This window comes from Arvicanthis niloticus, chromosome 1, assembly GCF_011762505.2.
Source record: "Arvicanthis niloticus isolate mArvNil1 chromosome 1, mArvNil1.pat.X, whole genome shotgun sequence".
In the NCBI taxonomy this organism is placed as follows: Eukaryota; Metazoa; Chordata; class Mammalia; order Rodentia; family Muridae; genus Arvicanthis; species Arvicanthis niloticus.
In genome coordinates, this window is record NC_047658.1 from 8,484,102 (window position 1) to 8,545,049 (window position 60,948).

The window sequence follows — 60,948 nt, forward strand, 5'->3', positions numbered from 1 at the left end:
TATCCAAAGCCTGTTTAACACATCCCAGTAAGACAACAGGCAGTTTCAGGTCTGCATCCTTGGTACTAGACTTGGGTATCTCTCCACACTCTATACCAATTATCCAAATCCAGAGGCCCTTGGTCTGGGAACCAAGGGCTGCATTGCTGTACAAGCTGCAAAATCGCTAATTAAGAGGTGCGAACCCTGATCCCTTTCTTCTTCCAGGCTGTTGTATTATATCTATAGTGTCTTCTTTCTTTATTCATCATGGCCTATGGCCTTCTCATACTTCTGTTCTATTCACCCAGCTCTAATTCCTGGTCTCTCTCTTACCCAGGGGGCTCATGAAGCCCTTGGGTGAAGTCCTATCCTTATTACAAATGTCAGGGTAAGGCTTACCTTTTCAGGTCTCTGTTCAGGTGACAGACGCTGCGGGGGTTATGGGGGACTGCCCTGCAAGTTGACAGGTTCCAGAGAGGAGATGGGAGTAGGTGAGAAAGAACTGAGTCAGGCACAATGGTCTGGAGAATCTTACAGCCTTAATTGACTGACGGTCAGGGCACTTCTTTATTTGTAGAGAACTCAGTAGGCAGGGATAGATTCATGTTGTTCCAAGAGATGGAAGTCATATCATTTGGTTTTCCTGGACATGTGTTGAACTTCTCCCTGCATGTCTGGGGCCATACATTTGGTCATCATTGATAAACTGTGATAGGACAAAGTAATCTTTCACCATCATTTTCCCTTATCAACTCTATAACCCAACTTCTAATTTTGCCAAAGCAAATGTATATGGTAAGTGACAGAACATTCTCAGACTGGCAGCCCTTGCAGTTTTGGGGGCATTAGACAGAAAGAAAGTCTCCAAGGCAGCCCCAGCAGACTGCCATGCCCCAGAGCAGTATATTATTAACTCTTAAAGAGTCAGTGTCAGTTGTCATTACGCCCAAGAAAAATCCTCAGACCAAAGCTGCTACTCAATGTTTGCCATAATACAATGTTCATATTTTATATCTTTGTAGAATTTATTTACATATCTAAGCTTGGGGTGTTTTTTTTGTTCCTTAGTCATATGACACCACAGTAGCCCTGCACGAGCTAAGTTTTCTAAGGAAGGGAGGTCCTGATCGATACCTCACCCTTTATCATTTTCCCACACCATTCTATGTCCATCAGTAGAAGCCCTGTAAGGCAGAGACAACTCCAGCCAATCTAACTTTGTTGCTACATCTTTTCCTCGAGGGGTATACCATATGCGGCCCCAACCTTATATGCCACCTAATTGCCTGAGTGTATGGTAGGAGAAGCTTGTAATCTGACCAGCAGCCAACTCCTCTAACCCACTGGGTCTTGTTTGCCTTTGTAAGCTTACTTCGTTGTGGTTAAGGCCTGTGCCACCAATGCGCAGCCTTTGCTGTGGTTATCTTTGTTCCTGAGTACCTGAGACAGGTGTCCCAAGAATACCTTAGAGCGCTGGGCAGTGGTGGCGCACGCCTTTAATCCCAGCACTTGGGAGGCAGAGGCAGGCGGATTTCTGAGTTTGAGGCCAGCCTGGTCTACAGAATGAGTTCCAGGACAGCCAAGGCTATACTGAGAAACTCTGTCTCGAAAAAACCGAAAACAAACAAACAAACAAAAAACACACAAAAAAAACAAACAAACAAAAAGAATGCCTTGGAGCCAGGGCTTCATAAAGAGATCTCTGGCATCTTTGTTTGCCACAACCTCCAGGGCGCAAGGAAGGCCTTCAAGTGGGGCCAGATAAGGATATCTCCCTGAAAGCAGGAAAGGTGATTTTCCTGGGGAAGCTCTGAAGCAGTCCTTCTGGGAGACGGCATACAGGTTTCATGAGAAGTTTGCCATCAATCCAATAACCCCAAGTTGTACAAACATGCAGAGAACAAAACCAAAAGTGAAAGACAGCACAAGGGTGACCCGCAACCTGCGGCTCAGCCTTACTGGATCTTTGTTCAGCGGTTGTGCTGACTTCATGACAGTTCCCATTAGACATGGCTGTGCCAGTCAGCTGAAGCCGACCAGCCTCTCTTTAGGTTTACCTGCAGACCATCTAAAAACAACTGGGAAAACGCAGCTCTCAAGAGAAACAACAGGTTTAACACGTCTCCATCCTTGTGTGAGTGACTACTGGAAAGGAGGAATCCTTAAAGACCCTAACCCCATTGTCACTGAGGTAGAAGGCCAAAGCACCAGGTTAAGAGGTCACTTTGGGTGTTAAAGCTTGAGGTTAACTGGCAAAAGCCCCGTGTCCTGCTACAAAATCTTGATTGATGCACTGAGGATAAGAAGAGCTCAGGAGCAAGAACGTGATGGGTGAGGTACAGGTAAAAAGGCCCTTTTGTAAGCTCCCCACCCACCCCTGCAAAGTGCTGGTGACAAGCCCACACTTGCTCTAAACTAGACTAGCTCTCTACCAGTGAGGTACCCTTCCAGCCCCCCAGGCAAAAGGCTTTGAAGAAGCTGCGTATTTCAGGGGTTTAGAACTGGCTGCTGTTGCTGGGATGGGATTAGAAGAGACAGAGATTAATTGAAGATTAAATGCTATCCTGGTTGGGCACAGTGGCACACATTGCAGCCTGGAAGCTGAGGCAGGAGGATCACCCACAAATCTGAGGTCGTGGCATTACAGTGAATTCCTGGTCAGTATGGGTAAGCTGTTTAAAACAAAACATGCTATTCTGGTAAGAAGGGTGGTTTAGCAAATGAATCTTCCACAGTAATTAAAACCGAACTAGCAAAGCAAGCCTGTGGGTAAGAAAGCTGCAGTCTGGAATGCAGAGATGGGTCAGTATGATAAGGGCAATGACTCCTCTTGCAGAGGACCTGGGTTATACTCCTATATACCTATATGGCAGCTTTAACTCCAGTTCCAGAGAATCTGATGTCCTCCTCAGGCCTCTCAGGCACAGTCACACACAGTGGTGCACAGAAATAAAAGCAGAAAATACAATATACAGAAAAAGAAATGATCTTTTTTTTTAACCACCTCCCGCCCGCCCTCCCGCCCGCGCGCTGCTGTGCTCCGCCCATTTTAAAAATGATTTTTTTTTCTTAATTAAAAATCTGTGAGGCAGAAAATAGCTCAGCCATAAGAGCAGTGACTGCTCTTGCAGAGGATGCAAGTTTGATTGCCAACACCCACACGGAGCTTCACAACCTTCTATAACTCCAGTTCCTGGGAACTAGAAGCCTTCTCCTGGCTTCTGCTGGTATGTGTACACATGAAAATACACACATACACATAAAAAAGGATAAAAGAAAAATAAAAAAAGAAATCTGTAGCTGCACAAAGAGGACATGGGCCTGCATCTAACAAGAGACATTATCTATGTGTGACGGTTTCTATTAATCTGGATAATCTGTCTCTTCTACCCTGGCCTCGTTAACACAGCAAATCCGCTGCTTCTTTCCAGACTAAGTTCATTTTCACTTTCACAGTAATGAGTAGTAAATGTCCCCATGCCTGGAAAAATAAGGATTCCACTTCATAGGACGAGAAAGAATAAAGTAACTTGGCTAATTTTTTTTTTTCACAGTCATGTTGGGTCTCTACGTATGCAACAACACTCGTTTCCTGCATTTATTCCTTGACTTCCCTAAAATGAACAAGACTGGGGAAAAGGACTGGAAAATCAGGAAGGTGCGGTCTTGGTGGCCTGGGGACACACACCCCCACGACCAGTCTCTCCAGCACTTTCACACACATAACCCACAGGAACTGGAGCGCCGCGAATGGAGCAGACACTTGTCGCCACCGGACAGGCAGGCCTGAGAGGCGACGGCCACCGGGGCTGCCTGGCGGGGAGGAAGAGCGGACAAAGCCGCCCTGCCATGGCAGCTGCGCTTTTTGGTGGTGGGGCGCTCACTCTGGGGTTCACACACAGAATTCAGAGCCATGCTGGGCCTCTGGGCCCTGCAGCGGGAAGACAGAAGACGCGACGGGGCACGCGATGTCCACTCAACGTCATCGACTCCAAGTCTCAAGACAACAGAAAGGCAAACCCGCGCCGCCCCCGCGCCCATTTCCTCAATGCAAGCGACTCACCTCTCGCAGCCCACCGGCGCTAAGCAGCCGGAAAGATGCCGCGCAGAGGCCTGTGGGAAATGTAGTCCATTGTGAGAGAGCCTGGTCCACCGCCGCAGAGTGCGCAAGCGTGGTCGGGGCTGTGAGGGGCTGGAGGGCTCTGGGTGTGATCTTGGATCAAGGGGGAAGGGCTAGGAGGCTCCGCTGCCCTCTGCCCCCAAATCCCCGCCCCAAACCTATCTCACTGGTCTAGGTGTTGGGTTGTTGCCCTACCAGGGCTGAGAACACCCATCATCACATTATCACATGCTTAATATGTGAGATAAGAACACAGTAGTTCTCTGTATACACACCCCAGCGAGGGTGTAGTCATGATCAGGGCACTCAGTAAAAAACCATCCTCTAACGGTGCAACACATCTACCTACCCAGGGGAAGGTTGCTCAGGCTCCTTGGAGTTCTTGATTTCTCCCGTCGTCTGCTTTTCCCTCTCCCCACTCTCCCTTCTAGTCGTTGAGTGGATTATTTGTATTCATTGGTATTGTCCTTAGGTTTTGTTCTGCAAACTAGAGATGAACCAAGGCCTCCAAGACTGGAAAGATTCTGCTTTCTTCTGTCACAGTGGTTCTCAACCTGGAGGTCGAGACCCGCCTTGGGGGGTCAAATGACAGGGACTGTCCCAAACCATCAGACAACACAAATATTTACATTAGGATTTCTAACAGTGGCAAAGTTACAGTTACACAGGCAGTGGTGGCTCACACTTTTAATCACGCCTTTAATCCCAGCACTTGGGAGGCAGAGGCAGGCGGATTTCTGAGTTCGAGGCCAGCCTGGTTACAGAATGAGCTCCAGGACAGCCAAGGCTACACAGAGAAACCCTGTCTCGAAAAAAAACAAACAAAAAAACAAAACAAAAAAAACTACAGTTATGAAGTAGCACCAAAAATAATGTTATGGTTTGGCGATCACCACAACATGAGGAACTGTATTAATGGGTCGCCGCGTTAGAGAGGTTGAGAACTGCTGCGGTAACAGCTTTGTGACAGGCCTCATCCCATCTTCAGGAGACTGAGGCATGCAGACTGCAAATTCCAGATGAATGAAAAAATAGAAATAAGAGGAGGCCATGATTGCTCCTACGGGATGAAGATAGAAGGGAGAGCACAGGCAAAGGCATCTGAAAGTGACCAGAGTGGACATGACTGGCAGACTGACCCACGCCATGTGAGCAGAGGGGGAGGGGAGTAGAACTAGCCAGAAGCCAAGATGCCAAGAGCAGTGGCCAAGAGGTAATAAAAGGACCATGTGGCCAAAATGACTGGCTTACATAGGAGTCAGGGAAGCTGGGAGAAGAGAAGCCCAGTCCTGGGCTGGAGAGTTTGGGATAATGGGGGGCGAGGAATGTCAGCCAGAATGTCTCTGTAATAGGTGCTGGGGAATTCCGAAAGAAGCTGGTGGGCAGCGTCTACTTTGAAATGTTAATAAGCACCTCAGTTTGTCCCACGTGAAGCCTGAGTTCAATCCCTGTACTCTCCTACAAAGTTCTTCTGTGCATCTTTCTCTTATGTCAACATCACTAAGCTACCTGGGATTGTTTTTATGTAAAGAACAGACCTGTGAGTGACCTCTCCCGCTTATTGACAAGACCCTTAACTTTTGATCTGTATAAACAAGTGACTTATGCTGCCCAATGCTACTTACTGACAAGACCGCGCCTTTGATCTCAGTACTCTGGAGACAGAGGCTAGTAGACCTCAGAGAGTTCAAGGTCCATGCCAGCCTGTTCTACATAGTGAGTTCCAGGGCAGTCAAAAGTTACACGGAGAGACATGCCTCAAAAAAGGGAGGGAGGATCCTGGAGAGTCTGCTCAGCAGTGAGGAGCACCTGATGTTCTTGCAGAGGACCCAGGTACAATTTCCAGAACACACATGCAGCTCATAACTGCAACTCCAGTTCCAGGGCTCTGTTGCTAAGCACACAACAGGCATGCATGTGGTGTACAAATATAAGTACTCACGTGTTATAAGTAAACAGTCATACAGACTAAAGAAAAGATGGCCATCACTTCCCAGCCACGAGGAAGTCATACACCATGGCCACAGCTCTGTAGGTCTTTCTTTTTATGTTAAAATGGTATCATCTGATTGCATGATGTCCAGTGGTCCTCCCACTCACTTCTGCACCAATACCACACTGTTTGAATGACTGCAGTAGAGAGCACATTAACACATCCAAGGAGAAAAACACAGCAAAGTGCCAGATGACACCTGACAACATTGAATCCGCATTTCTAATGAAAGGATTCTTTAAGAAGGGTGGCCTGGCGGTGGTGGTGCACGCCTTTAATCCCAGCACTTGGGAGGCAGAGGCAGGTGGATTTCTGAGTTCGAGGCCAGCCTGGTCTACAGAGTAAGTTCCAGGACAGCCAGGGCTACACAGAGAAACCCTGTCTCGAAAAACCAAAAAAGGGAAAAAAAAAAATAAATAAATAAGAAGGGTGAAAGGGATTCAGAGGAAATCCATTTACTCAGGCATGAACGGCAGCGTACAAAGTCAATGCCTTGGAATCAAGAGCGTGACTGGGTGCCTCCTAGCACCATGGACACCAAGCCTTGTTTTGGAGGTTCTACTATAACAACATTTTAAAACCAGTATAAATATCCAGGAAAAACTGAATACAATTTCATCTATTTGCAGTTGACAAGGCTGATTACCTAGGAAACCAAGACTCCAGGAATGTTTTACCCGTTGGTGTATTCAAGGGAGTGCTGACCTCTTGAAATATTTTTCATAAGAAAGCTATGGCTGTACCTATATTTAAATTTTAAATGTAAATTTTTAATTTATGTGACATCGCAAGTCCAGATTCACAACCAGTAGAAGAAGTGTCCATAATTTACAACAGATTAATTCTATCTGAAACTTGGCAAGGGAGGGGAATTGGCGTTGAGACAGGGTCCTAGATGGTCTTGGCTCACTCACACTTGATATGTAGCCAAAACTGGCCAATTCCTGATCGATCCTTTTGTTCCTTTCCAGAGTGTTGGCTTTATCATCATCAACAACAACATATTCATTAACATTCTAAGCTTTGGGACTTAGTTTTATGGTACTTCTAAGGCTAGAGAGATGACTCAGTGACTGAGAACCCTTACACTCTTGCAGACACAACACATAGAGTGGTTTACAACTGTCTGTAACTTCAGTTCCAGAAAATCTAAAGCCTTCTTCTGCCCTCTACAGGTACCAGGGATGTCTGTAGTGCACATATGTATGTAGGCAAATATTCATACACATAAAATAAAAATCTTATAAAAAAGAGTCTTACATATCTGGTATGGATTTCATTTCTTTCCTTTTTTAAATTAAAATTCAGAGTTTCTCTGTGTAGCCCTGGTTCTCCTGGAACTCTCTCTGTAGACTAAGCTAGCTTCAAACTCAGAGATCTACCTGCTTCCGTCTCTCAAACGCTGATATTAAAGGTGTGAGCCACCATGCCTGTCCTTATGAATTTCTTTTATGAAGGAACATGGAACTGGGAACAGTCGCTCACACCTGTAATCCTAACATTTGAGAGCTGAGGCAAGAGGATTATCAATAATTTGAACCTAGCCTTGGTTATAGTGAGACCCTATCTCAAAAACAGAATGACATAAAAGAGAAACATGGGCAAAACACAAACTAGCAAGTTATACTGCTTGGTCATAGAGTAGATATGTAAAGACATTCAACTCATTATTAATCAGGAAAATATTACAATACGTACTAGGTCCAGCATAGTGGTACGTGCCAAAATCTCAGTATTTGGAAAGTAGAGGTAGGAGAATCAGGCGCTCAAGGCTAGCCTGAGTTATATAAGACCCTGTCTCAAAACACCACAACCACCACACACACTCCAGATATGAGGATAGAAGGTGCAATTTTACTGGTTGAAGATACTGAGAAAAGAATATAAACTGATAAAAATAATCTTGCTTTTTGTTAAATACTTTAGAAAACTTATTATACAGAGCAAGAAACATACTGATATTAATAAGGCATTTTTTTCAGATAGTGATTAAATACAACATTGATCAATAAATAGCTTAGGGTTGTGGAAATGGCTTAGTGGTTAAGCACTTGTCACACAGGCTTGAGAACTGGAACCTACACTGAGGCTGGGTGGGTATGGTAGACCCACCTGTAATTTCAGGTTTGAAAGGCAGAGATAGAGGACACCTAGAGCAAGCTGGCTCGATAGAACAGCCACACTAGTGAGCCCTGGGTTTGACTGAGGCATCTTGCCTCATTGAATAACGTGGAAGAGCCATTGAGGATGATTCCCCAATACCAACCTCAGGCTTCCACATGCATAGAAATCCTCTCACACATACAAAACATGCATATACATACATGCACACCACATATACACAATGAAAAATGAAATTATACAGGTCTAAATAGATGTACATATAGAAAAGGCAAGTAAATTTTCTGATTAAAAAAATCACATTTTTGGGTTGTTTGCGGTTCTGTTTGCAGAATTGGGGGGGCAGGGCCTTACAGATGCTTGCCAACCATTTACCGCTGAGCTGTCCTGCACCCCCTAAAAAGGACATTTTAGTTTCAAAGCAGCAAGCAGCTGCACGTGACAATTGCTTTCTTTGTTATACAGTAACAAACACCTGCCACCATGCTGGGGCTCCCATACTGGGCTGTTTTGGTGCAGCCTGGCCTGCAAAGCAGCCCCTTGTCTGTATAGGTGGTAATTTGAAAGGGAGGTCTTAGACAAAGTGAAACGTTTTCTGCTGTTCTTTTAATCATCAATGTGATCTGAGGAAACACAGTGTCTGTGGCTGTTTGGCAACAGCATCTTCTTTATGAGCCATGAAGTAGGGGTAAAGCCCTGTAAAGCACTCTTTTAGACCTTTGGGCGAATAAGCCTTTGTGACAGTGCACAGCTGAAACTCCAGCACTTGGCAAGTAGAGGCAAGAGGGTCAGACCTGTTCAAGAACATCCTCAGCTACACAGATAAGTTTGAGGCAGGGCTTGGATGAGGAGGGGATGGGAAAAAAGGAAAACCTAACTAGGACAGAAGGTAACACCTTCTGTATTAACTTCCTTCTGCCAATAAAAAAATATAACTTAAAATTCTCACTTGATCACTGAAAGCTAGAACTTTCTTTCTTCTTTTTGGATGTTTCAAAACAGGGTTTCCCAGTGTAGCCCTAGCTGTCTTGGACCTCCCTCCGTAGACCAAGCTAGCCTCAAACTCGGAGATGTACCTGTCTCTTGGCTCCCCAGTGCTGAGATTATAGGCATGCGCCATGATGCTCTGAGCCTTCAAATTTTCTTTTTTTGTTTTTGTTTTTGTTTTTTGAGACAGGGTTTCTCTGTGTAGCCCTGGCTGTCCTGCAACTCACTCTGTAGACCAGGCTGGCCTCGAACTCAGAAATCCACCTGCCTCTGCCTCCCAAGTGCTAGGATTAAAGGCGTGCGCCACCACTGCCCGGCGTCTTCAAATTTTCTAATAAGGAATTTTTCATGGATGTTTGGTTGTTATGAAATGAGAGGATAAATATTCAATTCTTCTTTTATCAACAATGTCTTAGTATGCTCTATAGCAGATCAATTGAGAAAAGGAGGGAAAACAAAGCAGAGGGAAAAGCTCTTAAATGGCTACCGATTCAGAAATCCACCTGCCTCTGCCTCCCAAGTGCTGGGATTAAAGGCGTGCGCCACCACCGCCCAGCCCGATTAGTTTCTTTTTATGTTGTCTTTACTAAATGTTGACTGGGACTGCAGAATACAGACTGTGTTATTATTAGCAAATTGCAAAGAATTTTACATTCTGAATATTCTAATGAGTGGACTAGGGGGATATTCATTGAGAGGCTCTGGGTTCAATCCTCAGTACTGCACTACCACAGCACAATACAAACACAACTACACACACACACACACACACACACACACACACACACACTGGAAGTGATGAAGCAAACCTAGAACTCCCTCATTCTGGAGACTGAGGCAGGACTTGGAGTTCAAGGTCTGAGCTAAACAGTAAATCTCAACTTAGTGTTACATACTAAGACTGCATGAAACAACAAAAGCAAACACTTTAAACAAGACTCAGATAGCTAAAGTTCAAGGAGAGATACATTTTGGAAGGCATTTCTTTTTTTTTGTTTGTTTGTTTGTTTTGTTTTTTGAGACAGGGTTTCTCTGTGTAGCCCTGGCTGTCCTGGAACTCACTCTGTAGACCATGCTAGCCTCGAACTCAGAAATCCACCTGCCTCTGCCTCCCAAGTGCTGGGATTAAAGGCGTGCGCCACCACTGCCCGGCCTTGGAAGGCATTTCTATATTCATCATACCTGGAATCATTCATATGAATTCTCAAGAGTAATAATAAGTCACTATCATAAATTTAGTGTCTTTCAATAATGAGCATGTATTATTTTATGATTATATGGTCAGATGATTCCTCTGTTCTGTGCAGTGTCAGCTGAAGTCACTCAGTAGCATTCAGTTAGTGGCTATTCTAGAAGATCCAAAACTATTCCAATCCAGTGTCTAGTCTCACATGAGCATAGGCAGAAGTGGGTTTCAGCAAAGGCCTCTGCCTGCCTGTGTAGTCTCAGGGCCTCTCCACATGGTCTCTTCAACCAGATTTTCAAATACAACAGTTCAGCACTCGAGGGGATAATCTGAGATGAGGCAACCCTAACAGTAAAGCCTGGCCCCTGACAAGATTACTGACATGCTTCTACTATGCTCTCCTGGGCAAAACAGCATCTGGCCATATTCCAAGTAAAGGATGCAGGCTGTAGGACTTGATGGAGTTTAGAAGAACTTGTAGCTATTTCTTACCAGTCTTAGATCACCATTTCACAAATGAGGAAAACTACAGAGCAGAGAGAGCATCTGAGTATTTTAATACAACTGAAGTAAGGAATAGAGGTGTTGTTTTCTCCGCATTTGTCCATATGTAGGACTGTAGAATAAGCATATGGAAGCATTATGGTGAACAGACTGGAACACAGTGGAACACATTATATTAACATATTCTTTTAATGATATAAAACCTCTTATGCCAGGTCAGTTACATGTATGGACAAACAAAATTAGCTGTAACATCCACAGAATGTTCTAGAAGACTGCTAAGACTTTGTCATACTTGGACACTATGAACCTTCAGATGATGGGTGAGGTGTGAGTGTTGTCTAAAGGCCTTCTTACACTCCTTACATTCATAGGGTTTCTCGCCAGAATGGATTCTCAGATGTTGGATAAGAGAAGAATTAAGTCGAAAGGCCTTCCTACATTCTTTGCACTCGAAGGGTTTTTCACCGGTATGAATGCTCTGGTGTAGAGTAAGTTTCTGTCGCAATCTAAAAGACTTCCCGCAGTCCTTACATGTGTAGGGCTTCTCTCCAGCATGAATACTCTGATGCTGTGTGAGCTGTGAGAGGAGTCTGAAGGCCTTCCCACACTCTTTACAGTCATAGGGTTTAACCCCAACATGGACACTCTGATGTGACATCAGCTGTGAGTACCGACTGAAGGCCTTCCAGCACTCCTTGCATTCGTATGGCTTTTCTCCAGTATGGATTCTGTGGTGGAGAATAAGATGGTAACCCCGACTGAAGGTCTTGCCACACTCATTACACTCATAGGGCTTCTCCCCAGTGTGGATTCTCTGATGGAGCGTTAGCTGCTGCCGAACTCTAAACGCCTTCCCACAGTCCTTGCACTCATATGGCTTCTCCCCAGTGTGAAGTTTGTGATGCACCCTAAGGCCAGAGCCACACAAAAAGTCTTTCCCACACTCTTTACACTCATAGAGTCTGCCAGCGACATTAAGCTTCTGATGGCGAGTGAGGTGCGCATACTGCCTGAAGGCCTTCCCACACTCTTGACACACATAGGGCTTCTCCCCAGTGTGGATCCTCTGATGGAGAGTAAGTTGTCCTCGTACCCTGAAGGCTTTCCCACATTCTTTACATGCGTAGGGCTTCTCACCGGTGTGAAGCTTCTGATGTGCTCTGAGGTCGGGGCCATATACGAAAGCTTGCCCACACTCCTTACATTCACGCAGGTTCTCACCAGAATGCAGTCTCTGGTGCCTGGTAAGGTGTGCGGTCTGCCTGAAGGCCATCCCACACGCCTTACATTTGTAGGGCTTCTCGCCAGTGTGAATTCTCTGGTGAAAAGAGAGCTGCTGGCGGACTCTAAAGGCCTTCCCACATTCGTTGCACTCGTAGGGTTTCTCCACAAAATGGATCCTCTGATATGCAGTCAATGAGCGCTTTTTGTAGGGGGACATTCTTTCAGATGTGTGCTTCACTTGACTGAGAGACCCCTCCCGAGAGTCCGCTTGTCTTTCCTGCTTTCTTCCTGACTCCCATTCATTGTTTAAAAGGAGGCTCTTCAGGCCACTGTCCCCAACCCTTTCCATTATCTTCCACTGGGATAAATTCATTCCATAAACACCATTTTCTGAGAGCAACTGGTCGGTCTCATCCTTAGTTTCCAAATCTGGAAGAAAGCAAAAAGCAAACACGTGCTGTTTTCTTTTTCTAAAGAAGTAAACTTTCTACATTAGAAATAGGAGACACTGAAGGTTATAGCCAACCAAGCTCAAAACAGTCTCATGTAATTCAGGGAGCAAAGGAGACTATGTGGCAGATGAGATCATATAAGACAGAGTGGTAATTAAGCAAGCGGTTTTAGTTACTGGTTCAGGGACTGAGGTGTGGATCAAACGTACTGCAGAGCTTACTACAAACACCATTTAAAGCTGGGAGTAGTGGCACATGTCTCTAATCCCAACACTTGGGAGGCAGCAGGAGGTGGATCTAAGTGAGTTTGAGGCCAGACTGATCTACAGAGGGAGTTCTAGGACAGCCAGAGCTACTCAGTGAGACGCTGTCTCAAAAACAAAACAAAACAAAAAACGAAAAGCAAAAAAGCAAATAAACAACAATAATAAAAACCCAAATATTATTTAAATACCATCAAAACCACCTGAGTAAGACTATAACTTTGGTTTCCACTTTTCATGTTTTGTTTGTATGTGTGATAGCACTTGTATGTATTACATATTTTGCATGTGTGTGGGGACACACTGGTGGAGGCCTGAGAATGATGTCAGGAATCACCCTCAATTTATCATTCATCTTACTCCTCAAGACTGGGTCTTTCAAACAAACCCAGAGTTTACTGATATGGCTAGTCTTGCCTGCCAGCTTGCTCCAGGCAATCCTGGCTGTGCCTTCCGCCTTTGTCCAGATGCATCTGTGATTCAACAGATGAAAGGCAGGCCTTCCTGGAGCTTCCCTAGCTCACTAAACAGACACCCCAGAGACAAAGGTTACCATAAATCTCTTGAGCAGCATTTTTTAAAGATTTATTTATTTTTTTATTTCATGTGCATTGGTATTTTGACTGCATGCATGTCTGTGTGAGGTGTCAGATGCCCTGGAACTTAAGGTATAGACAGTTGAGAATTGTGATGTGGGTGCTGGAGATTGAACGCAGGTCTTCTGGAAGAGCAGCCAGTGCTCTTAACTGCTGAGCCATTTCTCCAACCCAAGCCTCCTGAGCAGTTTTTTGACCATGAACAGAATACCAGCATTGAGGTGACTCCACAGAGTTCTTCTTAAAACCACCTTTCTTTCCACTCGTTTACCCAGGGATTAAAGCCCCACCTAAAGCCCCTTCCCTTTATCGTATCAGTGTGTAAGATGGCATCCAGGGCTAGAGAGACAGCTCAGCAGTGAAAAGCATGCTGTTTTTGGAGAGGACCCAGATTCCATTCCTAGCACTCACACAGTGGCTCACAACCACTTATATGTCCAGTTCCAGGAGATACAATGTTCTCTGCTGGCTTCCTTGGGCATCAGACACACATGGGATACACAGACAAACATGCAGGTAAGAAAATAATCTATCTGCATGAAATACATGCATCTCAGTCTGAAATCAGAAACTACACATTTTCTCCCAAGCATTCTGCATAAGGGACACTGAGCCGATCTAATATTTATTATAGGCTTCTTCAGGAAGTGACTACAAATTAATTTCAGAGTATAGTTGTTTGTAGGTCAGGCTTTATTAGTGCCAGACCCTTTGGACTATCTCAGATTTTGGATCCTTTGCATAGAATATTACCATCATGGTCTTATTTCACTGAAAAAGTAAAACATAAAAAATATGGCACCATCTCTCCATTACCCCAGCAAACCTATATGCTGCTCTGCTCCCAGGCACAATGATCATGCATTCACTCTTTGAAACGTTAAGTACCATCAAGCCTTTGTCATTGTGTCTACACAGCCATAGAAAAGTAGCTAAGAGAGACACTCTCTTCTGATTCCTTCAGGCACCAGGCACACGTGTGGTGTACACACACACATGCGGGTGAGACACTCATGCTTCCCTGGCTGATGATGCAGTAGTACAGAGGAATGCCTGCCTAGAGCAGAGACCAGGTTCCGTCTCAGCACCACAAATGGGGAAACCCACAAACACGGCAAAGCTTTCCGAGGCCACAGCACTCTGCTCTTCCTCTGCTGGCTCCTTCCTCTATTACAGCTGCCATTCTGCTCGCAATTACGTGGAGCAGCTGCACTTGCCGTACTTGTCACAATGGCCGGCTCAATGCCCAGCTATCCAGTATGCCTCATTTTCAACTAGTTGGTGTTCCCCAAGCCTGACAGACAGTTCTCACCTGGACATCTTTTCCTCACAACCTTCCAGGGCTCTTTCCCTTGCTCCAGTAAGGAAATCACATCTGGCTTAGAAATGAAGCATCCTGCTTAAAAGAAAAGAAACATGAGGTAATGAGGAAATTAAAAGTAAATTCAAAATTTCTTTAGTTCATTTTAGTGAAATGTATTACAAAGTAAAGGTTAGCATGATATCCGACAAAGTCCTTAAAGAAGGTAAAGACGGTTGAAGAACATTCACATTAGGGTTATCAGTGTAGCACTGGGCAATCGACCTATGCTCCAGTTTCTTTATCTGTAAAGGAGCAGCAGTCACAGTGTCTAGTACAGGGGCTGGAGAGACACTCAGTGGTTGAGAGCACATGCTCTTGCAGAGGTCCTGAGTTCAGTTCCCAGATCCCACAACTCATATCAGCCTGTACCTCTAACTCCAGGGGAATCTGCCACCCTGTTCTGGCTTCCTCAGGTACTGCAGTCACATGCACACACCAAAACACACAGACACGTATTGAAAAAAAAGATCATTAAAAAATTGTTTATTATAGCTGGGTATGGTGGATCAAGCACTTGGGGTCTGAGGCAGGAGGGTGCTAAAGTTGAGTTTGAGGTCAGTCTGGGATACAGATATACTGTTTCAATAATAATAATAATGATGATAAATGTCTATTTCATGGAATCATTGTAATTATATTAATATATATGTATACCTAAGCACAACCTAACTCAACTATGTATATTCTTTTGTTTGTTTGTTTGTTTTTGTTTTTTTCGAGACAGGGTTTCTCTGTGTAGCCCTGGCTGTCCTGGAACTCACTCTGTAGACCAGGCTGGCCTCAAACTCAGAAATCCGCCTGCCTCTGTCTCTCAAGTGCTGGGATTAAAGACGTGTGCCACCACCACCCGGCAACTATGTATATTCTATTAGCTATTAATATTATTACTTTGCTGAGAGGAAAACAATTAGTTTCTTAAGAGATGTTTACTGATATTTCTTTTTTTCCTTTGTGTGGGTGTTTGTATATCTACTGTGTTGTGTTTGGTGTGATGTGTGCACTGGTTGGTGTGGATCTGTGCATATGTGCACGTGTGTGTGCATGTTTGTGCACACGCATGTGGGGACCAGAGATTGACATCTATTGTCTGTCTGTCTGCCTTTCTTTCTTTTCTTTTCTTTCTTTCTTCCTTCCCTTCTTTCTTTCTTCCTTTCTTTCTTTTCTTTTCTTTCTTTCTTCCTTCCTTCCTTTCTTTCTTTCTTTCTTTCTTTCTTTCTTTCTTTCTTTCTTTCTTTCTTTCTTTCTTTTTGGCTTTTTGAGACAGGGTTTCTCTGTGTAGCCCTGGCTGTCCTGGAACTCACTCTGTAGACCAGGCTGGCCTCAAACTCAGAAATCTGCCTACCTCTGCCTCCCAAGTGCTGGTATTGTCTTTCTTTAATTGCTCTCTTTCATATTTATTATTTGTGTGTGTGTGTGTGTGTGTGTGTGTGTGTGTGTGTTCAGAGGATAACTTTCAGGAGTGGGTCTCTCCTTTCACCTGGATGAGGCAGTGTCTCTCTCATTTCTGCTGTGCTGTGACCCAAGCTAGTTGACAAGCTTCTGGGTGATTCCTCTGTTTCCACCTTCCATCTCACCATGAGAGGGACACAGATTCATGTCACTGCATCCAGTCTTGCTATATAAGATCCAGGAACTGAACTCGGGTTGCTGGGGTTATGTTTCTTCTGCTCCCAGCCACTGAGCTGTTTCTTTGGCCTTCCAACTTATTTTCTGAAATAAGATCCTTCATTAAACTTGAAGGTCACTGGTGTGGCTGGGCTGACCTACCAATAAGCTTCTCTGTGTCCTGACCCAAGACCTGGGTTACAGAAGTGTGAGGCCACCACTGTCTTTGCACATGGGTCCTGAGCATCCTAATCGGGCACTCATGCTTGATGGCAAACAGCTTCCCAACTGAACCCTGATCCCAGCCTCACCTACTTCTATTTCTTACAATATTTTCAAACTTCAGCCATAAAAGTTGGTAAGACTGGGCTGAAGTGATAGCTCAGCAGGTAAGAACACTGACTGATCTTCAAGAGGTCCTGGGATCTAGTCTCACACCCATGTTGAGTTCACAACTGTTACTTTCATTCTAGGACATCTGGCACCTTCACATAAACATGCACATAAGATAAATAAAGCTTTAAAAAATAAAAAAAAAAATTATTAAGGCTGGTGAGATGGCTCAATGGTTAAGAGCACTGACTGCTCTTCCAGAGGTCCTGAGTTCAATTCCCAGCAACCACATGGTGGCTCACAACCATCTGTAATAGGATCTAATACCCTCTTCTGATGTGTCTGAAGACAGCTACAGTGTACTCATATACATAAAATAAATTAAAAAAAATTTTTTTTAAAAAACTTGGTAAAAGTGACAGTTTGTTAACAAAGGTAAGGGACTGGGTCACCCTGTAAACAAATCCTGGTGACGTCACTTACCACTGCATAAACTATATACATTCTTTTGATAGAGACAAAGTAAGAAACAAGGCATAGCTGTTTTCCTTATAGGAATACCAACAATGAAACAGCTTAAGCAATTTGGAGTTCAAAAACCAAGTGATGGCCAGTGGGGTGGTTGAGCAGGTAAAGACACTTTTCAGTCAAGCCTGATGATATGAATTTAGTCCCCAAAGCCCACATGGTGAGAGGGGAGAGCCCTCTGATCTCCACATGTCACTGCACAGACGTGGCTCCCTCCCCATCTGCATAAATAAAGATGTGAAAAATGAAATCTGAGCCAGGCTGTGGTGGTGTGTACCTTTAATCCCAGCACTCAGAAGACAGAGCCAAGTAGATCTCTATGAGTTCGAAACCAGCCTGGTCTACAGAGCTAGTTCCAGGACAGCCAAGGCACAGAGAGACCCTGTCTCAAACAAACAAACAAACAAACAAACAAAGCAAAGCAAAACAAAGCAAAACAAAAAGTGAAATCTGTTTTCTTTGATATAATAAGGCTATTATTCACCTACATTTAAAATCTAGCTCCTAGCTGGCCCTGCCACTCATCTGCTGTGAGGTGGCATGGATGCAGGGGTAATGCCCTCCCCCCGCCAACCATCCACCCCTCACAACCTGGGGCAATTAGGAGAATGGGCCCTGCCTGGGCAACACAGTGGGGCTGGCTCTGATGGCAAAGGCATGGTGAGCTAGCCCCAAGGGTGTGAGAGGGTAGAGAGTTGGTCCAGCCCCTGGAAGGCTGCAGTACACGGGAGACTGGGCCCCGCTCTTGATTGGGCAGCACAGTGGAGCAGTGGGTGCGGGTGAGCTGGCTCCCAAGGCATTAGGGCAGGAGAGCTGACCCTGCCTCTTGTGGATGGCAGCCTGGGGTGGCCTAGCTGGAGCAGAGCTGGAGAGCTCCCCCTGGTGGTGTAGATAAGGAAAAGCCAGTGGGCTGACCAGCTCAGCTACCACCCAGGCCCAAATCCAGGGCTCTGAGTTGGCCCATTCCAAAAATCTAGATCATCTGTGGACAGTTGGGACCCATGAAAGAGCCAGTCCTACTAATCCAAAGATGCAGGATCTCCATGACACAGGGCAACAATAGGACATCTGAGAGAAACCCCTCCCAGTGAGGATCCAGTATTGATGGTGTCACAAACACAAGAGATTTCAAACCAGACCAATGACTCATTGCAATGACCATTTACAAGTGAAGATGTGTGGACAGAGGGATATACTGTGGGATACACTGTGACACACTACAGCTTCCAGGATAAGATGCTTTCTATGTTTTGTGTGTGTGTGTGTGTGTGTGTGTGTGTGTGTGTGTGTGTGTGTAGCAGTTTGTGTTCTCATGCTAATTATGTTACCCAAAAACCTGTTTGAAGTATCCCACACATAGGACTAAAGGAAGCCAGTTGGTTTTTGACTGGTCAGTATAGTTACCAGAGGCCAATGACTGGGCAGGGAGACAGAGGCAGGGCTTTTAGGATTCCTGGGAAGAGACTGGGGAAGGAGGAAGAGGGGATTTCACCATGATGAGGGCTTAAGAGACTAACTATGACAGAAAGGTGCAGGAGGGAGACACAGCCAGCATGTAGGTACAGGGGGAAAACGGCCCAAGGAGGGCTGCCCAGCAGGGTCCAGGGCAGCAAAGATGAAATATAGATTTAGGAATATCAGAGGGGAGTGTTAGCCACGTGGAGTTAGGGAGTGGCCCAGCTATTGAGCTATTTAAGGTATTTAAAATATAAGGCTGTGTATGTGTGTCTTTCATTCGTGAATCTAAAACCTGTGGGCTGGAGTAGAAAAGGCATGTGCACACGCCGGGAGTTTAGAGCAGATTAACAATTTACTGCTTCAGGTGTGTGTGTGTGTTTTATTTTGGGAGAGAGGCTGCAAGGGTAAAGGGTGGATATGAGGGGACAAGGGAGATGAACGGGACTGGGGTACATGATCTGAAACTCACAAAGAATCAATAAAAGACAGATGAGATGGCATAGGGTGAGGGCGCTTACTGCCAACCCAAGTTCATTCCAGAATGCATAGAGTGGAAGAGAGCCAATTTTCAAATTCTGTCCTCTGACCTCCACGTGCTTGCTACAGTACATGGATGGCCCTCCCACCAACACACTCAGTAATAGATACATACACAGATAAATGGTAGGTAGGTAGGTAGATAGATAGATAGATAGATAGATAGATGCAAAATCTAACAGTTTCTTGAAAGTTGTTCTGGAAATTTCCAGAGCCCATGGGTGTTGCAGAGAATACAAAGTTGCTAAAGACATACAAGGTTACCTAGTGAGACCACATTGTGGTAGTTCTCCATCATCACATCCTTGTACAAATTCCTCTGTTCTAAGTCCAGGTATTCCCACTCCTCCTGTGAGAAGGCTATGGACACCTCACTGAACATCACCGACACCTGGATGACAAACCACTGTTACAACTAAGTAGGAAAGAGAATTTAAAGCATTTTAAATCATAGTTTATAGAGAAAACAGGAAAGAGGCACCGTGGGAAGCATTTGTTTTGAGACAAAGTGTCCCCATGGAACTCACTCACTATGTCCCCAGGCTGGCCTCACAGGTTCCAGCAGCTTCTGCCTCCCAAGTGTTAGTATTAAAAGCATGCACCACCATGGCTCAGAAGTAGGCCAATATAGCAAGCAAAGCGGCTTAAGCTGGAGGTTATAAGATACAAAATGGAGTCCTGAAGCAAGGTTCTAATGTGTTCAAGAGGATGCCGTTGTTACTCTTTTCTCCGCCTCTTCTCCCTCAGCTTCCATCCTCTCTCCTGTATTTTTCATACAGGAATTATGGTTCTGAGCCATCATCTTCAGCTGCTATATACATTGCATACGTCAGTATGTCTGCAAAAGAAGATCTGATGCAGCTGAACCTGCCTCTGGTTCCAGCGCAACCACAGAGGCGCAATGACTGTGTGCTGCTTGGTCTCTGTCAATCTGACACAAGCCAGAGCTACCTCAGGACAGAGGGCCTCAATTAATAAACTGCCTCTATCACACGGGTCTGAGCATGTCTGCAGGACATTTTCTTGATTGATGTGTGTCAGGAGGACCTGGATTGTTGTATAAGAAAGATGGCTGAGCAAGCCAGGAGGAGCAAACCAGTAAGCAGCGCTCCTCCATGGTCTCACCCTCAGTCCTTGCCTCCAGATTCCTGCTTTGAGTCCCCATCCTGACTTCCCTTTATAATGGATGGCAAGCTGTAAAATGAAATAATAAACCCTTCCTTCCTCCTGTTGCTTTTTGGTCACGGTGTTTATCATAGCAACAGAGAGCTGCTGGGAGAGATTTGATGAACACTACAGGCAAGGGAGTCGGGAGTGAGAACTAGGGAAGGGATAGAGAGAATACCTTGTGTATTATATGGATACATCACCTGTCAATTAAAAAGCTTATGGCCTATGGCTTAGGCAGGAAATAGAGGTGGGACATCTGGAAGAAGAAAGGATTATGGGATAGAGCCAGGGCAGAAAGATCTGCCCAGGAAGACATGAGGAGATGGACACATGGTTACCTGAGCACAGGTAAACCAGCCACATGGCAGAATGTAGGTTAAAATAAATGGGTTATCTTCAGTTATGATCTAGTCAGAGAAGAGCCTAGCTATATGGCAGTATTTCTAGGCAAAAAAAATATGAACAGTTAACTCACACGGGCCATGGTTTAGAGACTCAACAACTCCTCAGTCTTCCTTGTTGTTTATTTCTCAGAAGAAGCAGAGTCCACTGAGGCCAGGGCTGGGGTAGGAAAACAAGTCCATGAGATTTTGCATCACAAATCCCCAGTGATCTCTCCATCTACAGCCACATCATCCTACCCAGTCTCCTTCAATTTCAAAAGCATACGTGGATTCCCCAGACTTAAGGAAAGAAAGTTCCAAGTACCAAGCCTGGCAGCCGTGACCACAGCCAAGAGCGGACTCTGTGCTGCTCTGATCCTCTTGCCTCCACCTGCAGAGATTATAGGCATGCACACTGTCCCTAACTTCTTATGAATGTTTTATGTTACATTGTATCTTCAGGATTGCTATTTAGTATATTATATTTATGCAGTTGATCAGAAAACCCACAATAAAATAAATTAAATCAGACTTGTGGAAACTGGAAGTTGGGAAGTAACATAGCTATATATGGAACCGTTAATCTTCCCAAAAAGCCAGCTCTCACTCAGGCCTACCCCAAGCTTGTGAACCCCGGAATCCCTGTTCCAATCACAGAGACTTGGCATTCATGATTCACTAGAAAACAGAAATAATATCAAACTACCAGGATATAAAATCTCACCTCAAGAGCGTCGATGCTCACATCATCAAGAATATGAAAAATGGACATTCTAACCAGTATGCTGAGGATCAAATTTAAAAGTGTCCACAAGTAGCATTTAATCCAGGAAAACTGTACAACTCACAAATTCAACTCTGGGAACAAAAGAAAATAATTATATATATGCTTATTGTGATGGTTTGTATATGATTGGCCCAGGGAGTGGGACTATTTGAAGGTGTGGCCTTGTTGGAGAATCTGTGTCACTGTGGATATGGGTTTAAGACCCTGGTCCTAGCTGCCTGGAAGCCAGTCTTCTCCTAGCAGCCTTCAGAAGAAGATGTAGAACTCTCAGCTCCTCCTGCACCATGCCTGCCTGGATGCTGCCATGCTCCCACCTTGATGATAATGGACTGAACCTCTGAACCTGTAAGCCAGCCTCAGTTAAATGTTGTTCTGTATAAGAGTTGCCTTGGTCATGGTGTCTGTTCACAGCAGTAAAACCCTAACTATGCTGGGCAGTGGTGATACACACCTTCAATCCCAGCACTTAGGAGGCAGAGGCAGGCGGATTTCTGAGTTCGAGGCCAGCCTGGTCTACAGAGAAACCCTGTCTCAAAAAACAAAACAAACAAACAAACACCTAACTGTGACACTCATCAAAGATGTACATCAAAGTAATATTGACAGGGCTGGTAGAATGGCTCAGCTGGTAAAGACACAGCCACCAAGACTGATGACCTGAGTTTCATTCCTAGAGTTCACATGGTAGAAGAGAATGATTCCCACAAATTGTTCTCTGACATTTACACACATTCTGTGGATGGACGCATTCATGAATACACATATAAATAAACACATACATACCTACATACACACACAAATACACACACACACACACAAATACACACACACAAATACACACATACACACACAAATACACACATACACACAAATACACACATACACACACAAATACACACACACAAATACACACACACACACACAAATACACACACACACAAATACACACATACACACACAAATACACACATACACACACAAATACACACATACACACACAAATACACACATACACACACGAAATCAGCTGAAAGGAGTACACCGAAAGATATTGTCCAAAACAGAAAAAAAAGTTGTAAAAAACCAAATATCCTTCAATAGAAAAGAGTCTAAGTAATATAGCACCAACAGGATAAAAAGAAAGCTGTCGTTTTAAAATGGTACATATCTTTAAGTGTCAAGATAGAACTGTGCTTGCTTCATATTGCTAACAAATTCAGGTAACTAAACCGTTGTACTATAATTCTGTACTTACATGTATTTATTCGTGTATATGATGTGTCGGGGTGGCTATACGGATGCTATGACACACATGTGGAAGTTGAAGATCAACTTTCAGGAGTCTGTTTTCTTCCATTATGTGGGTACTGGATCAAACTCAAGCCCTCAGGCTGGACAGCAAGCTCCTCTACCCACTGAACCATTCACCTGGCCGTCATTCCTTAACAAAAACAAACAAACAAACAAACAAACAAACCCAAGGGAATGAGGGCTAAAGAAATGGCTCAACGGTTAAGAGTGCACATTGCAGCTGGGATGTGGTGGCACAGGCCTTTAACCCCAGCACTCGGGAGGCAGAGGCAGGTGGATCTCTGAGATAGAACTATGGAACAGAGCAGCCTGGTCTACAGAGTGAGTTCCAGGACAGCCAGTGTTACACAGAGAAACTGTATCAAAAACTAAAACAAGGGGGCTGGAGAGATGGCTCAGTGGTTAAGAGCACTGACTGCTCTTCCAGAGGTCCTGAGTTCAATTCCCAGCAAACACATGGTGGCTCACAACCATCTGTAATGGGATCTGATGCCCTCTTCTGGTGTGTGTGAACACAGCAACTGTACTCACATAAAATAAATAAATAAATCTTTAAAAAACAACAAAACAAACAGAAACGAGTACATAGAGTATATATTCCTCTTACAGAAGATCCCAATTCAATTCCCAGCACCTCAACACGGCTCATAAACACCCTTAGCTTCAGTTCCCGGAGGACCCCATCCCATGCCTCTGGTCTCTGGGCATCAGGACTTACATGTATATACATATAACTAAATAAATAATAAAATATGTGGAGAGTAACTTTTATAAGCATCACCTGTCAATAAAAATAGGAGGGGAGGAGGGGCTGGAGAGATGGCTCAGTAGTTAAGAGCACTGGCTGTTCTTCCAGAGGTCCTGAGTTCAATTCTCAGCAACTACAAGGTGGCTTATGATCTATAAAGGGATCTGATGCCCTTTTCTGGCACACAGGTATATAGGCAGACAGAGCACTCACATACATTAAATAAATATTTTTAAAGATTTATTTATTATGTATACAGCATTTCTCCTGCGTGCATGCCTGCAGGGCAGAAGAAGGCACCAGATCTCACTAAAGTTGGTTATGACCCACCATGTGGTTGGTGGGACTTGAACTCAGGACCTCTGGAAGAGCAGCCAGTGCTCTTAACTGCTGAGCCATCTCTCCAGCCCCAAATAAATAAATCTTAAGAAAAGAAAAGAAAATTAAAGAAAAGGAATGGAAAGGAAAGGAAGGGAAAGGAGGTGGGACACTAGCAGGAAGAGAGGATTCTGGGAAATAGTGAGAGAATAAAAGGTGACACAGAGAGAGACCCTGGGAGAGACACTAAGGAAGAAGCAGGTCCGGACTGAAGGAAAGGTAACTAACCACGTGGAAGACACAGAATAGTTTGAATGGGTTAAATACATTACAAGCAAGTCAGGGAATGAACAAGTCAGGGCATTTAATAATACATAATTAGTCTCAGAGTCCTCATTTTGGGAGCAGAGGCTGGAAGGATAAACGAATTTATTATTTTTACAAAAAAATCAATCTTAAAAATAAACGTACATCACAATTAAGTAGATAGCCATACACACCACTCCCTTGGTGGAGGAATTGCCCCAAATCACCACACTAACAAACAGCTAATGTTTATTAAGCATTTGGTATTTATGAAGTATCAGCAACTGTTCTAAGAGCCCTCCAGCATAGTATTAAAAATAAAATCCAGTTAGAAAAATAAAGCTCAGCCGGGCAGTGGTGGCGCACGCCTTTAATCCCAGCACTTGGGAGGCAGAGGCAGGCGGATTTCTGAGTTCGAGGCCAGCCTGGTCTACAGAGTGAGTTCCAGGACAGCCAGGGCTACACAGAGAAACCCTGTCTCGAAAAAAAAAACAAACAAAAAAAAAAAACAAAACAAACAAAACAAACAAACAAACAAACAAAAAAAACAAAAAAAGAAAAAAGAAAAATAAAGCTCAATCTCCTTGGAGGGTTTTTTTTTTTTTTTTTTTTTTTTTTTGTACTGGAAAGCATGGAAAAGAAGTGCGTACATACACACAGACACTGGGTGGTGTGAGGAGATTTAAAAATAACAAATGTTCTGATCCACTAAAAAGTTAAAGTGCATTTCACAGACCAAAGAGGTACTATTTGATCCCCCATCTCTCCCCACCTCCCCGACTTTACCTTTTAAACAGGCAACAGCAATTTATTCCTCCCTTCCTGTCAGCGCTTAGAGGCAGGACTGGAGTAGGAGCGAATGTTAACATCCAAACTTCTCTTGGAGCCCTGTCCAGCCTGGTTAAATCAAAGCACAAGACACAACCAGTCTGTCACTATCATCCATCACTCACACACAGGAGAAAGTTCAGTTGTCCTTTCCTGGTACCTAAGAAAGGCCAGGGTAGCAGATGGCCAGGAAGTTTACAGTAGCTTCCTAGATGGATCCCACACAGACTGTCCAACCTGTGACTGTATCTGAGCATGTGCGGTGTGTTAGGGGTAACCCCAGGGAACCAGCCAAGGGTATGTGTGTTGGGGAGGCCAGGATGAGGTGGGGGACGTCGTTCAGATCTAACATTCTTCTTCCTAGACCGGGAGTTCTTTGCTTTGTTTGCTGGGAGTCTTGTGTGGTGCTCAGGTGAATGGCTGGGGACCGTTCATCTTTGGGACTGATGTGGCTACACCGCAGCCGACCCTGTGACCAGAATCACACAAACCACGACCTCGGCAACCTCGCTCACACAACCGCTCTGCACCCGGTTCACTTGCACAAATGCCATCACGCCCTGGCTTCCTGCCCGCACTCAGTCGCAGTGCCACCCCGACGCCCTGCCACGCCCAGCAGGCACAGCTCGCCCCACGACCCGAGGCGCGGCCCCAGTCTGAGGAGCGCGGGGCTTCCCTGTCCCCACCCCTTACCCCGCTCCCTGCAGCGCCTTCACTACGTTCAGGGGACCGGGACCCAGGCTCCGCTCAGCTGCCCCGCCCCACGCCGCTAAGGTGACACTAGCTGCTTCTTTGGGACCCCCGAGGGTTCACAAGGCGTTGCGCGGGGGCTGCTGGGAGGGACACCCACACGCACCAGTGCGCATGCGCCGCACCCACTGCGCGCTCCGTCTGGGGTAAGGACGGGGATAGGAGTAGGAGCTTTACTTTTAAGTATTTGAGGAAAGTATGGTTTTCTTTTGGAAATTTGTGTATTTAATATAATCATAGGTTTGTTGTGGAGGTGACTGCAAATGAGTCTGTCTTAGAATAAGATTTTAAAGGACATTGCTAACATGTAGTTTGTTTTTGCCGGGGTTCTTAGGTTAAGATGTTTTTTAGATTTGTGTGTACGGTTGTTTTGGCCAGTGTATGTGCGTGCACCACCTTCGTACCTGGTGCCCACGTAAGTGCTGAATAGAACCCGAGGGTCCGCTGCAAGAGCGGTTTTTCCAGCCGCAGAGGAGGGCGTTGTTCAGAAGATTTGAGAAACTCTAGACTAAGAAAAAGTAAGACCAGAGAAGCGGTATGGATAAAGCAGATAGCAAAAAACCAAAGAACCGGACAGATATTTTTATTTCTTAACCAGGGTTTTTTTTTTCCTTTGTTAAGAAAGACAAGAAACATAAGACAGCATAAGCACACTCTGATACCGCTAATTTGTTTGTTTGGTTTTGCTGTTTCATTTTTCTCTTCTAGTCACAAAAACATTTCTTTGCTTTACCTTAAAATTACGAGTTATTTTAAATGGCTAGGTGTAGCGGCACATGCCCTTGGTCCCAGGACTCGGAGGCAGGAGAATCTCTATGGAGCTAGTCCTATGTTTAAAAGCATCATCATAAAATTTTAAAAAGTGGAAAGCTATTTAGATATTAACTGTTCTTAGTTATTAGCTGTTCACCAGCTATAGCAGACCAGGTATTTGGCCTGCACGCTTTATGTTGTCAACCTCTAATCCAAAATAATAGCTAAGAATAGCTAAATACCTTAAGTTTCTGTATTTTTCAATCGTCAAAAAAATAAATAATAAAGTGGTTGAGTTGGTATGTGCCTGTAATCTCAACACTTTGAAGGCAAAAGGTCACTCAAAATTTGAGGCCAGCCTGAGCTACATAGTGAGTTCCAAGCCGGCCAAGGCTATGTAATAAGACCTGGTGTCAAGTACATAAAGTAAACATGATGGCTAAATTTTTGATCAATTGATCATCCTTAATTGTATCCTCTAATGGTTATATTCTCTAAGCCTTTCAATAAATAGGGATAATAATGAATACAAAGCAGTGGTTAGCACACAGACTGTCATCTGGCAGGCACAGCCCTAAGCACCATGAATCTTAACCGTAATGAAATACTGGAGCAGGTGGTATAATCACTTCCACCTGACAGTACCCACTACAAACAAGGGGTCCTAGCTGAGCATCCGCCTGCAGTCTCAGCACCTGAGTCTGGTCAGTTTGAGGCCAGAGTGGACTACATAGGAAGACCTTGTCCCAACAAACCAACCCACCGGCCAGACAGCACAATACTAGCATGAGGATTCGTGCTGGTTCTGGCTGCTGCAGGGCAGAACTGGGAAAATCAATTGAGCCCAAGAGTTTGAAACTGGCCAGGTGACATCTTGGGGCATATGAGATTAAACATACCTGCTGTCAAGGACAAGTTATCCTTTGGCCTCCGCAGGAGTAATGTACGCACACGCGCATACACACACACACACACACACACACACACACACACACACACACAACCTGATCTCAGGCAGAAACTTGCCATCTAATGAAGCGCAGGAGTAATGTACGCACACGCGCATACACACACACACACACACACACACACACACACACACACAACCTGATCTCAGGCAGAAACTTGCCATCTAATGAAGTGAACAACTGATTATGAGTACTCCTAGGGAAAATAGGGTCAAAAGGTGTTCTTGTTCTGTCTTATGTATGTTTAAATCTCCCATAAGAAAACTCATCTGTTTTATTTCTAGTTTTAAAATTAAGAGCATTTAAGCCAGAGAGATGGCTCAGTGGAACTTTCTGTTCACTCCCTCGGAACCACATGGTGGAAGGAGGGAACCAATTTCTCCTGTGACCTCCACACAAGGAGTGCTGCCCAAGCTGAAAGTTACAAAAATAAAATGTGTAGCTGGATATGACAGCACACACCTTTAATCTCAGCATTCACACCGGGAGGGAGAGGCAGGGGGATCTCTCTGTATGTGAGGCCAGCCTGGTCTACATAATGAGTTCCAGGATAACTGGGGTAATGTACAAAGACCCTGTCCCCCTAAAAAAAAAAAAAACCAAATAGACAGACAGACAGACAGACAGGGTTTAGGAGATGGCTCACTGGTTAAGAATACCAGTTGCTCTTAACAGAAAACGTAAGTTCCGTTTTCAGCATCCATATGGTGGCTCATAACCATGTAAAACCCCAATTCCTGGGGATTCAATGCCCGCATGAGTCAGAGGTACACACACACACACACACACACACACACACACACACACGGACACTCATACACATAAAACATCCAAAACATGGTATAAAGTATAAAGACACGCCTAGGAAGAATGTCCACTGGGGGACATATATTTTAGCATGTATCATGAAAAAATATCTAAAACAAGTCCAACAGGAGGCACTTAGAGTGATTCACCAGTAACACAATGAGGTACTGTCGAGGTGAGAGTCCTGTAATTGCTAATTTTTGCTGTTGTTGTTTTGGTTTTTCCAGACAAGGTTTCTCTGTATAGTAAGTAGTCCTGGCTGTCTTGGAACTTTCTAAGTAGACCAGGCTGAACTCTTGTCTCTCATGTGGAACCACAGAGCAACTGATCTTGACTGTCAACTTGAGATTTAGAATCACAGGTTATGTCTCAGGGAGTCTGGGGTAGGGTGGGAGAATGGGACGTTTTCAGACTGTTTACCTTTTGCGGTCCCAGTTCTGCAACACTGTATCCTCAAACTGTGAAAGCATTGAACTCCACAGCAAGATGGACAGAAAGGGAATCTCAATGCGGCAGGAAAAGGTTTACAGAGGCCTGATCTTCTTTTAACACCCACAAAGGGCAGATCTCAAACTCCGCTGATAAGACTTAACAGCTCATAAAAAAAAGATGTGTTTTCCATCTTTAATCCCAACACTTGGGAGGCAGAGGCAGCAGGATCTCTGGGAGGTCAAGGCCAGCTTGGTCTACAGAGAGAGTTCCAGGACAGACAGGGCTACACAAAGGAGCCCCTGTCTCACAAAAAGAAACAATCCCCCACCCCCTAAAAGTGCTTTCCAAAGGTCATCAGGTCATCTTGTCAAAGTCTGCGAATAAACTGATCTCAGGACTGGAGAGATGGCTCAGCAGTTAAGAGCACTGGCTACTCTTATAAAGGACCAGGGTTCTGTTCCTACCACTCACATGGTGGCTTAGAACCATTTGGAAACTGTTCCAGGGACTCTAATCCTTTCTTCAAGCCTCTAGGACACCAGGCACACAGGAGGTGCACAGACAGATCACTCAGGCACACAAAACAAAATAAATAAAACTTTAAACTGGTTAGCGCTAGTTGATACTTCCCAGAAGCCATCTCCATGAAGGATGTCAAGAACAGCAATTAGGCTATACTCACGTGGGCTTTAAGTGATGTATAACCTCATGTTCCTAGCACCCTTCTGTCCGTACATTATCCTCTCCATAAACCACCATACAACCTGACTTACTAAGAAAATGAATCTCTTAACTCTTTTCTTTCAGTTTTTCAAAGGCAGGGTTTCTGTGTGTAACCCTGGCTGTCCTGGAATTCTCTCTGTAGACCAAGCTGGCCTCTGCCTCCTGAATTCTGGGATTAAAGCCATGCACCACCACCCAGATAAATTCTTTAACTCTTAATCTTGTTACAAATGACACTTTCCTAGATGTCAGAAAGGAGCTGCTTTCTTAGCCATCTTTACAGGGGTTAGCTTGAGAGCCACCAAGATCCTACAGTCACTGAAAACCTATGACTCTCCCCCCACACTTCTCCTCTCAGTGTGCTTTAGCCCTTTTTCTCCTGAAGCACTTACTTCCCATTTCTAATAAATCCAACTCTGCTTGATATTTGGTGCCCTCTGAAATTCATTTCATAGTTGATGCCTTGAATGTTTGGTGTAGATGGAGGCCTCAGGAAAGAATCCCCTGATCGCTGTTAGTGTGGAACAGTGTTCAAATTGCTTTTATAAAGCATTTTGTCAAAACAACCAGTAACTCGTACAGTTCCTATTCACCATGGTGAAAGTTGTTCATGAACATAAAGACTCAAACTACCTTAAAAACATTAAGAATACTGTGGGTAGTGGTGGCGTACGCTTTTAATCTCAGCATTCAGGAGGCAGAGACAGGCAGATCACTGAGTTTGTGGCCAGCCTGGTCTACAGAGAGAACTTCAGGACAGCCAGTGCTACACAGAGAAACCCTGTCTCAAAGATACCTCCCTCAAAAAAGGAAAAAAAAATGTTAATGAAGCAATTATAAAAAAAAAAAAAAAAAAGGAAACAATGAAAACCATAAAATCACATTGCCATGTGGACTTATGTTTAAGATCAAAGCATTGTTTTCTTTTTAATTATTTGCCAGATTGAATAATCTGAGTCAAAAAAAAAAAAAAATACAAGCTGTTACTAAACAGCTTCCAGAATATACTACATTCATAGGGTGCTTCTCCAAAATGAATTTCTCTTCAGGTGAACAAGCGAGAGTCAACAGGTAAACTGTTTCTACATTCTTCGGTCTAGAGGGATTCTACAGATTCTCTGACAGTTCTGAGTCTTCCCATACACTGTGTATGTTCTGGTTCATCACCAATATAAGTTCTGATGCTGAACAGGCTGTGAGTTATAGTTAAAGTTCTTCCCACAATCCTCGTCTTCGTAAGCTTTCTTCCCACCGTGAATTCTGTGGTGACTGATGAGCTGTGAACTCTGAGAATAGGCTTTTCCACAAATCTTACACTCATACGGTTTCTCTCCAGTATGGATTCTCTGGTGTCTAGTGAGGTCAGAACCCGACCGGAAAGCCTTCTCACACTCCTTACACTCGTAGGGCTTCTCACCGGTGTGGATTCTTTGATGTTTAATAAGTTGGGAACTCTGACTAAAGGCATTGCCGCACTCCTTACATTCATAGGGTTTCTCTCCGGTGTGAATTCTCTGGTGTTGAGTGAAATTTGAACCACTACTAAAAGCCTTCCCACATTCTTTACATTCATAAGGCTTCTCGCCAGTGTGAATCCTCTGATGGCGAGTAAAATTTGAGCCACTACTGAAGGCTTTTCCACAGTCCTTACACTCGTAGGGTTTCTCACCTGTGTGAATTCTGTGATGTCGGGTCAGGTCTGAGCCGCAGATGAACGTTTTCCCACATTCCTTGCACTCAAAGGGTTTCTTTCCGGTGTGGATTTTGTGATGGTGAGTGAGCCCTGAGGGGTGTCTAAAAGTCTTGCCACAGTCCTTACACTCATACGGCTTCTCAATGGTGTGAATGATCTGATGGGTAGCAAACTGGGAGCCATGCTTATAGTGTTCCCTGTTCTCTTTACTTGCACAGTATTTCTCTTTATTCTTAATAATCTGCTGCAGCCTGAAGGATGGATACTGACTGAGAGTGGGCACGTCTTCACAGTTGATGATCAGTTCACTGAACTGTCTCTCCTGAGATCCGCGCTGTCGCTCACAGTGGCCATTCCATTCCCGGGCACTGCTGAGACTGGAGCGTTGAGGGTCCTGCCTCGTGAGCTTCCTCATGATCTCCCACTGCGCTGTCTCTATCTCAAACAGCTCCTTCTTCAGGAATAACTTCTGGGCCTCACATCTTGACTCCAGGACTAAAAAAAAAAAACAATGAGAGCAACCACTCACATTTCTGTTGTTTGGTAGACATGATGGAAACCTGGGAGATCTAATTGACTTTTGAGAACTAGGTAAAGGTTAGCAAGGCACGGTGGCGGACATCTGTACCCTCAGCACTGAGGACACAAAAGCAGGAGCACCGAGAGTCAGAAGTCATCCTAAGTTTGAAGTCATCTGGGTTTTATGAGATTCTGTATTAAGAATTTAAAAAAACAAACAAACACAAAATCAAGGCTGGAGAGATGGCTTACCAGTTAAGAGCACTAACTGCTCTTCCAAAGGTCCCAGGTTCAATTCCCAGCACCCACATGGTGCCTCACAACTATGTCTAACTCCAGTTCTAGAGGATCTGTTATCCTCACAAGACACACATGCAGGCCAAACACCAATGCACATAAAAAAATAAATAAATCACTTAAAAAAAAAAAAAAAAAAAAAAAAAAAAATCCACCCAGGTTTGGTAGCATACACCTTTAATCCCAGCATCATTTGGGAGAGGCAGGCAGATTTCTGTGATTTCAAAGCCTGTGAAATCAAAAGGGCTTCATAGAGAAACCCTGCCTTGGAAAAAAAAAAATTAAAAATATCTAAATCTGGAAATACGGCTCAGTGGTTAGGAATACTTGCTGTTCTAGCAAAGGACCCAGGTTCTGTTCCCAGGACCCCTATTGTAGTCACAACTGTCTGTAACCCCCATTCTAGACTAATAGAGGCCCTTTTCTGGCCTTCATGGACACCATGTGTACCACATGCATACATGCAGGTAAAACCTTACATATATGAAAAGTTTTAAAAGATTTAAACTAAATAAATCGAAGCCAGGTGTGATGATGCACACCTTTGACTCCGGTACTGGAGGCAGAAGCAGGCAGATCTTTAAGTTCAGGACTAGCCTGGTTTATAGGGGAAGTTCTAAGACAGCCAGGGCTACACAGAGAAAACCTATCTTGAGTAATCAAAGAAAAGAAGAATGGAAAAAAGGGAAGGAAGGAGGGAGGGAGGGAAGAAGGAGTGAGAGAGAGAGAAAAATCAATGAATAAAGGGGTCAAAGAGTAGGCTCAGCAGTTAAGAGCATTAGGTCTTGCAGAGGTGCAGAGGACCCAGGTTCAACTCCCAGTACATACATGGTGGCTCACAACTGACTATAACTCCAGTCCCAGGAGATCCAATGCCCTCTTCTGACCTCTGCAGGTACCAGGCATGTACAGGGTACACATATACACACATACATAGAAGCAAAATAGTCATACAATTTTTCTTTTTTTTTGAGACAGGGTTTCTCTGTATAGCCCTGGCTGTCCTGGAACTCACTCTGTAGACCAAGCTGGCCTCAAACTCAGAAATCCGCCTGCCTCTGCCTCCCAAGTGCTGGGATTAAAGGTGTGTACCATCACCGCCCGGCCATACATATTTTTTTGTGTTTTGAGACAAGGTTTCTCTATGTGGCTCTGGCTGTCCTGGAATTCACTCTGTAGACCAGGCTGGCTTTGAACTCACAGAAATACACCTGTCTCTGCCTTTCTGGTGCTGAAATTAAAAGCATTCACCACCACTACCCATCGTGAAATAAAAAATAAATTTTTTTTTAATCAAAAATAATATAGATGAGAAATCCCTGGTGAGGTGGCTCACACTTGTAATCTCAGGACTCCTGGGGCGAAGGGGAAAGGCGCTATGAGTTCAAGTCAGCCTGAGCTACACAGTGAGTTCTAGGCAAGTCTGGGTTACAACAAGAAACCCTATCTCAATAAAACAAAACAAGATGAGAAAGTAAGACTACAGGGCGAGGACATAGGAGTGCCTCTGTGAACTACATGGTATAGAGGAGGTGTTCAAACCCACTGTGGAATAAGTCTTAACACTGAGGGAAAACTCCACCTAAGGCTCTGACGCCCTCGTCCAGTCTCCATGGGCACTACATCCTCTGACGAGGACATACATGCAGGCAACGCACACATACTCTGAAACTTTAGGTTACAGGTCTTCAGAGAAGATTTTTTTTTTTTTTTTTTTTTGGTTTTTTTGAGACAGAGTTTCTCTGTATAGGCTCAGCTGTCCTGGAACTCACTCTGTAGACCAGGCTGGCCTCGAACTCAGAAATCTACCTGCCTCTGCCTTCCAAGTGCTGGGATTAAAGGCGTGCGCCACCACTGGCCAGCATCTTCAGAGAAGAATTACATGACAGGCAGAGCTACATGGAGAGATCCTACCTCAAAAAGTAGAAATATGGTGTGTGTGTCCTGAGTGAAGTAACCCAGACCCAGAAAGACAAAAGCCATATATTCTCTCTCATGTGTCATTCCTAGCACCAAATCCTCAGATGTGAATATGTAACCTAGCAAGCACAGGAACCAGGAAAGAAAAGACACCATTCCAGTAGGAGCTCTGGAGAAAGGGACAGCTGGATACCAGGATACCTTTAATTTTTAACTGAGGAAGATGTCAATACAGGAAAGACAAGAGGAGGGATAATTAACACTGAGTTCATTTTTAAAAGCTTTAGGGATTACAGTATTTTGTATTTGCCTAAAATTACATATATTTTTAAAGTGCATGTGCATGTACACACATACGCATAAGGCCTAGACCTGAGTATTATTATTTTGGGGGAGGTGGAGCAGACCTCAGAGATGAGTGTGGGTGTCAGTGCCTCCCCCATCTCAGACTTGAGGTCTAGAGCCTTACTGTCCGTGAGTAGACCCTGACCAAGCAGAGGCAGACAGGCCCACAGACCACAGTTTCTATGGCAGCCTCTGGGCCAGTGTTTACCATAGTAGAACAAAGCGAATCAGACCCAGCTGCAATGTTAGTTTTGTTTTGTTTTCGAGACAGGGTTTCTCTGTGTATCTCTGGCTGTCCTGGAACTCACTCTGTAGACCAGGCTGGCCTCGAACTCAGAAATCCACCTGCCTCTGCCTCCAAGTGCTGGGATTAAAGGAGTGCGCCACCACTGCCTGGCACAGCAATGTTAAAATAACTTCTGTAGGTCCTCGCTGAGAAATAGAGAACAGTAGTTAGAAGTACAGATGAATCAAGGATGGTATGGAGCTTCTGAACAGAACCAACAGATGAAAACCTAGTGAAGAAAGCAAGTGGACAGAATTGCAGGTCAGTGGTATAAGGATTGCTTATACGGCACAGGCCCTGGGCTGATCCCCGGGAGAGAGTGAAGGAGAGCCTTAAATGGAGAAGGAAGGGGGGAAATGAAGGAGGAGCAGGGCGTATCTCTGACTATGTAAGAAAATATACATTCCAGTGCACAGCAACAGCGGATATACAAAGAGGCTGCTGAGAAGTATTAGAATCCAGAGCTGGCTGCTGCTCAGGCCACAGCCCCCGCAGCCCCCTCTCCCTGGCCTCACAGGTTCTAGTAGGCACGCTATGGAGAGCCAACGGCATTCCAGGCCCTTGGGTTTCTCATCAGGAGACGTGAGTGTGGAGGCTTGAACTCACCAAAGTACCTACAGGGAGCCACACTTCTCTTCCCCGACTGCCTGAGGAGAAATCAGGGGCCGCCGTCTTCAGGCTCTTGCTGAATCTTCCCCCTTCCTCAGAGATCTGTAAGCTGGAACCAGACTCTGTCACTCCTTAGAGCTCACACTGTGCTGTCTATGATGCTGGGGCCTGAAGTCTCCTCAGTCTCAGCCATGCTGGTGTCTGTCACCCAACAATCCATCCAAGTGTCCCCCAGACCTGCATCTAAGACCTTTCAAGAAGCTTGGAAGGAACTGGATCCAGAGTACGCATCACAGGAAGGGCGACAGAGAAGTAAAGGACACAACAAACAAAGACAACGACCCGGGTGTCTTTTGCAACCCGGGGAGCTTTCTCTTTCTTTCCCTTTCAGGTTTTTAAAAACAGGATCCCATTGTAGCCCTGGCTGGCCTAGAACTTCTGAGCTCTACATGCCTCTTCCTCCCAAGCGCTGGGACTCCCAGTGTGTGCCAACATGCTCAACTACTTTTGGTTCTTTTTTACTTTTATATTTTACTTTTTGAGACAGGGTCTCATGTAGCCTAGTCTGGCCTGGAACCAGCTGCAATCCTGTCTCAGCCGCCTAAGTGCTATAATTACAGGCGTGAGCGACCACACTGCATAGCTCCCCATCGCTAACTCTACTATGATACTTGAAACACGCTGTGGGACTAGGATATAGAGGTCCGATGGCCTTTTCTAAAGCAGGTAAGCAGCCTGAGAATACTTGAAGGAAAGGAGGAAACAGCCCCACCAGAGGGCAAACCAGAGTTAGTGTGGACAGACGTCCTTACCCATTGAGAGCAGGTTGCTGTAATTCTCCAACATCACATCTCTGTACAAGTCTCTCTGCTCCTCAGTCAGGCACTCCCACTCCTCCTGAGAGAAGTCTATGTATACATCATGGAACAGCACTGACACCTGGAACAACACCCATATTGCTTGATTAATAGAAGGGGGGTAGCAGGAGGGGGACGAGGAAGAGGAGCAGGAGGAAGAGGAGGGGTTGTTTCTATGTAGGAAAAACAATAGGAAAGGAATACGGTAGAACAAGCTAAATGCAGTGAGAATAATGTCTGGAATCATAGTGAAGGCCTGTGACCAAACCACCGTGCTTCTGCAGCACTGTTTCCTCCAGGTGAAGCCACCTGGGCCGGAATGAATTCCTAGCTATCCACAGGAAGCTGGGAAGGCACAGACCCCAGCTGGAGGACCTCTGTACTAAAGGACTCACACAAAGCCTCAAGGCATTCTCACCAGATGGTCCTCAGAGTAGAAGAAAAAGAAAGGACATTAGAAGCATCCAGAAAGACAGCAGGCTATGTGAAGGCATCAGGAGGCAGAGGAGTATTGGGATTCTTAAGACTTCTGTACAGAAGAAACAAAACAATTTAGTACCCAGTGGAGAAAAATAAACTCTGACCTAGAAGTCTGTAACTGTCTTTCGTTCTGAGTGTACATTCCTAGATGTACAAGGATTCAAGAACAGGTTCCTGGGAAACTACTGGAGGATGTAGTCCACCAAGATGGGGGAGTAAACCAAAAAAAGGCCAGGGATGCAGGAACGAGTCAGAAGTCAACAAGAGAATCCCAGAGGAAAACCCAGGGAAAGGATAAATCGTCAGGAAAGCAGCGGCATCTAGAGAGTAAACAGATCACATGGGATCAAGGACACTGAGGAATGCGGACGGAGCTCTCTGTCCAGAGGAAGACGATTTGTTCGACCAGTTAGAAAGGCAGTGACAGGCTAGAGAGGCTCAGCAGTTAAAGGTACTTGCTGCTCTTTGAGGAAACTTGAGTTTGGTACTGAGTACCCACAACCATCTATACTGCAGTTTAAGGGGATCCGACACCCTCTTCTGGCTGAATGCACATGGTGCTGACAAAGACAAGGGGACAAAGCTCACTTGGCAAAGCATTTGCCCAGTAGCCATGAAACTCTGAGTTCCATCCCTCAAGCTCTATGTGAACTGGGCCTGGTGGCGGCACATGCCTGCAAGCCCGACACCTGAGAGGTGAAGACAGGTTGAGCCCAAGGTTACCCTCAGTTAAATCATCAGTTGGAAGCCAGCTTAGAAAAACTGTCTGAAAACAAACAATCACACACAAAAGATGTTGTCCACTGTCTGCTCGCTTCCCTCTGGGCCGTGCAATGCCTCTGTACACCAGACCAGACTGAGAAGGATACTCAGAGATGGGGACAAATAGGTTCCATGGGGCTCCTGGCCAGCCAGGAATGCCAGGAATGTTGCAACTCTTAGAAGGGAAGTGAAGAGATCTGGGCACCCATAGCCGGGGTCCTGGGTCTCTCATCAGCTACAGCAGCAGTGGCAGAGGTGGCGGCTGGAGCTGCTGCCACTCTGATGTGAGCCTTTGCAGGGGCAAGAGCCTCCAGCCAGGCGGGTCCAAGATCCAGCCACAGTGAATGTGTTGGGAAAGTGAACTCTTCCAAGTGTTGCAACTCAGTAAAGACGATCCTCCGTGTAGTAACTTGTGTGCTTTATCCCATGTGGACAAGGACTACATAAACTTTGGGGAGTGGGGTGGGATTTAGGGGGTAGATGTTTCCTATTAGCTGAGTCTGAGAGATTAGTGGTGATCTATTTTCATGGGGAAAGTCCAGGTGCTACATTACACAGCTGACTGCCCATGGTCCTCTCAGTGGGGTGTCATGGCTGCAGAGCAGGTACAGAGATGGATAGGAAGGAAGCAGTTCAACTCCTGCTGTTCTCAAATTTATAAGATTCCTGGGGTCTGAGCTTACTCAGTTCTTATGCCTGTCTGGTGGCATGGCCACCTGCCCTACAAAAAGATAACCTTAATATGGGAAACTGGTATTTATAAACACCACTGCCGACCTGTTAATTGTCCCTGTTACTCAGATTCAGGAAAATGATGGAGAAAGATGCTATTTAATACAATGGTATTGGGCTGGAGAGATGGCTCAGCAATTGGGAGCATTAATTGCTCTTCCCAAGGTCCTGGGTTCAAGTCCCCATACCAACAATCCCAGGGGATCTGACCACCTCTTCTGGCCTCTACAGGTATGCACACATGGAATGCACAGACATACTTGCAGGTAAACACCCAAACAGATAAACAGAAAGATTTTTTTTTTTTTTTAAAAAGCTCAGTGACAGTAAAGGCTTCACAGAGCTTTGACCAACCAGCAGTCACACTTCCAAACCTAAAAGGCTCATAAACCAGGAGACACGATGTTCTAAGACTGAAACTGAACAAAACTATCACACCTATTTTCTTTCTCCTTTTTGTTCTTGTCAGATTGAGACAGGATCTCATCAGGTAGTCCTGGCTGGCCTGAACTCACTATGCAGATCAGGCTAGCCTTGAAATCACAGAGATCTGCTTCTGTCTCCTGAGTGCCAGGATTAAAGGCGTGTGCCACTACTCTTCAGGTGTGAGCCTAGCTGGACCTTTAACAGCTGGACCATCACTCCTGCCCCCAAAGCTTTTTCAATTGTCTACTAGAGACTCTTTCCTTTAAAGCAGCAGTTCTCAACCTGTGGATCACACCCCATTTGAAGCTGTAACAACCCTTTCACAGGGGTCATCCTCGATCAGACAACACAGAGGTTTATATTATGATTCAGAACAGTAGTAAAGCTACAGTTATAAAGTAGCAATAAAAATAATTTTATAGTCGGGGATCACCACAGCATGAGGAACTGTAACCACAGGCTTTTCTACCCATATCCCAGTTTCCCAATAACAACTCGGAGACTTAATTATGAATAAATGCCTAGGCCATAAGCTTGGGCTTGTTCCCCACCTAGCTTGTAACTTATATAACCCATTTAAACTAATTTATGTTTGCACCCAACTTCCTCAGATTGCAGGGCAAACCTCCAGCCTCTGACTATCTCCCAGCATTCCATCCTCTCTCCTGGAACTCCCGCCTTTTACTTCCTCTTGCTAATTAATAGGCCATCAGTTTTCTATTGACAGGCAATGCGTCCACACAGTGCACAAGCGATGCAAGGAACTGTATTAAAGGGTCACAGCATTAGGAAGATGGAGAACCACTTCCTTAGCAGGCAGCCCCTTGCTCATCACAAGGACCCTATCATGACTGAGCTACCGTGGCTTTAAAGCAAGGGCAAGATTATGTTTATACCTAAACTGAAGGCTCCTTGTTCAACAGCAAAAAAGCATCAAGTTGAAGAAAGCAGACATTTATCTGTACTAGAAACAAAATGACTGTATTCAAATACAAAAAAGCTATGCCTCACCTGAGCCATGGCTTTGATGGTGGCAGGTCCTCTGCACTGCTCTTCTGGAACAGGGCAGAACTGGGGGAGACAGAACAAACAGTGAGACCCCCACCTGACTCAGCACTCACAGCAGTCATTCCCCATGTGCTCACCCCACACTTGAGAGGCCAAACCTACTCCATCATGGGACCCGCCTCCATCTTAACGCAAAAGGGGAAAAAGCCTGAGAACTTGACCTGCAGCTGAACCCAAGCTGCACGAATGTACCAGGAAGGACCCATGGCTTGTCCTTGGCCCATACCCCAGAGTTACTCCCTAGCTACTTCCTAGCAACAGTCAATCAAAGATTAGTGGATCTGAGTTCAAGGCCAGGTTGGAATACAAAGCAAGTTCCAGGCCATCCAGGGCTATACAGTGAGACCTTGTCTCAAAAAAAAAAAAAAAAAAAAAAAAAAAAAATTAAAAAATTAAAACAGACATGTTTTATAAGATTAAAGGTTAGAAATACTCAAATGTCTACTATTTGATGAGATGAATAAGTGCTGTATACTTCAAATGAATTCTGCAGGCAAATGGATAGAACCTGAGAACATCATCCTGAGTGAGGTAACCCAGAGGCAGACAGACATGCATGGTGTGTACTCACTAACAAGTGGACATGAGCCATAAAAGTGCAGGACTACCATGCTACAACCAATCCATAAACCCAAAGAAACAGGGTAATAAGGAGGTTCAAGGTAGGGTTCGAGAATCCCACTCAGAAGGGGAAACTAAATAGTTATGGGAGATGTATGGTCAGAGGGAACTGGGTAGAGGAGGGGGTGAGGAGGGGAACAGGGATGGCGATCAAGTGGGGAGGGCAAGAGAGAGCTGGGAGTGAGAATGAAAACCAGTGGGGGAAGGGAGGTATCTCTGGTGACTAGCTGGAGCCTTGGGGAAGGGAGAGGATACAGGGAGCCTATGGGGTGACTCTAGCTGAGACTCCCACTAGAGGGGGATATAGAGACTGAAGTGGCCACCTCCTGTATACCCAGGCAGGACTTCCAGAGGCAGGGGGACATCAGTCCACCCCAAAACTTCAACCCAAAATTTGTCTTGTCTACAAAAAGTGCAGGGATAAAGATGGAGCAGAGTCTGGGGGAACAGCCATCCAATGACTGCCCTGACTTGAGACCCATCCCATGCAAGAGAGCCAACCCCTGACACTATTAATGATACTCTTATACTTGCAGACAGGAACCTAGCTTAATTTTCTCCTGAGGGACTTCACCCAGCAGCAGATGGAGGCAGACGCAGAGACCCACAGCCAAACATCAGGCGGAGCCTAGGGAGTCTTGTGGTAAAGTGAGGGATAGAAATAGCAAGTCAGAGGGGCCAAGGACACCACAAGAAGGCCCAGAGTCAACTGACCTGGGATCATGGAGGGTCACAGAGCCTGGGTCACCAACCAGGAACCATGTAGGAGGTGGACCTAGACACTCCCCTCCCCTACACATTTGTGGCAAATGTGAGATTGGTGTTCATGTGGGTCTCCTAAGAAGTGGAGTGGGGGCTGTCTCTGTCTCTGTTCCCTGCCATTAAATTGCTGCCTACTTGGACTGCCTGGTTGTGCCTCAGTGGTAGATGTACCTAGAACGTGAAGGGACTAGATGTCCCAGGGAGGAGTGGTACCCAGAGGGGCTCTCCTTCTCTGAGGACAAGGTGAGGGGGGAGAAAGGGAGAGATTTATAAGGGTGGGACTGGGAAGAGAGGAAGGAGAGTGGCTGAGATTGGGACATAAAGTGAATTTTAAAAAGTAAACATTAAAAACAGTTGGAAATACACATATGGCTACCATCAATAACCGAGATGAATACGTGCAATATACTTCAGATCCTGAAGTATCAAACAACACAAAAACTCAGTGAAGCCGCTATCCCACTTAACATGGGGAAGTCCCACACAGGTGTCAAAATAAACACAGTAAAAGACAAAGGAAAGCGTGATTGCACTTACATGAACTTCTAAAATGAGGAAAGGCTAAAGAAGAACGCACGCAAGAGACACACATTCAAAACTTCACACAACACACAAACCCACGACAGAGACATTCAGCTATCGGAAATCTACCTACGAGAAGCCGAGGACGACCCACTCGGGACTCAAAAGGTAACTTACGCACAACTGCACTTTTACTACACCGAATCCACAGGTATCGGCGCCTGCACTGTGTCGCACGTGGTCACAACATAACACTGTCGCACACCCCTACAGGGACAGAACACTCAACCAGTCAACAGCTCTCCACATTCACACACAATACCGCACGTGTCCCCAGCTCGCTCGCTCCCACTCACCAAGGGGTGGTGCCCGCCACGGTGTTAGCAGAAACTGATGCTCATCACCAGTACAGCCCCTTAGCGCCGCGATCACTGTTCACAAATTAGCCGCACAATTCCGACTTCAACTCCTCCGCCGCACAAAGCCCAGCCTCGGTGCTCGCCCCGCCTCCTCGCGGGCTCCGCACCACAGGCCTTCCTTCCAAGCTTCCCAAGCCCTGCAATCCTTCAGTGCACCTCCCCTCTTGCCAGCAAAGCGCTGAGGTCATGCCAGGCACGTGATCTTCCCGCGAGAAACCAGGGACCCTTCTGGGAAATGTAGTCTGAGGCAACGCAGCGGATACGATGGCGCCCGGTGGGCGTGGCTTCTAACTGTTCCACAGCGTGGTGGACCAGCAGACGACACCAAAATTCAAAACGCATCCCTCAGGCTACATGGAGCCCTGTATTAGTTTCTATTACTGCATTTAAAATCATTCCAAAAAGTTAGAAATTTGTTGATTTCCCAGTACTATAGTTCCTTCGGTACTATCTGTAGAGGATAGACAGCATCAGGAAAGGAACAGAGAACTTATAGGGGGCGGAGTGTGATTTACATAGCAAGCATATTCACGGGGCTAAGACGTCTAGAAATGTAATTCAGTGCAATAGGGAAAAATGTATATTGTAGGATAAAAGCTATCTCAATTCCTCAGAAACTTTTGCTTGGCCGCTTCTGGAGGCCTAGTGCCTCCCAGAAGTGTGCAGGAACAGATCTCCTTGGCAGACATATGACTTGTTCTCGAAGTGCATTTGGGTTGGTACTCATTAGCAGGTCCTGTAGGTTGAAAGGGCAGATACCAGGACCACACCTTGGATCCCCATATGCTTCCAATGCTAGCCCTCAAGTGGGGCAGGAGAATCAGGGGCATCCTTGGCTACTGAGGGATAGTTACATTAAAAACTACAATGGAACACTTGGAGAAAACATCTGTATTTGAAGTGATTTTCATAACCAATAAATATACCTGGTCCAGGAGATAAGAAATCAGTTGGTCTGAAATAGACGGTTTAAAAGTCATTAAAGTTGGGGCTGGAGAGATGGGTCAGCGATTAAGAGTACTGGCTACTCAACCATAGAGTGGCTCACAATCATCTATAAGGGGATCTGATGCACTCTTCTGGCCTACAGATGTATATGCAACAGAGCACTCATACATTAAATCTTTTAAAAAGACATTGAAGTTAAAACATTACGTCTCTGTATAACCAAGGTTTTCTCTTCAGAAAATAGGGACAACGCAGCTTACCTCACTTCTTTATTAATTGCAAAGCTGCCACAGTCCTATTGCTATAGAAAGAAGTAATAAAACTGATGTTATAAAAACATGAAAACCTTATAAAGATATGCAGTCACACGAAGCAGAATTGAGCTAAGGGAGCACTGCCTGTAGACTACCCCGGTGATAGGTATTGTACTAACCAGGGCTTTTAGAGGGAAGGGAAGCTTAGGATTGCTAGGTGTGGTGGTTTGACTGAGCTGGCTCATAGGCTCATACATTTGCCTGCTTAGTCATCAGTTTATGGAACTGCCAGGGATGGAGTAGGGGAGACGACCCTGATGGAGGAGGTGTGTTACTGGAAGGTGGGCTTTGAGGTTTCAAAAGCCCACGCTAGGCTCAGTGTGTCACTGTGTCTCTCTGTATCTGTCTCTGTCTCTGTCTCTGTCTCTGTCTCTCTCTCTCTCTCTCTCTCTCTCTCTCTCTCTCTCTCTCTCTGGCTGTCTCTTTTTAAACAGAGCTTTCTGCAGAAACACTGCAATTCCTAAATCAATGATGACATCAGATGTCTATTCTCTTTTGGAGCCGTCCACAATTTTCCCATTGACCTGGGATACTGCCACAGTCATCAATCCTCCGTGAATTCATTCATGTTTCTAGACTCGCTATTCTGTTCTGACCTCAAGATTAGACAATTTTATCAACAAAGACCTTGAGCTGGCATGGTGCTGTCTGGAACCGCAGCACTGGGAGGCTGAAAAAGTGGATCAGAAGAAACTCGAGGCCAACCTGGGCTACATAGGGTGTTTAAGGTCACCCTGGGCTATGCACATAGGGAGATCTGTCCCCAAATGCCTTCTCTGAAAAACAATTTGTACAAATTATCTATATACCAAAGCAGATATCAAAAATATTTTTGCCTCTTTATTTCAAACCTTTACATTGTTCATTATATTATCTTACAGTTGGTAAGCTTTAGAAGACCATCCTGATTGGAATCACTGGACTCCTAAAATTAGAATTCTAAGAATGTTTCTTGTAAGAGTCTGGGAAGTATACAATACTATGATCTATCCTATTAAATACTTTTGTACTTTAAGGTCTGAGTCTACAGAAGCATTTCCTACATTTGTGTAACGTTAGTGTGAGACGAATCCTTTGATACATTACTAACCATACACTCTGCTCAAGTGTTCGTACATCTAACACATTCAAAGAGTTTTAATGAATATGGATTCTCTGGTGTCTAATGTGATGGGACTTCTGGCTGAAAGCCTTCCCACACTCAGTACACTGATAAGGCTTTTCACCTGTGTGTATTCTCATGTGCAAAGCAAGAGTTGAGAACTGAGAAAAAGTCTTCCCACATTCATTACAACCGTGTGTGTGTGTGTGTCCCCAATAAGTTCAATAAGAGGAACTCAGAGATCCACACCAAGATTCATGAAAATCCAAACTTAAAAGTAAAACCAACTGTAATTCCCAAACCTGTAAGATGCATCGGGAGTTCAAGGCTACACAGGCCTTTGAGGCCAGGCTTGGCAATGTGAGCTTTTGTCTCAGAGAAAGAAACACAAAACAAAACTCTAAAAGACTGCTGGAGAGATAGCTGGGTTGGTAAATTGTTTGCCATGAAGTGGAAATTTCTGGTTTCTTTACCAACTCAGTTGTGTCATGGGATATTTTTCTGGAAGCTGTCTTGTGAGAGGGCATGTGATGTTCTGCTAAAAACAGACTCCTCAGAGGGAGCATGATGTTTAGAAAGAATATAAATGGAACCCCACAGACAGTGAGAGGCACCTCTTGAATTCCCAGGTTGTGCAAGGCTTTGCTGGTCTTCACTTCATAGAGAAAAATGCACCAAAGAACTTCTCATGGCATTCTGGCTGACTCTGGCTGCTTTCCCTGACTGAACGCTGAATTGAAGGAGCCTTTCAGTTTTTGCTGGATCTTGCTGCCACTACTGATTAATTTTTTGGTGTTTGCTATTGACCTGGACTGCTGGAATCCTGACAAGAAATAGTGGGATTGCCCTGAGAAACTACTTCTAAACGGGTCGACAACTCCTTCTGATTAACCTTCTTCATCCCCTACTTCTGCTTGGTGGGCTAGAGGGAAGTTGAAGTGTTTAAGAACCCAAAATAAAGGTTTTGAAAAAAAATCTAAGCCTTCAAGCAGGCTGCCTCTCCCAAAGTCAGGATTTCAGACAACAGTTTCTCACTGGCTCTTGAAGTTCCTTTTATGGGGAAGGGTTAGGGATGATAGAAAATAGCTGTAGATATAATTGGCTGTTAGAATCTGGACAGAAAAGTGGGGGTTCCTGGGCTCGAGGCTGTGTGGGGGGTGGGTAAGTGTGGGAATGTATCATGTGGAAGGGTATCTGGGAAGACACATATTAGTAAGGCATAAAGGCAGTCATATATGGTGTGTTTATAAAAAGATAAAGAAATATAGAATATGTTCTATGGGGCTGTGGTGAGGTGTGGGGGAAGGGAATGTCTCCTGAGGGACCAGCCACAAGATGGTATAGTATAGAGTTTATTCAGGATATGGGGAGGGGAGTTAAGAGGGTAGTAGGAGAGAGAGAGAGGGAGAGAGAGAGGGGAGGAGAGAGAGAGAGAGAGAGAGAGAGAGAGAGAGAGAGAGAGAGAAGAAGAAGAAGAAGAAGAAGAGGAGGAGGAGGAGGAGGAGGAGGAGGAAGAAGAGGAGGAGGAGGAGGGGGAGGAGGAGAAGAAGAAACAGAAGAGAAAAGAAGGAGAAGGAGAAGAATAAAGGCCAGTCATGAGCATGTGGGGGGGGGGGGGAGGAGAGCCCAAGAAGGCAAGAGAGAAGCAAGAGGCAAGAGAGCAGGAGATCAAGAGAGAGAGAGAGAGAGAGAACGGGCAAGCAGCCCCTTTTATAGTGGGCCAGGCCTACCTGGCTGTTGCCAGGTAACTGTGGGGCGGAGCATATTTGGTTGTTGCCAAGTAACTGTGAGGATAGAGTTTAGACAGAATGCTAACAATATATCCCAGGTCCAGGAGTTTAGCAGGTAAAGGGCTCACAGTTCATAGTGGGTCTTGTTTTGGTTTCACACTAGGCCATTTAAGAAGAGGGGGAGAGGCAGAAGCCTAGAGGCCAGGAAAGCAGAAAATCAATAGTAATGGACAAGAGGCCAAAAGGGCTGGCCTGGCCAAAATGGCTAGATTATATAGGAAAGAGAAGCTGGGAAAAGACAGCCCAACCCTAATGGGAGAGCCAGGACCCACTCCCAGACTAATATAATGACCTGGCCCAGCCCCTTGCGTGCCCAGGGCCTGCCTCTAGACTGCTATACCACTCTAAAGGCTGTTTCCAGACCCTGGAGATAGAGGTTGACAAAATCAGGTCTGTAGAGGAAAAAAGGGGCTGGGGCAAGATCAGGCCACAGAAACCCACCAGTCCCAGGCTGCCCTGGAAGCTCCACCCGCTCTCCCCCAAACCCTCTATAGTGCCTGCCTTCTGCTCTGTTTTTTGCTGCTTCTCTCCCAAGCAGAGACGCCCAACTTCTTGAGTCTTTCCTAATAAATCTCTCCTGAGGTTTGTTGTAGAGTGTGACTTTGTGGTATTCCTTGGCTCCCAAATGCCTGGATAGCTTTCGCTTCAGAACTGTAACACGTTCACCAGGTACTAGGGGCTCTAAGAGATTGGTGGACATCAGCTGCTTTAATATGCTAATAGGCACCTCAGCCTTTTGCCCCAGTTTTGGGACCTAACACCCAGGTTACACATTAACATCCCACAGGTCCCCACAGCTCACCCACCTACTGTTTTCCATATTGTTACACATTGTCACAACCCTAGGACATAGGGCTACAAAAGTTACAATTTCACAACAGCTCATTTTCCTGCTTGTTTCGTCTGAACTCCATTGTCCGTCTCAATTCTCACCTGGCATCAGTTTGTGATACTGTAGCAATCGCTTTTGAGTTTAACACCAGAGTCTGATACAACTCTCTACTGAGCTGCTGGCTATCAGTTCCAGGTGACAGAAACAGGAGATGCCTTCTGGGAAATGTAGTTCAGCAGTACGCCACGGTGGCCAATATGGCGTAAAACCGGAGGATTGTGCTTTCCTGGGAATCTCGACTTGGAGGCGATGAAAAGCCTGTTCAGTGAGTTTGAGCTGCACTCAGTATACACCTTGGCACACCACTGTCTTTTCCAGTAACACAGAATAAAAGCAGTAGTATCTTAGTCCTGTCCTCTTACTACTTATCCACTGGGAAAAGTTGGGGGGGGGATTAACTAGAACCCATGAGACTTCTGGGAAATGTAGTTCACAGATTTTTTTTTTTTAATTAAAAAAAAAAAAAAAAATCGAATGGAAAAAGATCCTCTAGTTCAGAGCCCTGGTGGGCAGAGACCTCTGGGAGTGCTAGCTCACTGAAGAAGTGCGCAGGCGCAGGCTCCGTGGCTCGCCATCGTCGCCTTTGTCTGGGTGAGTTTGATTTGGGGGTCTGTAGGACCAGGATTTTCCCAGACCAAGTAAAGGCAAAGGAGCTGTAGGGGAGGGTTTACCCACCTGCCAGGGAGCGGATTCCTGAAGGGGCGAAAATCTCCTGCTGTGACAGTGGAGCTGAGAACTTGGGTGGATGGGGGCTGGGGAGATCAGAAATCGGGATGGGTTTGCGGGTGGGGTGAGCATACGTGTAAGGGTGTGTTTTGGTTTGTTTCGAGTGAGCGAGAAACTGGTTTCAAGTTTGTGAAAATACAGGGGTGGTTTTCTAATACTTGTCGCATTTATTCTAAAAATAAAAACGCATTGGTTTTTTTTTTTTTTCCTGGAAAACAGGAAAGGGAAAAGGATAAATTGAGAAAATAGTTTTAAAAGTGGTTTTTAAAATAAAACAAGTCTACGTTAGAGTAGAAAATGAAACCAACGTTCCTTTGAAAAATATTTTTTGTAACAAAGATTTCCAATAACTCGTTATTGGATGCTTACACATCAGTAGGCATTAACTTAACTACTTGGAAAAACTTCAGATGAGCTATTTTTGAGTAGCCCCAAATTTACGGAATAGCCCTTAGAAGGTACTTTCCACTGCTGCAGATGGGATTGACTCAGGAAGGAAATTAATTGTCCCACCTTTAGCCCAGAGAGGTCAAGAAAGCTATTTAATTTAGCACTCAGCTTTGTCAAAGGGCATGGCTGTGTGTGTGTGTGTGTGTGTTGCCTGAGTGTGTATGTGTACATGGAACCTGCAGAGGCCATAGTTGTGGGCTGGCATGTTGAGTACAGGGAGTTGAACTTGAATCCTTTGGAAGAACAGTCAGTGTTCTTAACCACTGAGCCATCCCTTCAGCTCCAAATTAAGATTCCTAATTTGTCCAGATTTATCCCATACCAAATAGCTTTTGTTAACATACAGATTTTCTTCTAAGTACTTTTTTGTCATTCTTTAAAACATTGCAATAACAAAAAGATGGTCTGCGTTCATAGTCCTGCTTGTCCTAGAACTCATGATATAGACTATGCTGGCCTCTGCTTCCCAAGTGCTGGGATGAAAGGCATGCACTATTATGGCTGGCTCATCACCATCTTTGTTTGTTTGTTTGTTTGTTTGTTTTAAGTCAGGGTGTCTCTGTGTAGCCCTGGCTGTTTTGGAATTAGCTGCCCCCAAACTAGGATGTTCCACTTACCTCTGCCTCCTGAGTGCTGGGATTAAAGTTGTGCGCCACGATGCCTAGCTTGTCACACTTCTTGTAAAACATGTTTTTCTTTTCATATTTTTTGCCATTAAAGATTTTTATTTTTAAAGAGTTATTCATTTATGTGTATGTAAGCGCTTGTAGGTTGTGGGCATGTTTATGAATGCCCATGGAAGCCAGAAGAGGGCATTACATCTCTTTGAGAGCAGCTCAGTGTGGCTGCTGGGACGAGCAAGCAGTACATGCTCTTAACTACTGAGCCGTTTCTCCAGCCCCTTAACACAGTTTTTTCAATAAAGTAAGGTAGTAAAGGGTCAACAATTTTGATGAACTAAGAAAAAAATTCAAATTAACAAGGGAGACACAACTTGTTTTAGTGTGTGTGTGTACATGTTCATGGGGGTATATGCATGAGCGCTCGTGAGTGCACATGTGTGCATGTGTGCCCGTGTGCATGGGTGTGTACATGGGAATCATACAGGTACAGGTATGGGAATCATAGAGGTAGATGTCAGCTGTCTTCCTCCATAGCTCGATACCTCACTGTTTGCCACAGGGTCACTCACTAAATGTGGAACCCACTGACTTGTCCCGGCCGGCTGTTCCATGATGCTCAGGGATCCAGTGCTGTCTCCTCCATGAAGCCGTATGCTAACATGTGTGACTTGTTACATGAGTGCTGGGACCTAGCTTCAGGACCCAGTGCCATTACTGACAAGCATCTCTCCAGCCCCAGCTTGCTTTCAGTTACTCCTCTGATAATCGGCACGCCTAGGACTGTGGGATTTAATTTTTTTCTCTTCTAAGTACTTCTACTGCTACGTTTATCTGGGTAGCCCTGGCTGCCGTGAAACTCAATACATAGACCAGGCTGGCCTCAAACTCAGAGTGTGTGCCACCACGCTCGGCTAAGAACATCAAATTTGTTATATCCATAGGTGTCATACTGATTACTGATAGCCCCTTCTTGAAGGTGGCCTCCACCTGTTTCCCCCGTGTATCACCTGCTCGGTAGTTCACAGCACAGCACAGCTATGGCTTTACGCCTCCAAGTAAGAGAGTAAGCCTGCCCCTTTCATTGCAGTACACTGAAAATCAATTATTCTAAGTATAAATGTAAGCCATGGATTAATCCAGCAGCTGTAGTTCTTTGCCTTATGCTAGAGAGAAACCAAGATTTATTTAAAACTGTACCTCAATGGCTGAGTAATTAAATAGCTGAGCAATTAAATGATCTATCTTTATGTGCTGATCCGGCTACCGCACAGCTCCGTCCCATGATGCTTGCATATTATTATTGATCTGGCTCTTCAGACCCCTTCATCATGGCTCCAGTCCTCCACCCTCCTGGCTCACCTCCCTCTTTCTCTCCTCTCACTAGTGGATGTCCCTCCCTGTCAGCACTTAGATCAGATTCGTTAGCATCAGGAGATCAGCATTTATTTACAAGGCAGAGAGTAAATGGTGAAAACTGTTTACACAAACTTGTGACAAGAGATTTTTGGTATAAGCATCACAATGCCATGTCTGGATTAAAACAAGATAAGAGGGCAGAGAAATCAGCATGTGAATAACCCAAGGTTAAACTTTACACAGCAAACAAAATATTATGCCTACAATACCCCACTATGAGTAGATTTTGCAGAATAGATAGATATATGTTTGCTAAAGTCAGGATATGAATATAATTACAGGACCCTAAGTTACATTTACTTTCTCCAACAGTAACCAAATCTATGTAAAATATTAGGTGTCTAAAGGTTTTGAGAGCTGAGTTGTTAATATTAGCCAAATAATTTCCTGTATATTTTGGCCTTGTTGAGATTGAATCCCTAGCCTTTTCAAGTCAATGTGTTTTCTTAAATAAATAAATAAAAATTTGAAAATACACATATACATACATATATAGATACATACATGCATGCATACATACATATATTTCTATGTGTCTGTATATTTTGCCTGCTTTGTATATATAAGTACCACATGCATGTTTGGTGTCTTGTGGAGGTCAGAAAAAGATGTCACATTTTCCCTGTATTTGGAAACCATACAAATGGGTTCCTTGTAAGAACAGTAAGTGGTCTTAACTGCTGAGCCATCTCTGCAGAAGGTCCTCTGCAACATCCTTTCTTTTTTTCCTTGAGATTTTATTATTTTCACTTTATATGTATGGGTGTTTTGCCTGCATGTGTGTCTATGTACCATATGCACACAGTGCCCACAGAGGCCAGAAGAGGATTTTGAATCCTCTGGAACTGGAGTTACAGATTATTGCTAGCTGCCATGTGGGTGCTGGGAACTGAACCTGGGTCCTCTAGAAGAGCAGCCAGTTCTCTTAACTGGTGATCCATTTTCCTAGCCCTTTGTATTTTCAAGAGAGGGTCTCATTATATAGCCCCGGTGTCCTGGAACTCAATGTTTAGACCAGGCTAGCTTCAAACTCATAGAAATCCTCCTGCCTCTGCCTCCCAAGTACTAGAATCAAAAGTGTGTGCTACTGCTGCTGGCTCCTCTCTCATTTCTTTTATAGCACAGGCTGTACCCCATCATGTAGCTAAGGATGACCCTGAACTTCTGATCTTCCACCCTCCTTAGTGCCTGCCCATACCAGTTTATTTCTTTCCATTTGTGTGTGTGTGTGTCTGCTTTTCAGTGTGTGCACTTCTTTTTCATGTGTGAGCATTTATGGATGGGTAGGATGCATTTGCACATGAGTGTGCATGCACATGGTGAGCATGAATGTAGAGATCCTACACTGATGTCAGGAGTCACCACTGTCCATGGTCTCCACCTTATTTATTTAGACAGGGTCTCAGTCCCACAACTCTTAGATAGTCTAGTGTTTCTTGCTCCCAAGATTTCTTCTCTGCCTTTCGAGCTGGAATTACAGACAAGCCTTCACACTCACCTGATACGGATTCTGGGGATTCAACACCCATCTTCATGTTTGCTGGTACATGTACTTTAAGCACTGAGCCATTTCCCCGGCCCTCTATTTGCTTTTTTTGAGACAGGTAGCCAAGTGTGGTCTCAAACTCTACATCCTCCTGCTCCAGTTTCCCAAGTTGCTAGGATTAGAAACATGTGCTACCACACCTGACTTAAAATGTTGTTGAGGCTGGGCGGCAGCGGCACATGTCTTCAGTCACAAGACTTGGGATGTAGAGGCAGGCAGATCTCTTGAGTTCCAGGCCAGCCTGCCACACAGAGAGACTGCTTCAGAAAACAGAACCAAAACAAAACAAAAAAACTATGTTTGACAGTGAAATGATAGTCAGCAGTTTGACTTCAGTTGGGAGCAGGGCCACCTTGATACTTGCTCAGAATTCATGTTCAGATGGCCAGCCAGTTCAGGCAAACTGAAAATGTCAGTGTCATGGTTTCTCTGTATAACTTCAGTTCTGAAAATATAATACCATCTGTTACCCACATCTGAAGAACATTTTGATTTTTAGTAGAGTTACGGGTTTAGCCTGAATGCCAAGTACATATGTGGGGGGGGGGGAATCTGTTTTGTGCGGGTGCGCAGACTGAAGCTCTTTTGTGTTGTTTTCACAGACCAGCTTCCTGTGTAGCCCGGGGACCGGAAGTTTCTCTACCCTCCAAACCTCTCTGAGTGCTGAGGCTTTAGTCTGAATTGCAGCCTCCGCTTTGACTTGTAGAAATAGCATCTGACTCCTGAATCACTTTACTCATTGCAAATTAAAAGTCTACAGTTCAAACAAAAACCCTGGGTGTCTGAGAAGAAACATCAATCTGCAGGTGAGTGAAACCGTTATGTAATGCCTTAATGCCCTTATAGCTCCAGTGAGAGTTTACAACCTCTAATTGGTTTTGAGATGGTGATGATGGTGATGTTATTATTATTTTGGATCAGCTTGTCCCCATTTGGAGGACAATTGTTGAAATCCTTTAAATAGGTCAATGAAATTTCCAGACAGTCCTCCTGACTCTGCTTTCTTTTCCTCACCTGATGCAGGATTGGTTGCTTGTCTGACTTCTGTGTTGGGTGTCAGCCCCTCTGCTTCATTTTCGGACTCAATTTTAATGGTTGATACTGTATCTAGTTCCAAGGGGATCCAGGACTCTAGGCCCTGTAGGCACCTGCACTTGTGTGCAAATGCACAAACGTGTGAGATAAACCCTTATGTCTCTATTGAACATATAGATTTTTTCACCTTGTTATTACTCCCTGACCAATACTGTATGGCAGCTATTTGCCCAGGGTTGCCCCTGGGTATTATATGTAACCTAAAAATGATACAGCCATTTACCTATATGAGAGGATATGCATAAATTACTTGTAAATATGTCGTTTATACAAGCAGCTAAGGGTTGTGGATACTCAAGGCTGACTCTAGACTCTAGCTAACTAGTCTCACTCTTTCCTTTTCTTTCTTTTTCTGTGTGTGTGTTTTGTTTTGTTTCAAAACAGGGTTTCCCTGGCTGTCCTGGAGCTCACTCTTTAGACCAGGCTGGCCTCAAACTCCGAAATCTGCCTGTCTCTGCTGGGATTCCACCAGGCCTAGCTGCTCAGTCTTTCCTTACTCTGACGTACTCTACATTGGCAACCGCATGCTACTTTTTTATTGTTGTTGAGACAGGGTTTCACTTTGTAGACTTGGCTATCCTGGAACTCGCTATGTAGACCAGGCTGGCTGCTAAGTCACAAAGATCCACCTACCTTTCTGCCTTTTGAGTACTGGGATCAAAGATATACCCCACCACACTTGACACTTGGCCACTTAAAACATACTTATCTGCCAGTGTTTATTAAAACTATTTTGCCTTTTTTTTTGTTTTGTTTTTGTTTTTTTTTTTTGTTTGTTTGTTTTGTTTTTTGAGACAGGGTTTCTCTGTGTAGTCCTGGCTGTCCTAGAACTCACTCTGTAGACCAGGCTGGCCTCGAACTCAGAAATCCGCCTGCCACTGCCTCCCAAGTGCTGGGATTAAAGGCGGGCGCCACCACTGTCCATGCGCCACCATTGCCCGGCTTGCCTTTTTTTTTTTTTTTTTTTCTGAGACAAGGTTTCTCTGTGTAGCCATGGCTGCCCTGGAATTCTCTTTGTAGACCAGGCTGGCCTGGAACTCACAGAGATCTGCCTAGCTCTGCCTCCTGAGCACTGGGATCAAAGGTGTTCGCCACCACCACCCTATTTTGCCTACTTTTTGATTGCTCTATTTTAGATATCAGCTTACTAATAAGAAAGATGGAGGAATGTTATCCCAGCACCTATACTGCCCGTACTTCTAGAACAACTTATATCACTACGTTTAAAAAACCCAGAGTTGCTTATTTTATTTGTATGTGTGTGTCTGACGTATGCACCTTTTAGACCACTGAGATGGCTCAGGGGGTAAAGGCACTTGCCACAGAATTCATTGGCCTGGGTTTGATCTGTGAAACCTAGGTGGCAGGAGAGAACTGACTCCTGCAAGTTGTCCTCTGACCTCCACACACAAACTGCCTGTGTGCAAGCTCAGCACATATCACAACACAGTATTTGCCTTCTTGTGCTCTTTCCTTTTTCTTTTTGCTAAAATGTTACAGTAGTGTACTTTATTCAGCAAGGCTCTTTGTGGGTGGAGTTACTTTGTATTGATGAAGCCTGTTCTTGTGCTGAGTAATGCGGAATTCTGGAAAGTGTCTTTATTCTGTTCAGTTGTTTCTCTATTTTTATATACTGTTTCCTACAACCCACTCAGTACTATTTAGACTCCTTCCATCCTACTACCACTCCACTAATTCTCCAGTCTCACTTTATATCCTTTGTTTCTTCCATTCTTTCCACTTGTTTCTTGTCTTTTTTGCCAATCTATTAAATCTTTTTTTTAAATATTAATTTTAATTATTATTTTTAGTATGTGTGTGTACAGGCATGCTTTCATGGTCTGTATGAAGATCAGAACACAAGGCTGTGGAGCCTCATTCAAACTGGAGGTCAAGCGTGCGCATCAAGCAATTTACCAGTAGACCCATCTTGTTTGCACTTAATTTACTGTCATTTGGAACACATATAGCACTGTTTATGTCAAGATACTATTTTTATAGTATTAATATTTTACTTAATATTTTATTTTTAAAATAGTATATTTACTTTTAGCTCTTTAGAATATTAGCTGTAGGGCTGGAGAGATGGCTCAGAGGTTAAGAGCACCAGCTGCTCTTCCCGAGGTCCTGAGTTCAAGTCCCAGCAACCACATGATGACTCACAACTATCTCTAATGGGATCCGATGCCCTCTTCTGGCCTGCAGGCAGGACACCTTGTACATAATAAATAAATGTGTTTTTTGTTTGTTTGTTTGTTTAAGAAAAAGAATATTAGCTGTATTATTTGTTATTCAGTGGAAGGGGTTTGTCTTAGTTTTTGATCTATTGCTGTGATGCCGCATCATGACCAAGGCAACTCTTATAAATGAAAGAATTTAATTGTAGGCCTGCTTATAGTTTCAGAGAGTCAGTTCATTATTCTCGTGGCAGGGGCATGGTGGAAGCATGAGATTACTCATGATGCTGGAGCAGTGGCTGAGAGCCACATCCTGGTCTGCAGGCACAACATTGGCCTGGTGTGGGCTTTTCAAACCTCAAAGCCCACATCCAGTGAGATGCCTCCTGGGCAAGGCCACACCTCCTAATCCTTCTCAAGTAGTGCTACTCCCTCTGGACTAAGCATTCAAATCTACCGGTTTATGAGAGCCATTCTTATTCAAACCACTATGGGCTTAACACCAGGATGCCTTAAATGTGTAATTTCTTCCCTCCTGCTCCATATCTCACTCTCCAAAGTGCTGAGACTGCTTTATCTTGGTAATTACTTTCCAATTCTTTCCAATGACAAGAGCTACATCAAGGGAGCAGGGATGTAGCTCCCTTTGAGGATTGTTTGCTCACTGTGCACTTCCACGTCCCTTTGATCCTCAGCACTGAGTGTACCATGCTTGTACCATACACATTGACATGTCCTGTGGAGGTGGAAGTAGTATCCTTGTAAGTCATCCTTAGTTACATGCAAATTCAAGGCCATCTTGGTTTACCTGAGACCCTCACAAAACACATCTCAGCTGGTAAGAGCTTGTATTGCTCTTTCATGGGATCTGAGTTCAGTTCTCAGCATGCTTTTGGGGAGGGCCACAAAGCCTGTAAACCTCCGGGGGATCTGATGTCTCTGATCTCCAATGGTATCTGCATGGTATCTGCACTCGTGTACACACACACACACACACATTCACACACACACACCACACACACTTGTAGAGACACATAAATCACCATTAAGTCTTTTTTTTTTTTTTAAAAGATTTATTTATTTTATGTATGTAAGTACAGTGTTGCTGTCTTCAGACACACCAAAAGAAGGCATCAGATCTCATTACAGATGGTTGTGAGCCACCATGTGGTTGCTGGGAATTGAACTCGGGACCTCTGGAAGAACACTCAGTGCTCTTAACCACTGAGCCATCTCTCCAGCCCCCAAGTCTTTTTAAAAAATTGAAAAAACAAGAAAGAGAGTTGGGGTTATCTGCTGTTCACTTACATTCAATTTATAAACATCTGCTCTTCACAAACTATAGAACTCTGTGTACGATTTTTGACAGGAGGTCTCAGTCTGTAGCCCAGGCTACCTGGAAGTTATCTCAAGCTAACATTGGACTCAGGCTGGCTTTTGAACTTGTGGCAATCCTTCTGCTTTTGTCTTGCAAGTGTTAACATTACATACATGAGCTACTATATTTGACTGCATAATCTTTTTGTTAAAATCTATCAAATATTAATTTTGTCTTTACTTGACACCCTTGTTTTTAGTCTTTATCAAGCTGTCTGTGCCTTTAGTTTCTTAAATTAATTTTACCCACGAATGTTTAGTTTTCGTAAGTATTTTTTCCTATCCCTTAGTCCTTTTATTACCATTTTAATGGAATTTCAAGATAACAGATAAATGTATTTGAAAAAAATGATATTTTTTTCTTTCCCTTTCATCCTAGGCACTACCAGTCTCGTGTATTTTCCTGGTTGATGCCTAGTTTTTTTATGTTTTCTCCTTTTTTTACGTACTGATGGTGTGTGCAAGCCACATTTAAAGGCAATTAAAGCTGCACACAGTTGGGAATGTTGCTGTATTTGAGCTTTTTTTTTTTTTTTTTTTTTAACCAAAGACTAGGCTTCAGTCATTTGGTTGTTTTTGTTTTTTGTTTTATTTTTCTTGTTTTGAAGGCAGAGTCTCATCTGTAGCTGGGCCAGCCTGTAATTCACTGTCCAGCCCATTCATGCAAGTCCCCTTCTTCAGTGTCTCAAGTTCTGGAATTGTAAGTGTGACCTACCATCTGTGACTTAAACAGTCTTTCTTTACTAGCACATTTCTGCATTTTATTAGTGTTTTCAGGGAGAATCCACAGGTTGTTAAGGATGTTAATGACAATGTTAGCTAGTTTATTGGATGCTTTCTACAGTCTAGACACCATTTTCACCCTCTGAATTCGCTTTAATGACTTGTTGTTCTCTTTTAGAAGCAGCCTCTGGAGTTTATACACAGGATCAGGACACAGGATGAAAGACATGTGAATTAAGTCTCATCTTTCTGTATAGAGATAGAATAACAACAAATTCAGAAAACCTAGAAGACAGAGTATTTCCCTGGGCACAGACAGTGGTTCTACAAGAGCTCCTCCTGTATATGGGATTCGGTTGAAGAGAATTTGAACTGTGATTTACCACATTCATCATTTATGACCATGGGCAAAACTGTAAGAAAGAACCACTAATGCAAAAACTGTTCTGCATTTCAATCCCTGGTAACCACATCTCCGGTTACTCACGTAAAAAGTCTCTCAGATATCTGGCTTCACTAATATTGAAAAGAAATTGTATTTAGTGACTGTGGCAAAGCTTCCATCCAACCTCAGTAGATGGTAGGAGAGAATCCTTGTATGAAACAGAATGTTGGAAAGCCGTCAGCCTGAGTCAGATCCTCTGCATGATGAACCTGATCCTGGAGAGAAAGTTTATGAATGTAATGAATGTAAAAAAACCTTTAGCCTGGAACAAAGCTTTGTGGAACATAAGAACATGCACAGTGGAGAGAAGTCACGTGAGTGCACTGGATATGATGAAGAGTTCTCGCAAGGCTCGTCACTAACTCTACATCTGAGAAGTCGTGCACGGAGGGAATCATACAAGTGTGAATGTGGAAGAACCTTCAGCCAGAGAGGAAACTTCCTTTCTCATCAGAAACAACATACCGAAGAGAGACCCAGTGAATCTAAGAAAGCTCCCATTCCCATGACAACCATCGGCAGAAATCAGAAAAACACAGGAAATAAACCATATGCATGTAAGGAGTGTGGGAAGGCCTTTAATGGCAAATCATATCTCAAAGAACATGAGAAAATTCATACCGGAGAGAAACCATTCGAATGTAATCAGTGTGGAAGAGCCTTCAGCCAGAAGCAGTACCTCATTAAACACCAGAATATCCACAGTGGGAAGAAACCTTTTAAATGTAATGAGTGTGGTAAGGCTTTTAGCCAGAAAGAAAACCTCATTATACACCAGAGAATCCATACTGGAGAGAAGCCTTATGAATGTAAAGGGTGTGGGAAAGCCTTCATTCAGAAATCAAGCCTCATCAGACACCAGAGAAGTCATACTGGAGAGAAACCGTATACATGTAAGGAATGTGGAAAAGCTTTCAGCGGCAAATCAAATCTGACTGAGCATGAGAAAATCCATATCGGAGAGAAACCCTATAAGTGTAATGAATGTGGAACGATTTTCAGGCAGAAACAGTACCTCATCAAACATCACAATATCCACACGGGCGAAAAGCCCTATGAGTGTAACAAGTGCGGGAAAGCCTTTTCTCGAATTACATCGCTCATTGTACATGTTAGAATTCACACAGGTGATAAACCCTACGAATGTAAAATCTGTGGGAAAGCCTTCTGTCAGAGCTCGTCTCTTACGGTACACATGAGGAGCCATACGGGAGAGAAACCCTATGGCTGCAATGAATGTGGGAAGGCCTTTTCTCAGTTCTCAACTCTTGCTTTGCACATGAGAATACACACAGGTGAAAAGCCTTATCAGTGTACTGAGTGTGGGAAGGCTTTCAGCCAGAAGTCCCATCACATTAGACACCAGAGAATCCATATTCATTAAAACTCTTTGAATGTGTTAGATGTACGAACACTTGAGCAGAGTGTATGGTTAGTAATGTATCAAAGGATTCGTCTCACACTGACGTTACACAAATGTAGGAAATGCTTCTGTAGACTCAGACCTTAAAGTACAAAAGTATTTAATAGGATAGATCATAGTATTGTATACTTCCCAGACTCTTACAAGAAACATTCTTAGTATTCTAATTTTAGGAGTTCAGTGATTCCAATCAGGATGGTCTTCTAAAGCTTATCAACTGTAAGATAATATAATGAACAATGTAAAGGTTTGAAATTAAGAGGCAAAAATATTTTTGATATCTGCTTTGGTATATAGATAATTTGTACAAATTGTTTTTCAGAGAAGGCATTTGGGGACAGATCTCCCTATGTACATAGCCCAGGGTGACCTTAAACACCCTATGTAGCCCAGGTTGGCCTCGAGTTTCTTCTGATCCACTTTTTCAGCCTCCCAGTGCTGCGGTTCCAGACAGCACCATGCCAGCTCAAGGTCTTTGTTGATAAAATTGTCTAATCTTGAGGTCAGAACAGAATAGCGAGTCTAGAAATATGAATGAATTCACGGAGGATTGATGACTGTGGCAGTATCCCAGGTCAATGGGAAAATCGTGGACGACTGAAAAAATAATCTCAGGATAATTATGTGGGAAAATAATAGGTGGCTGACGTCATCACTGATTTAGGAATTGCAGTCTCTGCAGAAAGGAAAGCTTTGTGTCAGAATTTTCTAGGGTAGTTTCTGAGACCCTGAGGTAGGAAACACATTGTAGATTCTGGTTTCCTCAGCTATTCTTCTCGAGCGTTTATACTTACTCTCCAGGAGCCGATATGCTTACGTAGGGAGTCATGTACCAGTTAGTCTGTTCATCACAGCATAAATTACAGCAGCAGAAAATGGGCGCAGATGTTTGTTGCTTACAAGGTAGATGAATAAAGTGTAATGGTCTTGCAGTAGAATATGTAGCAGCTAAGCACAACAGATGAATCTAACAGCAAAAGAAAAAATTCATCAGTGTGGAGAAAACTTAAGTGGTAGATATGTTGTGATTCCTGCATTAAAATTGAATAAATCAACTTACCACTCTGGTACTGAGCATCTGGTGCTGAGCATCTGGGAAACTCTTCTCTAAGACTAGAATTGGGAGGATATGTGTTCAGTTCCCAAAACTGTTAGAGTAACAGTGGAGTTCTGTGGAAACAAAGTTGTCACAAAGCAGGGTAATTCAATGCTGCTTCAGCTTTATAGTCTTTATAGTTAAATATCTACTTTCCAAATAGAGCAGTTCCAAATAAATGTAACAGACTGATAGTTGGTTCTACATTGTAGCAACATATATTCTTTGTTATCTTGCTTATCTTGCTTAGATAGATATGGGTGAGCTGGACATGAGATCCATATTATCATAGCTTCGTGTATCCATCCCAAGGCCCCTCGTCGATATCTGAAGCCTTGTATAGTATTAACTCTCTCTATCAGGCTTTCCTATGTACAAACATTCCTAGGATGATATTTATAAGCATCACAAGAGTCTTCAAGTAAAAAAATTACAGCTTCACTTTCATATCAATATTCTTGGGCTTTGGAATTGTTGTTAAGTAAAATAAATGGTGCTGGGTAGTTTCTGCCCATTGATTGGATTCAGACTAATAAAATTTGGAAAAGTCCTGTCCTGATCCTGTTTTTTTTTTTTTTTTTTCCTTTTTCTTGTGCTGTCGTTTTGGTCTCCTACCCCCGGCTCCCTTATCTCTCTTCCCTCAAAATCTTACTTTGTAACCTTGCCATCCTGGAACTAAATAGACAAGGCTAGTTTTGAATTCGCAACAATCCTCCTGCCTCAGTCTTTGGATCACAAGTGTCAGCCTTTATGGTAGACTTAACACTTGGTCATAAATCTCAGGTGTATGGTGACTCATGGAAAGGGCTAAAACCTTTAACTTTGTCAGAACCCTAGTATTACATATAGCACGGCATGATCTAAAACCAAACTCATACTTTCATAAATTCTGTGGATAATAACTTCCATTTTCCTTACGATTGAAAAACAAAATCCAAAGAAACTACA

At 44.2% G+C, this 60,948-nt stretch overlaps 3 protein-coding genes and 1 non-coding gene across 10 annotated transcripts in view; 1 reads left to right on the forward strand and 3 right to left on the reverse strand.

Annotated features, from left to right (window-relative positions):
* Zfp14 (ZFP14 zinc finger protein) overlaps window positions 1–4,105 on the reverse strand; it is a 22,545-nt gene extending 18,440 nt beyond the window's left edge. The window contains exons 1-2 of one of the 3 annotated variants that reach the window (XM_076931514.1): window positions 4,046–4,098; window positions 382–656 (exon numbers count right to left, since the gene is read on the reverse strand). The gene's annotated coding sequence lies outside the window, so the exon portion shown is untranslated. Of the gene's footprint in view, window positions 1–381; window positions 1,635–4,045 lie in introns of those variants that run through there. The other 2 variants (XM_076931523.1, XM_034497698.2) reach the window with 2 other exon arrangements.
* A 6,958-nt stretch (window positions 4,106–11,063) lies between these two features.
* Zfp82 (ZFP82 zinc finger protein) lies at window positions 11,064–42,034 on the reverse strand. 5 transcript variants are annotated; one of them, XM_076931485.1, is made up of 9 exons: window positions 25,800–25,956; window positions 25,065–25,175; window positions 22,851–23,036; window positions 21,533–21,666; window positions 21,134–21,199; window positions 20,901–20,986; window positions 19,520–19,646; window positions 14,744–14,830; window positions 11,064–12,549 (listed from the first exon to the last, which is right to left on the reverse strand). In XM_076931485.1, the coding sequence occupies exons 6-9, from the start codon at window positions 20,907–20,909 to the stop codon at window positions 11,183–11,185; spliced, it is 1,590 nt and encodes a 529-aa protein (XP_076787600.1). In that variant the 5' UTR covers window positions 20,910–20,986; window positions 21,134–21,199; window positions 21,533–21,666; window positions 22,851–23,036; window positions 25,065–25,175; window positions 25,800–25,956; the 3' UTR covers window positions 11,064–11,182. The 5 variants fall into 5 exon arrangements, with proteins under 5 accessions (XP_076787600.1, XP_034353598.2, XP_076787598.1 ...); XM_034497707.2 differs by lacking the exon at window positions 21,134–21,199 and having other exon boundaries at window positions 14,744–14,827; XM_076931483.1 differs by lacking the exon at window positions 21,134–21,199.
* On the reverse strand, window positions 34,435–34,555 carry LOC117701368 (small nucleolar RNA SNORA5). The gene has a single exon (XR_004605711.1). It is a non-coding gene; the product is annotated as a small nucleolar RNA SNORA5 (small nucleolar RNA).
* A 5,004-nt stretch (window positions 42,035–47,038) lies between the features above and the next one.
* On the forward strand, window positions 47,039–60,559 carry Znf260 (zinc finger protein 260). The gene is made up of 4 exons (XM_034497722.2): window positions 47,039–47,168; window positions 47,388–47,494; window positions 52,267–52,470; window positions 57,215–60,559. Exon 4 carries the CDS (start codon window positions 57,645–57,647, stop codon window positions 58,863–58,865), a length of 1,221 nt encoding a protein of 406 aa, XP_034353613.1. The 5' UTR covers window positions 47,039–47,168; window positions 47,388–47,494; window positions 52,267–52,470; window positions 57,215–57,644; the 3' UTR covers window positions 58,866–60,559.
* Window positions 60,560–60,948: the final 389 nt, after the last annotated feature.

What these genes read in the sequence shown, in the direction of transcription:
- Znf260 (XM_034497722.2), top strand. Translation starts at nt 57,645, where the DNA reads ATGTTGGAAAGCCGTCAGCCTGAGTCAGATCCTCTGCATGATGAACCT.
- Zfp82 (XM_076931493.1), bottom strand. An exon ending in CAGCAACCTGCTCTCAATGG is followed by an intron (nt 31,728 to 36,020) that starts GTAAGGACGTCT and finishes TTTTTTTTTTAG; the next exon opens with TCCTGGAGTCAAGATGTGAG. An exon ending in GAATTCACGGTGGGAAGAAA is followed by an intron (nt 12,281 to 30,780) that starts GCTTACGAAGAC and finishes CATTTTGTGGAG; the next exon opens with AAACCCTACGAGTGCAACGA.